We start from the raw sequence: 72,089 nt of genomic DNA on the forward strand, positions 1-72,089 counted from the left end.
TGGGTTTTAGTTCTTTGCTCTATCTATCTATCTATCTATCTATCTATCTATTTATGTATATAAACATATATATCCCAATCTTGTTTTTTGTCTCCTTAACTCCTTAAGCCTACTAGAGTTACTTTAAGGTCTGTGTCTGGTAATTCCAATTTAAAGCCAGGCACTGTACCACATGTTTGTTTGTTTTTTTTTCTAAAGATTTTATTTATTTATGAGAGAGAGAGAGAGAGAGGCAGAGGGAAAAAACAGGCTCCATGCAGGGAGCCCCCTGTGGGACTCGATCCCTGGTCTCCAGAATCACACCCTGGCTGAAGGTGGCACTAAACCGCTGAGCCACGCAGGCTGCCCTGTACCACATGTTTTAAAAACATTATCTCACAACAACCCTGATGGATTATTTTTATGGAAGCAAATGGCCGTCACACACACTGTTTTTGTCTTTTTGTTTTGTTTTTTTTTTTGTTTTTTTTTTTTGTTTTTGTTTTTGGGATGTGTCAGTACACACACTGTTTTTAAATAGTAAAGCCATCCAAACAACCAAGTCTTCCAGACTTCAAAATTCATGTTCTTAACTATTTCATTATAAGTCCCAGGGCACCTGGGTGGCTCAGTCAGTTAAGTGTCAGACTCTTAATTTCAGCTCAGGTCATGATCTCAGGGTCATGAGATCTAGCCCCATGTTGAGCTCTGTGCTCAGCAGGGAGTCTCTGCTAGTGATTCTCTCCTTTTCCCTCTACCTCCACTCTCATGTACACATACTCTCTCTCTCTAAAATAAAACTTAAAAAAAAAAAGACTATGGAAGTCCTGAATATCTGACTAAACCAGAGTTCAAAATTTGTGAGGTTAATTTATCTCCTACCAAAACAAAATTTCTCTGTCCTCATAATCGGTTCCCCATCAAATCTCATCATAATACTCATCCTGAATTTGTGGGGTTTTTTCATCTATCACACTGTTTAGGCACTAAAGCATATTAAGTATGGAAGACATGATTTCTGTCTCATGGAACATTGATTCTTGCAGGAGATAACAAACAGTAAACATGTAAGAAAATATATATGATAATATCAGACAATGATGAAATCAATAAGAAAATAAAACTGTGATATAGTAAAATGAGATATTGAAGGTTGAATTTAGCTAAGTGACCAGGGTAGACCTTCAGAGATGGCATTTGAGTTGCAACCTAAGAAAAGTATTATAGGCAGAAGGAGGAATAAGTACAAAGGCCTCACATTTGAAAGATGCACAGTGTGTTTAATGCAGATAAAAAAATTGGGTTTTGGCTGGAACTTTATGAATGAAGAGCAGAATGGTAGAGCATGATATAGAAAAGTTAGCAGGGATGGAAATCTAGACACCATTTAAGATAAAAAGCAATGGTAGCAACTTTCACTTTGAGTTATAACAATAACTGTTATCAGATTTATTCTTCCACCCTAAACCACTAGAAAACTGGACAAAATATATGAAATGACTGTTTTCAGACATTGGGGAACAAGCAGCACAGAACTGTGATCCATGTAAGAAAGAAAATAAGGTGACTATGATCACCCTAGCTCTTTGCCTGAAAACACATTCCAGACCACAACTAAGTAAAGCAATCCCAAGCTGGGTGCATGGCCTCATTGAATTGAGGAGATAAAGAGGAGTTCAAGGAGATTGAGGAGATTGGAAGTTAGTTATAGGGCAGAGTTTCAGATAGGAGAGAGCTATTCAGTAAAAGAATCCAGAAATCTCCATATGGATCCTCTCTTAACAGTCCCCCCAACACACACAAACACATAGTTGATATTTATATGGACTAAAATTTAAGAATCACTATTCTAGGGACCTAAGAAACTAGAATAGAGAAGAAACAGAAATTAATATCCTCAGAGGAACAGGCTACATTTCTTATTATTGACTGAGGTGGTGATGAGTATCATCATTGCAAATATATACTGACCTCTCTGTTTTAGCTAAAGATAAAAGGGGTCAGGTTGACTTATAAGTGAGAGTGAAGAATTCACAGGGTGGTAAAAGCAGTGTGACAGACACTCTTCTGACTTTGTTTCCATTCTGGAAGCCATCACACCAATTCAGGTTTTCATCTAAGCTTGGAATATGTGTTCTTTGGGGGCAGATTTTTGCACTTCTCAGGTATAGGCACACACTTGTTTGGTTGTTGGTTAGATGAGTGACTAAATAAGTGAATTAACTAACCTAGTAATCCCAGGATCTCAGAATAAATCATTTCCATCTTCACTCTGCTGAGGCTGGGTGAGGAAGTTAGCCTTATCAACTTCTAGTCTTTGGGACCCACCCAAGGATCCCCTATGGTTCATCACTCACTCCAGCCAGCCCTCATCAAGATAGGCAATGACCCTCTATTCTCTATGACCTGGCTAATGCTACCCCTATGGTAGGGGACTGTCAGTACACCAAGGACCCAGCAACCTGTCAATATTTGGGATCAAGTTTGGTTTTGAAAAGAGCAAAGAGAACAACATAATTTAAAAATCAAAGAAATTCATTTTAGTAGTAAAAGGTTAACAGCCTTTAGGAGGAACAATTTTTAATCACCCTCGTCTAGACTCTATCACTGGAATCACCAGCCGCCGAGTGAAATATGGCCCAACTGCCGCCACCAAACAGCTCCTAAAGACTGTTGTATTTAATCATGTCTGTGCACCACTTATGGATTTTCATTATGATTCCCGATGCTGTTGCGCTGGGTAAAATATTAATATCCATAGTAATGATGCATGAAGCTTGGAGTGTAATTTCTTCACTCTTCTTGTCTGATATTAAATTGTTACCACTTTATCATTTGTGTAGAACTGCACGTTTCAATTAATCTTTCCATATCAGCAGCCCTGATTAATATAGATCATGATTCATAAGCTTATCGTCACTATAGTTTTAACAGATCATTTATAAAGATCTTAAATTTCAGGGTCTGGGAGGTGCAGCTGCTGTGTCCAATGTGCCTCTTTATTCTCTGTTCCAACAGTGCTGCTACACACCGGCTGTCACCTCCTGTTGAATAATTAATTTCAGGAAACCAAATTTACCCAAGGAAAAAAAATAACAGAATTAGGGGACTGGCGATTGGCAGGGTAATGGACAATGTTTGTTCACCTTTCCATGCCCAGCCCGGATGTTGCCAGCTCCTCATCGATTGGAACTGCTGCTCTGGGGGATTAACCACAGGTGTGTATGGGCTTCTGCTGGCTGCAGGGGGCAATCCCAGCCAGCACAGCTATCCCAGGACAGTTGTTGAGGTTTGATGTAGCATTGGACAACTTCCCAGGCAGCTGCTGTTGCTCACATGAATCTACAGACCTCATTAGGCCTGGCATGGCGCCTGGGGCCTTACATTCGTCCTGGAGTACACAGTTTAAGCCATGTGCTCAGGGTAGGTGGGGGTGAGCTGGGGCATTAGTGAGAGGTTTTCAAACATTTTTATGAACACTAGAACCACTCAGGGTTAGAGTTTTCATCAGAAGAGGCTGCTGAGCTTCAGAAAGAGTTCTTTGGCCCACAGACACATGGCCTGGCATTGAGAGACTGAGGAGCCATTGCAGGGACTTCTTCACTGTCCTACCTCTCAACCAACCTGAGGCCAGAGCAGGCCCATGAAGAATCTCGTAGAGAACAGCTTTCTTGTTTGAACAGAATACAAAGAAGAGCAGGAAATAAAGCAGAGCTTACTGACTTTCTTGAGTCTCTATGTAAAGCTTAATTATTATGGCTCAGATTTCTCAAAGGCTATAGGTACATAGGAAAACAAGTGAAAGTAAAAACAAGCAAAAAAAAACTTATCTAGTATAACTGGTAACTGGCCTAGTAACTAAAATGGTAACATAAGGTTGACTTAAATTTTGAACATTTTGTTTCAACCTCAATCAAATCATGTGACTAACTTGTTCTGAGTAAACATGTACCCTTTGGTTTGATCAGATTGGTACATCTCCATGAAAGGCATTGTTGTAGGCCCTAAGACTTGGGCTTACATCTTAGCTTGGGTTCTCCCTGAAGACTCCAAGACAAAAATTGAAGAGCAGGTAGTGTATTTGGGAGAGGATTCTAGGAAGCATCATTAGGGGAGTGAGGAAGTAAGGCAGCCAGTGGTGGCTGCATTACTCAAGAAGTCAGCACCATGGGTCCCTGGCAACCTCTGGGAGATAGCAAAGAACAAACGTGCCTCAGAAACAGCTCAGTAGTGGAGCAAGGAAGCTGATTCCCCATCTGTTACTGGAAGGGCTGATTTCTAGGGTAGTCACTCTCCCACACTCACACACAGATGCCCTGTGTGTGAGCAAAGGAATTTCTGCAGCCAGAAACAAATGCTCTCAAGTGGAAAGGATGACATACCTGGTAAACAGGCTTGACATGTGGAGTTGAGTGCCTAGAGAATATCACCAGAGCCAAGAGCATTTTCTACAGCCACCCTCTAAGCCCATGCATTTGTTCACTCATTAATTCAAGAAGTGTTCAGAGACGTTTTCTTATCTACCATTCTCCAGGCAGGGGATAGTAGTTATTGAAAAAGTCCACTAAAGCTGTGAAGCTTTAAATTAAAAAGTTGCATAAGCATATCTTACATGTTTTATTTTGACTAAAACATACAAATGTACATTTATTCACCATTAATTTGATATTGGGCCACATTCTTTTAATGTACATGCACTTGTGTTCCCTTTCTTGCACAAACCACACCCACAGAAATGCATCGCCCCGACTTCCAGTTCCTACAAAGTATAGCAAGAACTTAGTCATTTTTGAAGCAATCTCAGTACAGAAACTTTCTAGATATTTATGATTTTTCTCTAGTCTTTTATAATATTTTTCCACATATTCTACAGCTATTTTTCAGTGACTTACGCTTATTGAGTCCAAAGCATTCAATTTAATGTTCAAAGAAGCAACAATTCTTCTTTTTACACTTATCATCAGTTTATGTAACATTTAATTCAATTTCATGGTTACAGTATTAAATACAACTGTCACATACAGATTTATGAACAAAGACAATTAACACTTGGTAAGGTACAGCTTGACTAGTGGATGCCCAAATACATGGGCCTCCTGTTGGTGAGCAATATTATTGCATGCCAAGCAAATCTACATAATTAACTCATTGGATACTCCTAATAACCTAGAGTGAGGGACTGTTGTTACATCCACTTTACAGAAAGTTCTGAGGCATACTCAGCTCAGGGTTATAGAACCAGTAGTAAGTGGCAGATGTCAGTTTCTAACCCAGGGAGTCTGACTAGGGCCCATGCTCTTTACAAAACCACACTGCCCTGTCTAGCAGGTAACCATGATTAATCTTCCATACTGTGACTCTCTTGAAGTGACAGGGTCCCTTAATGATACCCAAACCACAAAGATTAAACAGCACAGTCATGAGCAAGCCAGAACATCTAACCAAATAGCCATGAGTGTTCATTGTGACATGGGTACTGGTCAAACGAAATTGTTAGTCAGGGGGGATTCAAGTGGGGACCAGTTATGGGCGTTTCAATGGGTGGGGATTAAGGGGAGCACAGAGGAGACAGCCTCATGAGGCTTAAAAATTAAGTGGAAATAAAGCATGTGCACCTTAGTTATAAGGTACTACAAATATCTACAATATAAGGGTGTCAAAATACATGTGAATTAAAAGGTCCTATAAGAGTTCAGAGGAGGGACAGCATCTTTTAAACTGAGGAATCCAGGAATTTTTTTTAATATTTTATTTATTCATGAGAGACAGAGAAAGGGGCGGGGGGCAGGCAGAGACACAGCAGAGGGAGAACCAGGCTCTATGCAGGGAGCCTGATGTGGGACTCGATCCCAGGACTCCAGGATCACATCCTAGGCCAAAGGAAGGTGTTAAACCACTGAGCCACCCAGGGATCCCCACCAGGAAGTCTTTATAGAGAACAGGGCATTTCACGTAGCTGTTGAACGTGGGTTGGATTTGGAGTATAAAGGACAGGACACATTCCTGGTGGAGGGGAAAAAGCAAAGAGGTGAAAAAATCTAAGGGTGTTAAAGAATGTTAAGTAATTGTGTTTGCCTGATGGAGAAGTGGGTGAGTGATCACTGTGGGCAGTGGGAAGCAGGACTAGAGGTTGCAACCAAGTTACAAGCTAAGGCTTGGATTTATGTGGTAATGAGTAGTGAATGGGGGGTATGTTTCTGAACTGGAGACATAAGAGGCAGCAGACCCTGGCCTGGCCCCTAGAAATGAAGACTTTAGAGCCAGGCTCCTGGTTTCCCTTTCCTTTTCCCATACCCTGTGATCGGAGACAAGTCACATCCCAGGGTCTCAGTTGTCTCATTTGTAATATGGGGATAATAATGGTACCTACCTCTTAGGGTTGTGCAGATTAGTTTATAATCTGTAAAGATCTTAGAATGTTACAAAGAGCAAGGGCTTTGTAAGCATTAGCTATTATTAGTATGACTGAAGTTAAGCATTAGGCAATTTAAGCTGGTGGCAGAGAGTGACTGGCAATGAGAACAGAGGGAAAGAAGCAATGAGAGCCTGAATGGGTGAGAAAGGCAGGAAAGACAGAAAATGTGTGCTGCGCACAACCATTAGAGGATTTTGAACCTTCTCCTTCCCCACAGCCAGCCCTTCTGCTTGCTCAGTTTCTGGGTGTTCCCTATATGCCTCCCAGGATAGCCCAGCCAAGAATCTTCCATGTGGTGCTTCTTCCAACAGCACACTCAGCCACCCTGCTCCCCCCCATCCATGCCCTCACCACTTCTGTGAAAATAGAAGTGAATGCTGCCACCATTCTTCAATAAAGATCCTTCCTTCCCAGAGCCTCCCATCAGAATTAGACACTGCCAAGTGTTTAACCTTGTTGTGCATTTTATAATTCACAACACGTTTTTCTATTGAATGTTGACTTTGCCCTATTCACTCTTATGTGTTCAGTGCTCCATAGGGTGCTTGGAAGAAAGCAGGTAGTGTGGAAATGTTTGTAAATGAACTAATGAATGTGTGTTATCTCTCTTCACTATCAAACAAAATGATCTAGTCCAGAGACTTAGAAAAAAGTCTGATACATAGCAGTTACTCAGTAAATGGTGGCTAGAACTTATTATTTAATCCCACTCTATGGCTACTCACAGTCTGCCTTGCCTAGGACCTGTGTGAGTATGGGGGTTAGGGGAGCTACCTGGGGGTAGAGCCTGGATCCTCTTCCTGGGTGAATGTCCCTGATCATTCCAGAGAAAGTACCTGATTCATGTCCATTTAATCAAATTGATTGAGCTTTTAAATATATCTGATCTGAGTTCAGTGCTGGTTAAAAAAATTAGATGATAATTAATGGCCCCATCTCTGCACTGAACCTTTCACTTCTCCATCAGATATCCTTATCTAAACTTCTGGCCTCACAGCATGCAGTGTGACCAGATAGGCCCCAGGGTTGGGCCACTCCTTCTGCCCCTGAGGATCAATTACCTGGACACACCACTTTGCTATCACATCATGCCCTTCATTGGATTAACGAGGCTATAGAGACAGCCTTATTGGTAATCTACTGTCTCATAGCAGAATGGCTATCATCTTGGAGATAATAGAACTGCCTTAAGAATTGGTTTGTCTATTTACAAAGTGGGGGGAATTATATTTATTTCTAATTTATAGGCATGTCAAATAAGCTAATTAGTTTTTCTTATTGTTTTCAAAAGTAAAGCATTATAGAAGTTATCTAGATATAATTATTATTCAAATTAACTCCTTAAAAACTCTAATCTTGTACCTCTTTGGTCACACCCCTTGGAGTGTGATATAGTTTTTGTTAATTAGTATTTTACTAATCCAGAATTGTCAAAGCTGAATGAGTAAAAATTCTAAATCCTAGAGGTTTAAGAAGGAAGTACAGCATTATTGTTTAAATGTAGACCAAAGAAACTAGAGAAGAGAAGTGCTAGAATAAGTAATGTAGGGTATGATTTAGGTTTGGCGAGACTTGGGGTCTTAGTTCCAGCCAACTCCTCTGGGCCTCCTTCTTCTGTGAGTAGAATGTTTTAGTCTAGAATGGACTAGATCATCTCTAGATTCTCCTTCCTCTGTGATCAGGAGAGTAATTCTTGCTTTGCAAGTATGTTGCAAGTATGAAGTTGCTGTGGGTTTTTTTAATTTTTTTAATCCGTGTTTCAATTTATTTTCTTCAGTAAATTAAGCATTTGTCTGAGATCTGATTATACTACTGTTTGCTTGATACATCCTTTTTGGATTTATGAAGAAGTATTTCTGCACTTTAGCCCAATCTGACACATCAGATACCATAAAATCCACAGCCCACTGCTGTGAAATGCAAATAGCTACTGATGTTCAAAGCAATGCTCCAGGATACTCATCCCTCTCCTATATCTGTCCTTCCATAGATCATACCTCTACCCATTCTGAATATTGCCTGACTCTATGTTTATACTTGGTCTCTCTCTTGTAGATTTGAAGTAAGATTCTGGCTGTATTCTGACATTCTGGCCAGAGTCATAGGAAAACTGAAATCCTGCCCTGCCTTTCCACCCTTGCCACAGGGATAGAACAGGAATCATAGTATCTCCTTATTACTAAGCCAGCACCAGTACTGCTAAATCCAAGTCTCCTTTGTGAAGCTCAGTTGAAGAACTTTTTGGCTGGAAAAATGAAAAGGTAAGGAGGCAGCAAGCATCAAGATGAGCCTTGGATCCCCTACCCAAACAAGAGTTTAGACTCAAAGGATAGGCGCACAAGGATGCCTCGTTTGCCCAAGGAGGCCCTGTTCAATCTGAGGGAAGGTTTAGGATGGTCATTGGCCTTAGAAGCACAGTAATCCCACTTGCCAGGAACAGGACCCAATCAGATATACCTATCTCACCTATCAGGTTGGCAACTTATTCTCTCTTACAGAGAAGCTCATAGAACAGTGAACCAAGGAGCAGAAGATGAAAGAGAGTTTAGTTCCTCCCCACATATTCCCCAGTATTCCCCAGTATTTGCATCTGAGCCTCCACTTTTCCAAATGAACTTTAATGGCTCTTACCACTGACTCTCAGGGCCTCCTCCTATCACAGCCTCCTTCCTGGTTCCACTTCTCCCTAACCCCTTGGTTGCTGCTCTGGCAGGGTCAACTCCAAGCACTAAGGTTGTTTTAGCTTTTCATCCACCAATCTAGAGATATATAACATAAAAGTAAAGATTCCTTGGTGCCTACAAAAGGATTTTAAGAGAAGTTTAATAGCTATATATGACTTTGGGGAAATTTAACCACAAGTAAAAATGTGCATGTGCTTTAGTGTGAATGTGTGGAAAGAAAATGAGTATTTACTTTAAAAAATGAGAGTACCACTTGACACAAATAAGAACACTACAGCAACTATGAAAATTTCATGATTGAGAGAACAATTCTCATTTGTTTTCAATGCCCTAGGATAAATCAGAGCCAATTTATCAACATTCCAGGCAGGTCTGAATTTCTTCACCCTCTCTCCTCCTACTTAAAAGACACCCAACCTCAAGCCCATCAAACTCCAGACCATTTGGGTCTTTTAGAGTTATAATTTTGCTTCTTTATGTCTTTATTGCTCCTTTGATAGAGAAATTGAAAAAAAGAAAAAGATATGAAGGAGAACAACAAAAAGCTATAATTATGAAGATTCAATTTAATTTTAAAGCTTGTGGACAGAAAAGAAGAAGCCAGAAAAGAAGGAACCAAATTAATTTAGCAGGGAAGCATTGCATGAAATATTGTTGAAGTTTAATAACCATGCAAAGACAGATGATATGTGTGGAAAAATTAGTTGTAGGACCTCATAATAGTCTATTAATATTTCCTACAGGCGCAAAACCCTTTCCTGAATAATTGTGACAAAGTAATCTTTTGAAAAAGAGTGAGCTGAAAAAAAGAATCTTCAAAAGGAGACAGTGATGATGAAGGCGCTAGAAGGAGAAGGAGACTCTATGTCAGCCAGGGAATCTGAGGGTGTGTTTGCTATAACTCACCGTGACCAGACAAGAGAGATAAAGCTCACAGATGATCAGAAGCCATGTGGAGGGCATATACACACAGGCACATCTGCACTGAAAAGAGCTGAGAAAACAAATAGCATGGTTTTTAGACATACCTGTCTTTTCATATGTCTTTATGAAAATAACTTAATATTCCTGCCCACACGGTCAACATTATTGAGCTCTCAGGCAGATGAAAAAAACTGAGATACACAACAATGGAGTGACTGGTTACAGGGGTCCCCAGGAGATTCAGGCAGAGAGGGAAAAGGGAGGCCCTGTCTTGGGCAGTGTGACAGGCCTGGTGGCCTCCTTATGTCCCAGAGAAATGGAATAGCGTCTTCTGGCTTTGTCTTTCCTGCAGAGGCGGCAGGTAAATTCCTGCTTCTGAATTTACAAAGTCTGAGCTCCCCAAAGCAGAGTATCTGAATTCCTTTATTCTGATCTAACAGAAAGGACAATTATTCTGTACACCCAAATTCCAGAGATTACTGTTCCAGTGAGAACTCAGTAAATACTTGTTGATAGAACTGGAAAAGGAGAAGGGGGGGGGGAAGGAAAGGGATTAATATTTAACTTAAATAAACTAATATTTGTTAATGACCTGTAATGTTCCAATACATTAAAATGCATTAATTTCTCTAATCCTCACAGTAAACTTGCAAAGCAGTTGATACTATGCCCATTTTACAGAATAGAAGAGGTTTCCAGTTTCTCATGCAGTAGGGAACCGTCAGAGCAGAAGAGTCAGATAAAAAATACTGCCTCTAGAAGGTCTTTGTGGAAGGACTGGTGATGTTTGCTCCCATTCCTCCTCTGCAGAGGTCTACTTGCAGAGGCTACCTCTATTCCTCGAATCTTGGTCCCAGTTGTTAAAGTTACCTCTGTCCAAGAAAATGGCTTATGGTAAAGGTAAGAATTACTGCCCTCCTGAGTATATTCCTGCCCTAATTCAGACTCTGCTGTGTAGCTAGTGGTGATCTGGGTTATCTATGACAAGGGCCATGATCAACAAGTACATGAAAGCCTGCAGGACTGAGAACTCACTTCTTCCAGATTAACATAATCTTGGGGCATCCAGGATATGAGCACATGAGGCGAAATAGTTGAGTATCTGTCATGAAGACTTTTGAAAGGCATAATGGTTGGGGTTGGGTACCGTTAGGTTAATAGCTCCCATCTTTCAGATGAGAGATCTGGATACTTTTAGAGAACAAAACTGTTCCTCCAGGTCTCCACCTGCAGGATAAGTTAATGTTCTATTTTGGTTTAGATATATCCAAAATATGCATGCATGGCTGAGACAGTGGCACACATATCAGCACATTATTGCGGTGGGGGGCAGAGTGACCATGACTTATATAGTGTTGGACTATGGAAGGTGATTTACAGAATATGGGTTTGTTTAATGTAATCATAGCCAGCACAAACTTTTAGTTTTCTCTTCTTTTGCTCTCCATGATAGACCATACCAAGAACTCACCCTGACCACTTCAAGTGCTTCAGTAAGTCATTCTTGGTTCAAAACTCAGAGCATGGTGGCCATTGGGACTAATCCTGGGATAGGACAGGACTGTACCTGCAGCTCAAGAGTCACCAAAAGCCTCATTTGAGGCTCCTCTTTCCATCCCCCTCTTCCCAGAAATATTGAGGCCCTTGCTATGAATATAGAAAGCAAGGTTGGCCCCCATTTCAGAAGTATACCTGCAAATCAAGAATCCACTGCTTCAGGCCAAAGACAATGAGCTCCCACTATGAATGAGGACTCCCAGAAGCCAGTTGAAATCCCCATGGTGTGTGGGATGTGATAAAGCCTAAATCCTAGAAGCTTATCATAGAAGTTCAAGAATTTCTCCTACTGAGAAATTTTCCTATATTCTCCTTCGTCATAAAAATTATTTTAGTCATACCGTATCACTATTAGGAACAGCATATTTGACCAAACTGCTAGTTTCATTTACAGAATTCTATAGAATTCATTCATTCCACAAACACTGATTAAACACCTATATTCTGTGCCTGCTGAAGGTTAAAAAAAAAAGAGTAACACACAGTTTTTGGGTTTCAGGGTTTATCTACCTGAGGAGCTAAGCCTATATTCAGAAAATTAGACCTAAATAAATAGGATTTTCCAACTCTAAAATTCTTTGTGACTTTATAATACTATAGAACAATACATATGTTAACTTATAAATGTAAGAACCCTTCTCCTGCTTTTCCTTATATTCATTCATTAGGCAATTAGAAGATCCATGACCATTTTTAATTTTTGTAAAATTGGAGTCTGGAGAGTTTAGGAAACCACTGTATTTTACAGACCCCTACCTAATCATAGGTACATAGCCTGCAAATATCCCAAGCCTCACAAATTTGTGAAGGCACATTTGCCCTTAAACTTTCCTGGCTTTGACATGCTAAGCTGCAACCAAGCTGTCATAAACTGATCACACCACCTGGTGGTTGGAGCTGGGAACAGTAGCTCAACACAATTTTAATTCAATCTCTCCTCCCAACCATCTCCCTCTTCTTACCCAATCCGTAGACTGTGCATATGCAAAATGTACCCTTCTCTCTCTCACTGCTTCCCTGGATTTTTTTCACTACCTAGTTTGTTTATATATATCCTAATGTATAATACCAGGAAATATTTTTAACACATATATACCAACATGTGCCCCAACAACATTCCTCATATTGTTTCCCTATTGGAAAAGACTTCACTTCAAATTTCCTGATCTTCTTCACTGATTTTCTCTTTCAATCTTCTTTTGTCTACATAGAAACCAAGAATCTTCCTCTTGTTATAAGTGTTAATATAAAACTACTTCTACTGATCTATCTGTACCAAGAGAAAAGAAATCCAAGAGCTATCCAACAGGTACAAATCAAAACAAGCACAGTACTTAATACCTTTTTGTTACCACTGTTCCTCCTGCCAGAAGAGCCCTCTCACTCCTTCTCACTTCCCTAAACCTTCCTGTTTTGCAACCTGACCTCCTCTATGAAGCTCGGCCTTCTCCAGAACTTCTTCTTCCTTGACACCCTAGGAATGAATGACACCCTGGTTAATCATTGTATGCATTTTCTAGGGCTGCCTTGACAAATTACTACAAACTGAGTGGCTCCAAACAAAAGCTTATTTTCTCACAATTCTGGAGGCCTTAACTCCAAATTCAAAATGCTGGCAATCTGACGAACGTAGATTACTCCTTTCTGCCCCTGGACGCCGCCGAGTAAGCATCGTTAAAGTCTCCCCTCCCACCGCCGTCATGTCTAAGTCAGAGTCTCCCAAAGAGCCCGAGCAGCTGCGGAAGCTCTTCATCGGAGGTTTGAGCTTCGAAACGACCGATGAGAGTCTGAGGAGCCATTTTGAGCAATGGGGGACGCTTACGGACTGTGTGGTAATGAGAGACCCCGACACCAAGCGCTCCAGAGGCTTTGGGTTGGTCACGTAGGCCCCCGTGGAGGAGGTGGACGCAGCCAGGAACGCCCGGCCGCACAAGGTGGACGGAAGAGTCGTGGAACCAAAGAGGGCTGTCTCCCGAGAAGATTCTCAAAGACCCGGTGCCCACTTAACTGTGAAAAAGATTTTTGTCGGTGGCATTAAAGAAGACACTGAAGAACATCATCTAAGAGATTATTTTGAACAGTATGGGAAAATTGAAGTGATTGAGATCATGACTGACCGAGGCAGTGGCAAAAAGAGAGGTTTCGCTTTTGTGACCTTTGATGACCACGACTCTGTAGACAAGACTGTCATTCAAAAATACCATACCGTGAATGGCCACAACTGTGAAGTAAGGAAAGCCCTAGCGAAGCAAGAGATGGCTAGTGCTTCCTCCAGCCAAAGAGGCCGAAGTGGTTCTGGAAACTTTGGTGGTGGTCGTGGAGGTGGTTTTGGTGGGAATGACAACTTTGGTCGTGGAGGGAACTTCAGTGGTCGAGGTGGCTTCGGTGGCAGTCGAGGTGGTGGTGGATACGGTGGCAGTGGGGATGGCTATAACGGATTTGGTAATGACGGAAGCAACTTTGGAGGTGGCGGAAGCTATAACGATTTTGGCAATTACAACAATCAATCCTCAAATTTTGGACCCATGAAAGGAGGAAACTTTGGAGGCAGAAGCTCTGGCCCCTATGGTGGTGGAGGCCAATACTTTGCCAAACCACGAAACCAAGGTGGCTATGGCGGTTCCAGCAGCAGCAGCAGCTATGGCAGTGGCAGAAGGTTTTAATTACTGCCAGGAAACAAAGCTTAGCAGGAGAGGAGAGCCAGAGAAGTGACAGGGAAGCTACAGGTTACAACAGATTTGTGAACTCAGCCAAGCACAGTAGTGGCAGGGCCTAGCTGCTACAAAGAAGACATGTTTTAGACAATACTCATGTGTATGGGCAAAAAACTCGAGGACTGTATTTGTGACTAATTGTATAACAGGTTATTTTAGTTTCTGTTCTGTGGAAAGTGTAAAGCATTCCAACAAAGGGTTTTAATGTAGATTTTTTTTTTTTGCACCCATGCTGTTGATTGCTAAATGTAATAGTCTGTTCATGACGCTGAATAAATGTGTCTTTAAAAAAAAAAAATGCTGGCAACCCATGCTCTTGCTTCTTTTTTTCCTTTGCTCATTTGTTTTGTTTCTTAAGTTCCACATGAGTGAAATCATACAGAATTTGTCTTTCTATGACTAATTTATTTCACTTAGGATTATATTCTTTAGCTCCATCCATGTTGTTGCAAATGGCAAGATTTCATTCCTTTTCATGGCTGAATAATATCTCATAGTATGTATATACCACTTTGTCTTTATCCATTTATCTATCGATGAATACTTGGACTACTTCCATAATTTGGCTATTGTAGGGACACCTGGGTGGCTCAGTTAGGTATTGGACTCTTGATTTCAGCTCAGATCATGATTTCAGGGTTGTGTGATTAAGCCCCAGATCAGGCTCCATGCTGGCCATGGAGCCTGCTTGAGTCTCTCCCTCCCTATGCCCCTCCTCTCACCCCACTTGTGCACTCTAAATAAGTAAATAAACAAACATACATATATACATACATATATACCAGCACTATTTGGCTATTGTAAAAAAAAAAATGCTGCTATAAACATAGGGGTGCATGTATCTCTTTGAATTAGTGCTTTTGTATTTGGGGTATAAATACCTGGTAAAGAAATTACCAGATCATAAGGTAGTTCTATTTTAAATTTTTTGAGTAATCCCCATACTGTTTTACATAGTGGCTGTACCAGTTTGCATTCCCACCAATACCGCACTAGGTTCCTTCTCTACTTCCTCACTAGCACTTGTCATTTCTTGTGTTTTTTATTTTAGATGTTCTGATAGGTCTGAAGTGATAGCTCATTGTACTTCTGATTTGTATTTTCCTGAAGATGAGTGATATTGAACATCTTTTCATGTGTCTGTTGGCCATGTGGATATCTTCTGCCTATTTTTTCATTGGATTATTTGTTTTTTGGATATTGAATTGTATGGCTTTTTTATATATTTTGGATATTTATCCTTTCTCAGATACATCGTTTGCAAATATATTCTCCCATTCAATAGGTTCCCTTGTTGATTGTTTCCTTTGCCATACAAAAGCTTTTTATTTTGATATAGTCCCAGTAGTTTATTTTTGCTTTTACTTCCCTTGCCTCAGGAGACATTTCTAGAAAAATGTTGCTATGGCTGATGTCAGAGACATTATCGCCTATGCTCTCTTCTAGGATTCTAATGGTTATGGGTCTCACATTTAGGTCTTTAATCCATTTGAGTTTATTTTTATGTATAATAAAGCCACAATCTCTTTTTTTTGTTTGTTTGTTTGTTTTCAATTTCTCTCTTTGAAGGGTTTAGGAGGGAATCCTTCCTCATTTCTTCCAGCTTCTGGAGTTCCTGTCATCCTTGGCTTGTGGCAGCATAACTCCAGTCCCCCTCTGTGGATACTCACATGACCTTACTCCTTTTCTGTCTCCCTCTCCTCTTCTCTCTCCTTCTAAGGACACCAATCCATAGATTTAGGGCCCACTACTGTCTAGTGTAATCTCATCTCAAACTTCACCATCATTCACCATCATCTGCAAAGACCATTAAGGATTCAAATTAATGAAATATTGTTTATGCCATAACAAGCAGAGTGTTTGGTTGTTATAGACTGAATGCTTACATCCTCCCCAAAATTCATATGTTGAAATCCTAACACCCAATGTGATGGTATTTGAAAGTAAAGCTTTTGGAAGATGATTAGATCATAAGGATGGAGCCCTCATGAATTGGATTAGTGCCGTCATAAAAGAGACCTCAAGAGTGCTCTTATTCCTTTTGCCACATGAGCAGAACAAGAATGAGGCTATGAAGTAAATAAACCCTTATCAAACACTGAATCTGCTGGTGCCTTAATTTTGGAACTTCCCAACCTCCAGAACTGTGAGAAATAAGTGCTTATTGTTTAAGCATCCCAGTCTTTGATACTTTTGTTGTAGCAGTCAAAATGGACTAAGATACTGGCTCATAGTGGATGCTCAACAAATGGTAACCGTGGATGTTTTGTCAGTGATAAACCATGAGTAGGCTCAGTTTCTACAGGAAGAATAGATAGAAATTTTGTTGTGAGCACCGCAAGAAGTATTTCTTTTTTGTTGTTGTTTAAAGACTTTATTTATTTATTTACTTGAGAAAGAACACAACAAGCACAGGGAGTGGCAGGCAGAGAAATGGGAGAAGCAGGGAGCCCAATGTGGGACTCGATCCCAGGACCCTGGGATCATGACCTAACCTGAAGGCAGACACTTAACCAACTAAGCCACCCAGGTGTCCAAAGTATTTCCTTTTTATGAGGTGGTTGAGTCCTAAATTTTATGAGAACTATTGCTGAAGTATGACACCAAACTTGCATTTTTATGTAGCACATGGAAGAGTCTGTGGTTTTTTGCTGGTCTTTTTTTTTTTTTTTTTTTCAGGAATATCCTTAGAATTCTAAGGTTTAATCATAAGTCAATGATAAAAATCTTTAGGTCTTATACAAGTTAGAATTATGGTAGAATAACATCCCATCTTGTTACCCATTTCACTAAGATTATTATTTTTTTAAGATTTTATTTATTTATTCATGGGAGACAGAGAGAGGCAGAGACATAGGCAGAAGGAGAAGCAGGTTCCCTGGTGGGGAGCCCAATGTGGGACTCGATCCCAGAACCCCGGGATCATGACCTGAACCAAAGGCAGATGCTCAATCACTGAGCCACCCAGGCACCTCAACATTTCACTAAGATTAAATGAAAATTTCACTAAGATTAACCAGTATCTACTAATCACTAGAGGGGATGAACCATGTTAGACATTGCCCTAAAAGGCCTACTATCTAGTTGAGAGAAAACAAAATGCACTAGTCCTACACTAAGTGCCTAGAAGTGTCTGTACTTGCTCTCTACAGAACCTAACTTTCCAACTTCTACTCTAAACTATGTGGTTCCAGTGGGAACTGCTGTCATTATACATCTCACCTTTATGCCAAGTAGGTTTTTTTTTTTTTTTTTTTTTTTTGTGTATAACAAAACATCTCAAAACTTAGTGGCTTAAAACACCAACCATTTATGTAATTCATGATTTTGTGGGCTGGCACTTTGGTCTGTACTCATCTAATGGTTCTGGTCTCAGCTGGGCATAATGATGTTACTCATAACTCACTAAACAGCTCTGCCCCTTGTGGTTAGCTGGTTGTCAGTTTAGTAACAGGGATGATTGGGCCACGTGTCTCTCATTATCATGCAGGCTAGCCCAGACTTGTTCACATGGCAGTAGCAGGTCTCAGAGAAAGAAAAGGGAAGTATACATGGCCTCTTGAGGCCTAGGCTTGGAACTGACACAGCATCACTTCTGCTGTATTCTGTTGACACCAAAGCCAAGTTCAAAGCCAGCCATGATTTAATGGGTGAGGAAATAAATAGACTCCATTCCTTGATGGAAGAAGCTACAAAGTCACCGGGAAGGAGGAGTGAAAAGTCATGACCACTTCTGCAATAAACCAACCATGCCCTGGCTGAACCAATTGTAATACCTTCCTTTCACCTTTCCCCTTGTCATGGAGGTAATGAATTCAACATTTACAAATAAGCAGAGGCAAAGCAAAGTAAATTCTAAGGATATGCCAATCTTCTGGTTGGATTCTTTGAGACCCACAAACCCCCTGCCTTTTCCATGATTACCACATCTTCTAACCAGTTACCTTTCTTTTTTTTTTTTTTTTTTTTTTTAATTTTTATTTATTTATGATAGAGAGAGAGAGAGAGAGAGAGGCAGAGACACAGGCAGAGGGAGAAGCAGGCTCCATGCACCGGGAGCCCGACGTGGGATTCGATCCCGGGTCTCCAGGATCGCGCCCTGGGCCAAAGGCAGGCGCCAAACCGCTGCGCCACCCAGGGATCCCCTAACCAGTTACCTTTCTAAGCCAAGTTATGTTCTGCCACTTATAGCCATCAGTGTTCTACCAACACGAGGCATGGTATTTCAGAGGAGGCAAAAACCAGTCCAACTGAGGGAAGACAAGGACAGTCAAATGGAAAAGGAGGAAAGTGAGCAAGGGAGGTACAGCTTTTGGATAAGTAGAGGTTTCAGGAAGAAAATGTCAATACAAGGAACAACAACAGTAAGTAAATAGAGATGAGTAAATGATAACCATGTCTGAAGTATGTGAACTACCTTGCTGAGGAGTTTTAGAAGACAAAGAGATAAAAAAAAAAAAAAAAAAAAGACTGGAAAAGCAGTTGGATCAGATTCTGGAGGGTCTTAATGCTATAATAAGGAATTTGAAGTTTTGAGCAAGGAATGTCATAGTGAAAGAAGAGTTTGGGGAAGATCAATCTGGTGACAGCTGTATGATGGCTTGAAGGACAGAGACTGAATGGGAAAACAAAGCCTGGGACAAAGAGGCCTTGAATTGGGACTACAGAAGAGGTAAGGAACAAGGGACATGCAAGAAGGAAGCAAAGTCCAGGGTTTGGAAACAGATGGACTGTACGGACCCTGGATAATAAGACAAACAGTCAGAGAAGCTTGCTAATGGCCAGAAAGCCAAGTGTTTAATTGGAGACAAGGGATATTTATGATGGCAGAAGAATTTATATAAGACATTCAGCAGGAGCTTGAGGTCAGAGATCGGTGTTTGTGAATTCTCAGTTACCAAATATCAGTGTATGTGTTCCACTGTGGAGGGTCCCAGGAATACCATACCATGATGCGCATAAATGTCTCATGGACTTGGGTTCTAAAGAGGATTGTTGAAACACTGAGAACAGAAGAGTTCTACAAAGAAGGTGTCCCTTCTATTCTTACAAATGTGGCATAACATATGGGGAGAGGGGTGGTTTTATTTCTACATAAGTGATTAAAAAATAATGAGGGCAAATCAGCTTTAGAGTAGACTCTAGGCCCGCTGCCCACAAACCTAAACATTCTCCCCTGGCCTACATTTCCCTTTCCTTTAGCTTCCACCTTACAATTAATTTGTAGCCACTGTTTTCCACACAGTCAGAAAAAATTCAACATGTGTATTTGTCAAGTCAGGAGCTGTATTCAAATCACTATTAGAACACAATTACAGAACTCTAATACCTCCAACCAGACCAATGGTAGCAGTGTGAAGGAAATTCTTTGGCGGGAATAAAAGAACATGATTCACTAAGATTTAGAACCGAGTGCTGCCTCTTAGCAAGATTTATGTAAGCACTCCCAACTCAGAGACGGAGCAGATTCCTAGAGCAACTGGATGCCAACTGGGAAACGTCTGCATGGGAGAGGCTGGGAGGCAGGTGGGGGGTACCAAAAGCCACACTGGCCAGGCAGAAATGGAATTCTTGGCTTTAATGTTCCTTTTGCCTGTCTATTTTCATCTTTATAGAACAGCCCCTTCCCTGTCCTTCCCAATTCCCCATTTTCTTTTCTTTTTTCCTTTCTTTAAATGCAGTCTAATCCCGAGTATGAACTGATGTAGTTTGTGTGTTAGGAGGGAAAAAAATCTCTCTCTTTTTCTGCCTTTTTTTTTTCCTTCTTCTTCCCCTGGCCCAGTTCATTATTTTTCTTTCTTGTCACTCAGTGTGATAGGTTGAACAGAAGTGCACAGATGAGCACTGAAAACGGTGTCACAAGGCCTTAATCTAGTCTTTAATGCCTGACTTCAGAGATGTCATTTATCTTCTAACTGCAGCAGGCATCCACCAACTTTATCTCTAATAATATATTGATGGATTAAAAGGGTCGGGCAGGAGACCGGGCTGGAAAAATTGCTTATTGACATCAAAATACAGTGCCCTCAACCTGATAAACATGGAGGGCTCGTGTATCTCCCAGAATAGTTGGCGTAGCTATAATTTTTTTTCTAACATGTTTCCCCCAGGTTCATGGGGTGGTCCAGTAAAATAAACAAATACTAAACATTATTTCTATGCTGACATGGCTGGGGAACACACGAGATATTTTAGGAACACATTTTTAATGTCAGATTTATAAATATACCTCCCTTATTTATGACACATTATAGCATATACTATGACAACTTGAAACAGGCACCTATAGTCTTGGCAGCATTCAAATATTCTTCGTGCAGTTTGCTGGAGCAAAAGCTCCCGCTAGTACCTGATTATGCTTTTGGACGGCCGGTAACGCAAGGCTATTTCAGCAGAGAGATGAGGCCAGTAATCTCAGAATGTAAATGAAGAGAGCCTTTGGAAAGATTTCCTTTGTTTATTGTTCTCTTCATTTCATTGTTTAGTTGGCAGCGACATGTTTCAAATCAGGGTCCTGTCCCCTATCCCCCCGGCCCCCACGAATAGGCTATGTCTCTGCAAGTGAATTTTACAATAAACCAAAAAATAATTGTGGCCTGCTAACTAACTCCTACTTAGTGGGTAGTTCCTAAATAGACTCTTTTCAAAATTACCTGTTGTTAGGCTGAATTAGGTCTAATTTTTTTTGACCTTAGAAATTAATTTGCATATAGAGATACTCTCCTGGGAATGCATTGTTTTTTCATTTCATAAGCAGCAATGTTGTTGACTTTCACCTGATTTCCAAATGAAAGTGACTTCTTCAGCTCAACATCCTTTGTTTGGAAAACAAGCTCTAAAAATACCTTCTCAGCACTGTGTTAAGAGGAGGGAAGTGACCTTATTTTAGTATTTTTTTTATTACTTCATAATTTTTTTCTGAGTACAAAGGTAATGTCATAATGGTTGTCTGGCAGACATGCTTTTAAAGAGATTTGCGGAAATGATACATTCCAGCATTTTATAAATTTTGTAGGAAATGTTTTTATGTTGCATTCTTGCTGATGACAAGAGTGCCTTATTTGGGATTGTCTGAGCCAGAACCCTGGACATCAGTATCCAGAGCCTAGAGGTGCTTACAGAGGAAATTCTCCACAGTCAGCACCTAAATGTCCAAGCAGACCTGTGGCCAAGCTATTGTCCACTTGCTATAGTTATACAGGGTACTGATCCTCTCTTGTAGCAGTTTCCCCATCTATAAAAGAGATAATAATTGCATCCATTTCATGGAGCCGTTTTGAATATTAAATGTGTTCATGTGTATAAAGTGGTTACAACAGTGTCTAACACGTGGTGAAAAAATTCAGTAAATCTTGCCTATTACTATTATCTTTAAAATTACTAGGTTTATAATGACATCTCATCCCAAAAGAACCAGAACTTGAGATATGGCCAGGAAAGGAGGGGCTCCAGTAATAGAAAATGTGACAGAGAGTGGCACGAGGCAGGGGAACTTCTGAAGCCAAGGAAATGAAACAACATAAAGGCTGGCAAAAATCCTAACTGCATCTTTACCTAGAGGGTGGCCAAGCTCTGATCAAGAGCTGAGAAGAGAAGAAGATAAGCATTAATATATACCTTTTCAATACAAGGCATCAGGGTCCCCTGACCATTTCTATATGATTTTCTGGCCAAATTATGAAGCGGGAGTGGGAGGTAATGGTATAAAACTCTGATACTAAAATGAGGGTCTTTGAATTCACAGGTTCTGGAACAGTTTGAGAAGAAAAACTGAATTTGGAAAGTAGAATAAAGCCCATCCCAGAATGATCTGTCAGTTTCCTTGAATGCTCTGGAATAGACCCTGTATCTAAGAAATGTCTTCTATCCTGAAAGCACTGCAATTAGCACGAGTAGGTTGGCTACATGGACAGAATTCAAAATGCAGAATATAAAAGCTACAGATCCAAAACTAATCACTTAAAGACTCCTCTACACAGAAACATTCAAAGGAAGATTAAAGATCAATGTGACTGAAGTACAAAAGCTGAATTGGGAGTAAAAATAATAACAGACTCAATTTACAGAGCACTGACCATATACCAGGATCCAATCCAGGTCTGTTCTACTTTAAGACATGCTCTCAATTCCAGCATTTCTATTCCAAACCACATTCAGGCTCTGACTGAAGGAAGCAAGGGCAAGAGAGTAAGGTTCCTAAGGTTCTGAACTGGTGGGTTTTACCAGAAAAGCAGGGAAGAAACTTAAAGTTTCTTGTGCCTACAATTTGTCCTTGTACATATAAAGATGATCCCTGAGCAGGCGATCCCCAATCTTAAGAACTCTAGAGATTTACTCTTTCCTCCTCTGTCTTCAATTGTTCTAGGGATAAAGAAATCATCAGTTCTTAGCACTGTCATCAAAAGCACTGACCAGCTTATGCTTAAGAAGATAAATAGAGGGCTCATGGCCTAGAAACCCTGTTAAAATAGAAAAGGGTCCATCTACCGCCATGATTCACTGTTTTCATAGAGGACAGCTTTCTTTCATCCAACTTCTATTTAAATCTCTATTTATAATATTTCTAAGGTCAGCAAGCATACTCTTCTCTAACAGTTTAATCTGTATGACTTGTTTTCCAATCAGTGAAATCAAACAACAAATCAAAGAGAAGAGAAATATAAGTCGAAGCTCATTCCAATGTGGGTTTTATTCTCATGGTCCAAAGAGAAGCTAACCTGTGAGTTATAGGCCAGGTGCCAAGTGTTTCTACATTGATTTCATGTTTAAACCTCACCACAACTCTGTAAAATAGGTATTATAAGGAAACAAGCCAAAAAGGGTGAGTGACTTGCCCAAGGTCATGCAAAAAGTAAACAACATCAAGATTCAAACCCAAGCCTCTCTGCCTATCAAGTTTGACATTCCTAGCCACTTGTCATGCAGCATGGTATTACAGTGGTTGGGATGTTTATCTGTACTTTGGGATGTCATAAGACCATAGGAGAGGAGAACACATCGTCTTTCTTAATTTCTGTTTATGGAAAGAAGCACAAAAAAATGGGGGTAATATCAAGGTTACCTCTCTGGCTTTGCTTAATACTACTTTCAAAACTCAGTTCTCATTAGCAGAATTTTCCTTGAACATAGAATATTTCTTTCTTTTAAATTCACATATACTGTCCAAGGGCCCCTGAAGATGCTAGAATTTTATTTTGATATCCTGATGGTCCTGTCACCATTTTCAGATGCTTCCAAGGACTTAGCTCTCCCTGTAACTAGAGGTGCCACTTTCTTTTGCATGCTCAGTGGTGTCACTGATGATAGCTCAATTATCAGAGGGTATAAATCACTCTGGAAAAATCGATCTCTTCCTACCTGGTTGCACAAGTGGCCCCTTCATTGGAGCACAAAGCACATGTAAGGGCTGGTTATGAGGAGCATCAAGACAGTGGCTGCAACTGCAAAAGAGGGCTTGGTCAGTGCAGAAAGAGGGTGGTGACAGAGCACCTGGATACAGAGAAGGAAGTTGGTAACAAATGCTGGATGGACTAAAGCAGTCTCGCTGTAGTATGAAGAATCACATCAAACACCAGGGAGCTGTATGTCAACACATAGCGTAATGAGGTTAAAAGGTCAGTGTTGAGATTAACAGGACAAAAAAATGAAAAAAAGTAGTAAAGACAGCAAACAGCAATAAATGTATTCACTCATGTAAAAAAACAAGAAAAGGGGTCCATCCTAATGCAGTAATAGTAAAACTATTGATAAAAGAAACAAAAGATTCTGGAGAGGACCAGAAACACAAAGCAAGAACAGTCATAAGTCCTCCAGAACACCCACTGGGCCTCTTACCCTCTGTAGGAGAGCAGCTGGTGGTGATTCTTCATGTTTCCACACTCAGCTTCTGTCCTGGAAGGTCTATCCCATAGTCTCCTACCACTGGAATCTCCACACCCAGTGGCCTTCCCTCTCAGGTGGCAACTGGTAAAATATTTAATCAAGGCTACTTTCCACAGGGGCACCTGGGTGGCTCAGTGGTTGAGCATTTGCCTTTGGCTCAGGTCATGATTCCAGAGCCCTGCATCATGCTCCTCACAGGGAAACTGCTTCTCTTTCTGCCTCTGTCTCTGCCTCTGTCTCTCTGTCTCTGTCTCTCATGAATAAATAAAATCTTAAAAAAAAAAAAAAAAGACTACTTTCCACAGTGTCTACTTGACCCAAGTGAACCTGACCCACCAAATAGCAGCCAAAGAGGGCTCCTTGCTCCTCTCTGGAGTCCCCATGCTGCTCCACCTTCCTATCTTTCTCAGGTTCTCTTCACCTGCTGTTCACATAGGCACAAAGGCACACCAGCAAATCTGCTACCCAACTGGGGACTGGGATGCCAATGTGATGTTTGGTATTTCCCCCTATCAGTTGGTTTTTAGCAGTAGGGGATATCTTGCCAATAGAATGATGGCTTATCCTGGTTCCTATGATTTCCTCCCCTCCTTCGTGTTCTGATTATATAGTTAAGATCCTGGGTATTTCTGGAGATAGCAAAGCCAGCGAGGCTATCCTTGATAAACTCCAGTTGCTAAGGAGCTCTAGAATGTGAGGTATTTGATGTCTCCTTTCCCTCAGTTTTTATCCTTTAGTAGTCCTTTCACTGGGATTTGTGCTTGCTCTGAACACCCTATTCCACACACAATTACTTTGCACCATAGAACAACTTAATAAAAACATCCATGCAACTTTTTAAAAATGTGAACAGGAATATGCATTTAAGTAAATTATAAGAACTGCTGAGAGACTATAAGAAATAATATATATGAAAAAGAAATTAAGAGACATGGAAAGTAGAATGAGAAAGTACAATTAATAGGAGCATGAGAAGGAAAGGTGGAGAGGTAAAGGAGTTGGAGTTGAAAGAAGGAATAATACAAAAGAAAATGGCTAAGAATTTTTTGCAGAAGTGATTACAGATAAGACTCTTCCGATTAAGGTACCAAGATGAAAACCAAACAAGGTAAATTAAAATGTATCCATTCCAAGTACACCTTAGTATAGAAAGTCTGAAACTAAAAGAATATCTTAAAACAACCAACAAGCAAAGGCCAACTACCTATAAAGAAAAAGTTCCATGTCTTAACAGCAAAATGCTCACTAGCAACAATATAGACCAATGGAGCACCATCATCAATGTACTGAAAGAAAATAACTATTAAAATTATTTACCCAGCAACACTATTATTAAAAGCAAAAATATATTTTCAAATAAATAAAATATGAGAGAATTTACCATTCCAGAATTCTTGCTAAAAAATTATTAAAGAATATGTCTAGGGATGTCTGGGTGGCTCAGCAGTTGAGTGTCTGCCTTCAGCTCAGGGCATGCTCCCGAGGTCTGGGAATTGAGTCCCACATCAGGCTCCCTGTGAGGAGCCTGCCTTTCTCTCTGCCTCTCTCTCTGTCTCTTATGAATAAATAAATAACATCTTTTTAAAAAGAATATGTCTGAATAAAGATGCACTGACCAAAACAAGAAAATATATGTTCAAGGCCACCTTGACAAAAATAATAAAAGATGCATGTATAAGGTTCTTAACATTATTTGGAAGAGTAAAAGATCAGGAAAAAAACTCAAATGCCTATCAATAGAAACTGACTCAATAAACTATGGTACATCCATGCAATGGAGTACTATATAGTTATGAAAGGGAATGGGTAATATTTTAACATACTACTATGAAGAAATCTCCAAGATACATTATTAAGTAAAAAAAAAAAAAAAGCAAAATGATGAAAAGTATTTACAGGGGCTTCTGTTTAAGAAGAAGGGTATAAATACATATTTCTTGATATTAAAAAATCATAAATCTTTTAAAGAATAGTTCCCTACAGTAGAGGGAAGAGCATTGGCCAGAGGACAAGGATAGACCCTGGACTCCTTTGAATATAATTTTTTTGGAGATTTAATCTTAGAACCATGTAAATATTTTACATAATTATGAGATAAAATTAAAGAAATAATCCTCAAGAATCAAAACTTCTCAGCATAACAACTCAAAAGAGTTTTCCAAATAAACTTGCAATATAGTAGTTTGATTATATATCTCTAAAGGGATATAATCTAACAACAACAAAAACAAGAAAAAATATGGCTTTTAGTAAACATATTGCTGGTAATAATGTTGGTATTATTAATATGAGGCAGTTGTATAGCATTAAAAAATAAAACAAGTGATTATTCCTTAGTTAAAAAATAAGGCTTTCAGTATTGTTTAAAGAAAACACAAATGTAAGAGAAAGTAAAAACTCTGTAGGCTTGAAAGTTCGAATTTGAATAGGAAAGATGCATATGAACTTCAGGTATATTCCATCTTATAAAAGTAATACATATAACATTAAAAAGACCTCAAAATAATGATTAGCAGCAATGAACAGCACTAGCACTCAGATTATGGTTTCTAAAAATCCTTTCCCACTAAAAGGAACTAAGTCTCCTTCAAGAATGGTTGATTCCAGGCCTAGGGCAGAAAATGTACAAGATGAGTTAAAGCATTTTGTAAAACCAGACAACAAGGAAACTACCTGAATTTATCAGGATTGTACCAAAAAAAAAAAAAAAATCTCAGGAGCCAAGCTGAAAAGACACCCCCTAGTCAAAATTGGGACAATCTGAGCATGCAGATAATAACTCCAATAGGTTAAATGTATCAAATGTTTATTTACATGTGATTTTTATTCATAATAAAGCTAAACAAAAACCCCACACAGTTCAAACTCCTTCGGAGGATGCTAGGAAGCCAATGGATTATTTTAAAAACAACAACAACCATAAAAAGCAAACATTTGACCAAATTTTCTGCATGACCTATACCTTAGTGTAACAAAATTGTTCATAGAGGAAACTTTCTTTTTTACAGAAATTCCAGCTAAATGACAAAGAAGAAATGAAAGAAACTATCACAGTTTTGTAACCCTTCATGAATTGATGGATCTTATAAAGGGTCATCTAAGCCACTAACCAGAAATTATGTGACTCCTGATGAAAGAACATACACAACCTATAAAGTAATCTTGCCAAAAATAGTAATAACAACCATTTTTTTAAGGAACCAGAATTTGAACAAGTCTCTAGACCTAAACACTAATTTAGAGGAAAATCAGATCTGAGGATGATGGGAAACTCTGTGGGACAAATGACCAACTTTTTCAACAGAAAAGAAATACACCCTTGTTCTATCATAAAAACAACAATAAAGTTTTCAGAGGTAGAAAAACAGGCATTACTTCACTTCTACATGTTTGGGTACTTACTATGTTTGGACTCCATGTTTGAGTGCTGAAGTTATCTGAGGTTGGGAATCAAAGAGAAAATAGCAAAGATTTCTATTTGCGAATAATATTTCACTATGGTGATAGTAAGAGAGACATTCATTTATTAAACATTATTAAAAGCATATTATGCACCAGACACCACGCTTACTGACATGGTGATACAGAGATGAAAGCCAGTCCCCCGCCCTCCCAAAGGGGCAAGATGGGCAAGGAACCTCACAGGTACATAGCAGGGGTTCCCACAGCTCTTTGTGCAGACCAGAGAAGGCATGAGAGCTAATTTTTGGCATTATAAAGATGATTACTTTGTATTTTAAACATTTGTTAAAATTTTTTTCACTCTGTGTTCACTTAAGATAGTTAAAGGTTTATTTTAATAGGTGAAAAAATGCATAGCTAGCACCTTCAAGTGATGATTCCATGGATAACACTGTGTATAAAGCTAATGACGGTGTTTAAGTTCAAAACCAAAGTGTGCCAACTTAAAGAAAAATAGCAGTAGAGGTGTTAGGCTTATAGGGGGCAAAAAAAAAAAAAAAAAAAAAGAAACTGTGATGGTACTTCTCAAATCACTGAAGTTTGGGACATAAGGCAGATCAATGTGGGTAAACCAGAACAAATGCCATTTTACAAAGGTTGGAATTCTCAATACATGTTCCCTGGCCTGAAATAAGTTGCCATGAAAGAGGTATGTACTTCTAGGAGAGCATGGGGAGGGAAAGAGCTAAATGGCCTGGGGGATTCAATGGGATTTCCAGAAACAGGAGACTTAAGAATGAAAAGTGCTGAAAAATGGTACATATATTAGGATTTTCATGCATAAAAGGGTGGAATCTTAGGTTTAGATGGAACCTTAGCAATCACATGTTACACTGTAATTAATTTTAAAATACTTCTATAGAGTGTGACATGCATGTGTGTATTAGTTAATCCAAACCCTACATAATAAGTTTAGGACTGAAGTGGAAGAAAGGAAGAAAGAAAGAGGGCAGCCCCAGTGGTTTAGCACCGCCTTCAGCCTGGGGTGTGATCCTGGAGACCCAGGATGGAGTCCCACGTTGGGCTTCCTGCATTGAGCCTGTTTCTCCCTCTGCCTGTGTCTCTGCCTCTCTCTTCTGTGTCTGTCATGAATAAATAAATAAAATCTTTTTTTAAAAAATAGGAAGAAAGAAAGAAAAAGGAGAAAAGGAGAGAGAGAGAGAGGGAGAGAGAGGGAGAGAGAGAGAGAAGAAAGAATAGAAAAAAAGAATTGTTGGGGGCCTCAAAGAGCTTTTGTTTATATGGATTCTATCTATTGATATTTACCATGTTGGAAATAAAAACAAAAACATTTAAAAGTACTTAATAGTGCATTAAAATAATAAACCCATTATATTGTAACATAAGCAAAATATTTATTTAAAAAATTCAAGAAAAAATATGGAGAATCTATAGATCAAAAGAATTTTAAAAGGTAAATTTTACCTCAAAAAATAAAGTCATCATAAGAAAGAAAATTTAAAAACAAAGAGCAATTCATGAATCTTACTTAAATTCAAGTTAAACACTATAAAAAGAATTGTATGACAACTGAAGAAATATCACTGTCTAGACATCTGATATCAAATTATTTTTAAATGTTAGATGAGATTGTTTTGTGTAGCTATGTTCAAAATAGCTTTTTATCTTTTTAGAGAGACATAATGAAACAGAACAAGTAAAATAATATGATGGGATTTGTTTCATAAAAAACTGGTCGGGAGCAGAAGTATAGATGACACTATGTATTAACAATGAATGGTGAGTAAAACAGGTTCATTATTCTATTCTTTCTGTATTTGTAGTTGTTAAAAAATTTTATAATAAAAAGCATTTTTTAAAGTTTAATGTAGATAACCTGATACCTGATGTCTAGCAGATTTCACTTCCTTGTCATTTTCTATCAAATGAAGAAGTGTCTATACCACTTGCTTTGATAATCCAATAGGTGATAGAGGCAGACATTTTGATTGACAATTTCCCTGTTGCACAAACTATAAAATTGCATCTGGGGGAAAATTATCTTGAAGCTCCAGCTGGGAACTGACATATGTAAGTACTCTACCAACAGAAACTTGAACACTACTTCATTCTAGTCATTGTTCTGGGAGGATGAAAGATCCAGAACCATGAGCAGCTTTTAGGCAATAGCCAAAAAGGAACATTCAGAGGCCAAGACAACCAAAGCAATCACTTACTGCATTATATCCTTTTCTATTAAATCTATTACACATTTTCCTCCTATGAAGGAAAAAATTATTTTGCATATTTTATTAGTTTTCTCATTTAGTCACATTTTATTGAAAACTTTTTCAAGAATAGCAATTGAAAGTCACTAGAACAGCCAAAGAGGAAGTTAAGCATTGTGGATAGGAATGGGGGCTTTCCCATCAGACTAGCAGACTATTTCCTCTAGCATAATGTATCTACTATATGGTTTATATCTTTATAGGATTGAGAGATTATAATTTGTAAACCTAATAGGTATCTACCTTATAATTTTGGGAGGTTAAATGAGTTAACACCTGTAAAGCTCTTAGAAAATAGTACCTGGCACATAGTATGCACACATTCAACCTCGATTTTTTTTTATACATAAAACATCCAGATGATTATTTGGTGTAGGATATAAAAACGGCTGACCCTTGAACAACATGGGTTTGAACTTGTGGGTCCACTTGTACAGGGATTTTTTTTTCCAGTAAATACAGTAAAGTACTATAAATGTATTTTCTCCTCCTTATGATTTTCTTAACATTTTCTTTTCTCTAGCTCATTTTAAGAATATAGTATATAATATATATACAAAATATGTGTTAAACCAATAATTGATGTTATTGGTAAGGCTTCCAGTCAACAGTGGTAGGATATTAGTTGTTATGTTTTGGGGGAGTCAAAATTTATATGTGGATTTTCAACTACATGGGAGATCAGTATCCCTAACCTTCATGTTGATTGAGGGTCAACTGTAATGAAATATTTTTGCATTCTAGGCTAATGGTTCTCAACTGTGGGAGATTTTGAGCCCTAGGGGACATCTGGCAATGTCTTAGGATTGAGGAGAGAAGTGCCGCTATCATCTTGTAAGTAAAGCCCAGGGATACTAGTAAACATCCTACAATGCATAGGACAGCTCCTCTCCCCACAATTATCCAGCATTAAATGTCAATAGTGCCAAAGTTGAGAAATCTCATTCTATGCCCATTCACCTTAGGAAAATGAATTCTGCAAGAGCTAAGTAAATGCCTTTTCATGTCAGTTTTACATTAATTGCTTTGATGATTTCTCTATCACTGGAAGCACAAATCAGGCATCTGTAACAGATCCATTTTACATAAACACTGGAACATATAGTAAATATCTTATCCATATTAGCATATTTTATTTTTTAAAACAGAATAAAAATATGGTGCAGAAGAGTGGTTAAGGAGATTAGTTCCACAGTCAATTTGGATTCAACTTAAACACACTGAATCCCAGCGCTGCTATTTACTAGCTGTGGAACCTTAGACTAGTTATTTAGCTGAGCCTTGGGTCTCTACTTGTTGAATAGGATGAAATAATAGTTCCTAACTTATAGAATTATTATGAGTATTAAATAAAATAATCCATGTAAACCATTCAATACTATACCTAGCAAGAAGTAAATGCTCAAAAAATATTAACAACATAGAACTTAAAAAGCTGGTTAAGAAAATAACAGATCTGCCTTTGGTTTATAAAAAATTTGTGTATACTCAACACTACTGAATCATATGCTTAGAAATGATTAAGACTGTACATTTTATGTATTTTCTTTTTTATTTTATGTATTTTCTACCAAAATTAAAAAAGAAATAATTTGTTTTGCCTCCATAGAAAGCACTATAGTATTGTGTAATGATGAGGAAAGTTGTATAATGGTATATAAGAAAATAAAACTTCCTTGTCAAATAAGAGTATATCAGTAGACACATACTATCCTGCTGTGGACCAGATGGTGTAACCACCCTTCACTCATCAGTTGGAGCCCTAACTCTCAATGTTACTTCACTCAGAGATAGGTCCTGTGAGGAGGTGATAAAGGCTAAATGAGTTATTATGGTGGGGCCCTAATCCAATAGGGTTGCGGCCCTTCTAAGAAGAGCTAGAGATACTAGAGCTCTCTTCCTTTACCATGTGAGGACACAGTAAGAAAATCTCCATCTGCAAGCCAGAAAGAGAGTCTTTACTAGGAACCAAATTAGCCAGCACCTTGATGTTGAGCTTCCCAGACTCCAGAACTGTACAAAATAAATTTCTGTTGTTTAAGCCACCCAGTCTATGGTGTTTTGTTAAAGCAGCAGCCCAGGCAGACTAAGCCAATTCCTAGTAAATGTAGTTTGTGGGAGAGAAATTTGAACAGAAAATCTGCATGACACTTGGTATGGTTAGAAAGAATGTGGCAAGATTTTGAGGAAAGAATGACCAAAAAAGAAATTGGAGAGAGAAGAGAAGATAGGGCATATAAGCATATAAGCAGAGATAAAAGACAGATAAGAAATACTGAAGGGAATATATTAAATTGAAAAGAGAGAAATAATCATATAGAAAAATGTGAAGAAAGATGAAAAAGGAATGGTCTTCAGGAAAATAATTCCTCCCTCTGCCCAAGTATTATACAGCATGGAAAATTTAGAGTTGGGTGACCAGGGCTGACAGTTATCACAATAGTAAAAGACCAAAGTGCAAAAGTAGTTAGTTGGTATAAAGGAGGGAAAGGAGAAAGATAAATGCCATACTGAATGGAGAAGCCATTCACACTTTTTAATGATTAGAAATGCTTCCATTGTGGCTAGAAACCTTCCAAATAGAAGATCACTTACTTATGATACTCTGGGGGTTTTCTTTCTTTCTTTTCTTTCTTTCTTTCTTTCTTTCTTTCTTTCTTTCTTTCTTTCTTTCTTATTTCTTTCTTTCTTTTCTTTCTTTTTTTCTTTCCTTCCTTCCTTCCTTCCTTCCACTTACATTCTTTATTTGTATTTTTTTTATTGGCGTTCGATTTGCCCACATATAACACCCAGTGCTCATCCCATCAAGTGCCCTCCTCAGTGCCCATCACCCAGTCACCCCATCCCTCTAACCACCCCCCTTCCACTACCCCTTGTTCGTTTCCCAGAGTTAGGAGTCTCTCATGTTCTGTGACCCTCTCTGATTTTTCCCACCTATTTTTTTTTCCTTTCCCCTATAATCCCTTTCACTATTTTTTATATTCTCTGGGGGTTTTCTTACTATTGTTTCATTTGCTGTTTATTGATCATTACCATATCTTCATGGGTAAGTTTGAAAATATATCATCTGGCCAAAGCCTGTTTGACCAGTGAGCATTTATCAATTCAATTCAACCTTACACGATTCTTTCAATTCCTTTTGCAACTAGGTTAATACACACACACACACACACACACACACACACACACAGCTACTTATGAATGGGATGATGAAGTTGTGTCTGTATGAGGAAACTGAAGGAATACATTAAAGCAATTTTCTTGAAATTGAGAGAAATGTTTCACTTCTAGTATGATTATGGTTATGTAGGCAAGTATTTCTTCCTTCTCTGCTGGAACACATCCAAATCCAAAAGAAAACAAGACCTGAAAACTATCTGCACGTGTAAAAGAGACAGATGTAATCTGCAGCCTCCAAAATATGTCTAAGGTTTGCCCAAAACCAAGTCTCATAAAAACAGGTATAGAGAAGAAGCATGGAGAACGGCAGGAAGGTCCAGACACAGATCTCAAAAAATGAAAGCAAAAGTACACTCTAGGGAGGAAAACTTATATGGAAGAATAATATGTACATCCTTTGTTTGCAAAAACTGAGTACAGAAACTCACTTTCAAGTGATGAAGCCCTAAGGGATACAGAAGAAAGGAATAAGAAACTAAATTATGTGGAAATAGAGAAAGAGGGTTTTTTTTTAGAGATAAAAATGATAGAAGCAGAAGAGAAAAACAAACCTATCCTACAAATAAAACCAAAGAAAAACTACAGCAAATATGGGAACTAAGGTCTCTGGAAATCTATATCTACATAAAATACAAAAGATATAGGTAACAAAAGGGGAGTGACAGTGAGTAGATGGTAAGAGGTAAATCTCTTGATTGCTGAATCTGTAATTACAGAGAGTCGAAGGATATTATTTCAAGCTGGCAGATCAGTAAGAGAATGTAAGCACATATAGCAATACAAATGTAAACATGAGGAAGACTAGGGAGAAAAAGAAAGAAGAGGGAAGGAGCTAATTTTATCCTTCTGATATCAAGAAACAGTAAAGCTTACCAACAAGTGCACTGAAAATGCTCTGGTGTGCTGAGATAGTGATCCCCTAGCTCAGCTAGAGAGCTAGAGGCAATGAAATATGCCCCACTCCACCACAGAACAGTCCCATCTAGGTGTCTCATCCATTAACCCAAAAAGGGCACACATCACCATCTTCCTAGATGATGTAAACTAGGTTGGGAAGCACTGAATTATGGAAATGAAGATATTATATAAGGTTATAAAGATAGCCATCAGGATAAAACCGCAATTCTATATATTAAAAGAACTAAGGCACCTGGGTGGCTCAATCAGTTAAGTGTCTGCTTTGGCTCAGGTCTTGAACCCAGGATCCTGGGATTGAGTCCCACATCAGGCTCCCTGCTCCATGGGGAGCCTGCTTCTCCCTCTGCCCCTCCCCTCTCTCATGAATAATTAACCTTATTAAAACATATAAAAAAGCCTCAAAGATTAAAACTATATAGTGCATGCATAAGCAGACTAACCCATGGAACTGAAAAGACTCCAGAATGAGACCCAAATATACACAGAAATTTATTATCAATAAAGGTGGCATTTCAGTGGGGGGCAAAAATGCATTACTCAATAAATGGTACTTGACTAACTGGGTAGTCATCTGGGGAAAAAATTAAGTTTTATTTATATCCCACATTGTGTATTATAATAAATTCCAAATGTATCAAAGATTTAAGCATAAAAAAGTGAAATCATAAAGGTACTAGAAGAAAATGCAGGAGAATTTATTATTTTGGAGTAAGGATGACTTTCTAAGACTCAAAATCCAAAAGACAAAAAGAGAGAGAGAAAAATTTACTCCACAAAATAAAAAAATTTCGGCAAGAAAATTATAAAGCCAAAAGACAAAGGACAAGTGAGAAAAATATCTTACCAAAATATTAGTAATAGAGCTAAACTATTCATTCATGTACTCCTAGAAATCAGTGAGAAAAAAAACTGTTAACATAGAATGGGCAAAGAAGGACAGGCAGTCTGCAGAAAAGGGAGTCAAAGGACTTAACTATGAAAAAAAAGAAAGCTTATTTCTACTCATAATTAGAAATAATACAAGTGAAAACTATAAGAGGATTCTGACTTAGAAGAAACAAAATTTTATGAGGAAGATATAAAGATAAACAGACTTAGAAAAATTCTAAAGGTAATTGTGTGTGTTAACTGTAAAAGTTTAAATATTCCTATTTCTGTAAGTTTTTACTTTTATACCTACTTGTGCTTCCTTTTCTTACCTTCTGTGTACAGAAGTTTCCCTTGGGGTGATTTTGAACCAACCATGAAAAGAAAGAAGGATAAAAGAAGAGAGGAGAGTCTTAATATTACTGTGTAACAATTGGAAAATAAACGAAAAGAAGGAAATGTGTATGTAGTTGGGATGCAGTAGTATGGTTCATGACTGCAGAAAATATATCAATATGAAGGAAAGATACTGTCTGGGGCTAAATTGAACCATGGAAGGAAGGTGCTGAGCTGGCCTTAGCAAGGGGGGAGAAAGAGGTAGGAAGCCCAAGGCCAGGCTGCTGCCAGGAAGAGGCATTGGTAGTCTGGACAGTTTGGGATAGGAAAAATTAAAGTTGCTTCAGAGAGCAATTGGGAATAGCAGGCAGGATATTAGGTGTCACTACACCCAAAACGTAAGGGTCCAATCCTCAAAAGGTATTTTCTTGACACTAATAACACTAAATTACTTAAGATACATATGATACTGCTTTAATAAAAGTTACCATATGAATAAATATGTATTCTACATTAGAAAGAAAAGAGAAAAATCTCACCAGTCAAAACAAATCACAGTTAGATTTTAATTGCATTGCCTCACGCCATGCTGACAGGGAAAATGCAGAACATTCCTGTCAAATAATGCCAGGAACTGCCTGATTTCTGTCATAAAAGACAGATTATTTTTTAAATGTGCAATTCAATTATTCAAAGTTCAACATTCCTACTACAGTACTCAATAAATGTTGGTTGACAATCATGATGTTCTGTGTTTCAGGTTTGGAATTTTAAAGTAAATCTAATATACAGGATTTTTGTTTCATTGTGATCTTTTCCTTCCTTAATTTAAATTTAGTTGTGGTCTCTTGATTTTTAAGCTGGGTTGTTTTGTAGGTTTTTTCAAGCTCCATTAAGAGCTTAGAATATTGCACTTTTATTTATTTATCTGAAACATAATTTCCTATATATTATCCTCAATTCAAAAGGTTGACAAAGTCTCCAAAGATATACCACAGATCATTTAACCAGGATTTTAAATGAAAATAAAAGTGGTTTTAGCAGCATACAATAATTACAGATCTACATTTATCCTACAATATGTTAATGGGCAACTGATTAAGTTGCAGATGTCCTAGGAGTACTCAGTATTATTTATATATGCATCTGCATGAATTACAACTCCGGCTATTCCTCACTTCCAGCATAATGTTCCTCTATGTGTGGTTCTTATAAGTGAAGCACACTTGGCTATTTCATACTATATGTATCTTCTAGATTTATCTCTTGTCACTCTACAATTAGGTTGCAGTAAAATTGGTATTATATTTGCAGTGTCTAAATGATGCCACATACTTTAACTGAACCACAGATATAAATTACTCTGAACCAACTGAAAACAGAGTCTGGAAGAGGAAAGGGAAGGACAGGATTACCTTTGAAATTCCTCACATGCTATCTCTGACCTTTCCTATGTCAACATTTTGAAGGCACTTTCTCTGATTCCTCAAAGATAAGTAGCTCCACAAAGACAGAGCTGATGATCTCAAGACAGATCAGAGTAATATAGAGAAACATTTGAAATGTACTCAAAGGAAATCATACTTAAGCATTAATAATTTTCTGGGTTACATAATATTAAAATAGTTAGATGTAGTAAATTCCTACTTGTGATGTCCTCAGTATTTGAGTTTTAAGTACTCCCTCCAACCCTTGTGATACTAAGAAGCAGACAAATGACATATGGAGAAACACATAATTTCCCTCAGTGTCACTGCTATAAGGGATTGCAAAGACAGAAATCTAGACATTTCCTTCTCCAAAGCCTGGGGTGTAGCACTCAAATCATGTTGTATGAATATGGAAGGCTAAATTACATTGAGATTGAGTTCAAAGTTTGGGGAAACACTTTATTTGAAACAGCTATGATATCCTTTACCTACCATCACCCCTCATGGGACAACCATTAGCCTAATCTAGTTCCCCTCTACCTCACTTATAATAAATGTGAGAAAACCAGGAGCATAAGACTGGCACATCTGCATTAAATGAAGTCTCTATCTTTGGACAAATTAGTTACCCCTCAGAGCCTTATTTGCAAAGTGTGGACAGAAGCAGAGTATTCAGGGAGATTAAATGGAATTACATTTGTGGACTGTAGTCCATCTGCAATAATGATTTCCAACTTTCCCTCATTTCTACAATAGTCATCTTGTTGGTTTCTTGGGCTTTAGGTTATCTTCTGCCTCTAGTCTCCACTCATCTTCCATCATCATGCAGCTAGATTCTGGAATAGAAAGAGCCCTTGACCAGGAGTTGTTGGAGGGATACCTTTACTGAGTTTTGTGACACGCTAGTTCTCTATGCACTAGGTACAGAAACTCCTCTGTAGCAAATGAATTCATAGAGCTATTCTGGGCCACTTCCAGCAATCAAGAAACCAAGGGGACCAGGGATGAAGCAGTCTGAGGGCAGTAGTAGGAACTGGGGAGTGGTGATGCAGAAAGATGTAGTTTCCTCTACCATTCAGAACTCTCTAGGTTGCAAGAAGCAGAATCCAAATGAAAAGCACTAACAAAACAGGAATTTATTGGCTCATTAATTGAAGTCCATGTGTCACTAGATAGGGGCTCAAAGGATATTTTTAGGACTTAGTTTCTGTCTCCTAGGTCAGCTCTCTTTTAGCACAGATCTCAGAGAGGTTATTCCCCATTGGCTCAAAGTTGTCAATGGGGAATAACCATTGACTATAGTAGTTCTATCTATATACTTTCAATTCAGTGGAAAGAGTACACTCATCCCACACATGCCCATTCTTGACCCAACTGCCATGGCCAGGCAAATGGGATACACTTATTAGTTTAGATCCAAATCATATGCTCAACCCTGCTGCCAACTATTCAGTCCAGAGCAACATTATGTGTTAACTTGGTCCTGAATCACTTCTGCTCTAGAGTTAAGGATAGAGTCCCATTTGGGACAGAGATAGGGGTTTCTACCAAAAATCAGAGATGCTAGATGTTGTCCACAATGCTAACCACTGGTTAAAGGCTAGAGAGGATTCCGTGGTACCTGGCCAGCTTCCTCATTAAGAAGACCATACACTTACAAGCAGAAATAGTACATGCAGAACTGACCTGAGGTAGAGAAGGCTTCTGTATTAAAGGACCTGAGAGAAGGCCGGCAGGCCAGGGCAGGGTTAGGGACTGGGAAATGGCTTGAAATAATGTTGGGAAGATAAGAGAAGCAAGATTATGAAAAGCCTTATAGGTTTTTAAAGAGTTTTGCTTTTAAGTACAATAGGATGTCATTGGAGAGTAAAAACGTTAATCTGGGGTATGTTTTTAAAAAGTCATTCTAATAGCTTTATAAAATTAGAGCAGGAAGGAGATATTTATTTTACTCAAAATTATGTCTCTTAAACTATTTAATTGCAGCTTTCCTGATGTATGACTCTAGGCACGTTACTTTTCTTAGGGCAAGAGAAAATACTTAGTTCTTAAAGTCTTATTCATATTCATTTCTAAAATACACATTTATTATAAGAAATATGGGAATACCTATGTCAATATATAATGTCCATGAATTATTTTCAATTATATTTGAGTACAGCAAACATCACATTACCTAATTATTCTAAAATAAAACAAATCAAACCTGAAACAAAAGTCCTTCCTATGACATTGTCCCTTGTCCTCTAACTTCCACACCCAGAGAAGGTACCCTAACAGCCTGAATGGAGGTTATTTGGTGAAAAGTACATGGGAATGTACCTTCCTAAGTCAGCTCAGGTGCTCCTCATCCCCAAAGCCTATGAGGGCCTTTTGGATGGCCATCAGCAGGGACACTATAGCAAGCAAATCTGTATAGCCTAGACACTGAGAGACATCAGAGAAGAAAGAAAAGAACCCTTTATCACTAACTATTTCAGGTTGGTAGAGCCTCAGGCTAGTGAAAATGAGCCAGCACTAATGGTTTTACTAATCAGAAACAGTGACCAAGATAAGATCTTAATTTTCTTTTCCCTAGACCTTGCAGTACTGTATCATATATTCATGAACTAATAATTTCATAGAATTATAGAACCATGCAAAGCAAGGGTTTGACTCCTCTTTTACCTAATAAAGAAGGAAAAATCCAGAGATGGGTAGATCCTTGATCAGGATCACACAGCAAGCTGAATCACCAATTAAAAAAAAATTTTAATTTAAATTATATACTCCAGTTTCTTAGGATAAAAGGACTCTGCTTATATATTTGCATGATGCTTTCACAGTCATAATTCCATGTATCTTTTAATTTTAGAACAATATACCAATACAGGACCACTTTAAGCTAATTTCTCAACTTGGATTTCTTGGACCATGTAGGAGTATAAAGTTGTATCCCAAACATCTCAAAACTTGGTGGCTTAAAACAATAGTTACTTTTTGCTGGTAGTTAAAAACACTTAGGGGAGACTTTTTCCCACCTAAAGTCTACATCAAAATTAACAAGCCTACATTCCCTTGGATATGGAAAGATTTCTCTTTTCTAGTCTTCCCTTTGACCACAGAGATGGCATTTTGAGGGCCCCACACTTTGCAGGCTTCTCAGCTGTTACTCCTCACTCTACACAAAACCAAAGAGCTGTTCTCATAGAGCCCAGATACTCTTCTGGTTTCTATTTTCTTCCTGATTTTTGACCTATACAATTTGCTTTTACCTTATTTTTCCTTCTCTTATTTTACCTTATTTCTTTTACTGAATTTCAAGTATGCATTTGAAAGGCTATTTGGGCATCTGGGTGGCTCAGTCACTAGTTAAGCATCCAACTTTCGATTTTGGCTCAGGCCATGATTGGTCATGGGATGAGCCCCAGGTCAAGCCCATGACTGGCTCCCTGCTCAGTGGGGGTAGTCTGCTTAAGATTCTCTTTCTCCCTATCCCCTCCCCCCACAGCATGCCCACGTACACACACGTGTGCATGCTCTCTCAAATCCTTAAAAATAAAGGCTCTCTATATTTAAATAAGTTTAGGTATTTTGTATTGAAAGGATTTATCATAATTTCAAATCTGCTCAAACAGTATCTATTTTCACTCTTTTTTTTAAAGAATTTGTTTATTTATTCATTCATGAGTGAGTGAGTGACAGAGAGAGAGAGAGGTAGAGAGAGAAGCAGGCTTCGTACAGGGAGCCTGATGGTGGACTCTATCCCAGGACCCCGGGATCACGACCTGAGCCAAAGGCAGACACACAAACACTGAGCTACCCAGGTGCCCCTATTTTCACTCTATTTTAATACAACAATCATTACCAGAATCTACTGAACATACTGTGTAATTGAGTCTTTTTTTGGAAAGAAAAGTAGACACAGAAAGGTCATGACTGAGTTCTTCATGTTCACCTGAATTTAGAAATGCTTAGGAGGCTGGGCAAGAATCCTGAAGAATTTTGAAGAATCCCTAAGAACCTGGATTGGCCATTTTAAAGATCACAGGGAAAATGGTCTCCTAGTGGAAGAGTTAAGAAACAAAACTGCACAAGTCTCATCAAGTCTTATTGGAGTATACTTTGCCCCTCCACCCACCTCACAGAAATGGGCCCAGATCAGATACCTATTGCCCTATAACTTAAGAATTATTTTTTTTACTCACATTTCTGTGGATCACTATATTGGCTCAGTGGGGCAGTTATGCTGGTCTCATCTAGAGTCATTCAGGTGGCTACTATCATCAGGCACAGGCTCATACTGGCTAGTCTAAGATGGCATCACTCATAAGAATGGTAGACAGTCTCCAGTCTACTAACCCTAACTCTTCACATGTGGGTAGGTTTCAGAATCAGCAAGCAAGAGGGGCAAGTGCCACCAATGAGTGTTTTTCAAGCCTCTGCTTGCTTTACATTCACTTATGTCCCACCAGCCAAAGCAAGACACATGACCAAACCCAGAGTCAGTGTGGGAGGAGACTTCATAGAAGTTCAAATACAGGCAGGTGTGATCCCCTATGGGGTGTTACTGAACCAATCTAGGTACCTCAGGGCCCAAGAGCTGAGCAATTGGTAGCTTTGCTTTATACAAGCAAGAGTTTGGTGGAAATCTGGATCCACCTGTATGTGATCTTAGATAAAGGATAAGGCTACCCTCTCTAGGCTTTAGTTCCATCACCGAGAATAAGTGTTTCATGGGATTGTTGTAAAGTTTAAATAATGTAGGTTTCTGCCCCAATATGCTTTAGTTGACCCTATCCAAAAAATTATTTTTGTACTGACCCTACCTCTGCCTCAAGATTTCACCTTGTTACAATCTCTCTCTTTTGCTGCTTTGAAATTGTTCATTAAAGGGAAATTCTGACTTAAAAAATCATATATGCTCTCTGTAAGATACAAATAAAGAGCAACATAGACTTCTATACAGCTGGAAATAGTGGCTCCTCTTCCTCTGTTCAGCCCTTTTTCATTCTGCACTACCCTCCTCAGTGAGGGTCCAGACTTCATATCAACTGCAACACACTGATAAAACCCAAATCTGCACATCCATTTCTATCCTCTCCCATTCAGACTCATTTGCCTACTGCCTGATATTCAGCTCTGCTTGGATATCCTAGAGCAGAGGTTCTCAATTGTTAGCATTTACCAGATTCACCTGGAAGGCATGTTAAAACCCTGATTGCTAGGACCCACCCCAGAGTTATAATCAAGTAGATTTGGGGTGGGATCTGAGAATTTGAATTTTTACTACATTCCCAGGTGATGCTGATAGTGCTGGCCTGAAGATCACACCAGTCTGAAGAACCACTAGCCTAGAAAGGCACTTCAGTTTAACTTGTGCAAAAACCAACCACTCCTCTTCCAAGACCTTCTTTCTGAATTTCATATAATGGGCAATGGCACTGATCCAGCTGACAAAACTATAAATGAATTGGAATTAAGGATGCTAAGCAGTGCAAGTATGGATCAAATTATTATGGTTACTCTTTCTTCCTGATTTCCCAAATGACTTCAGATCTTATCAATTTCATTGTCTATTGAACAGAACCACCTGGTGATAACCTCAAATACCTTTTACCTTTAAAATACTTTGTATCCTCATTTCCCATGATTGATGCAAAGGATAATGTAATTTTGTCATTCACCCAGCCAATTATAAGGTAGAGGAAACTAGTTTTGCCCCTGGAATCAAGGTGTTCAATAAAGTCTGTGGGTGAAGTATCATAAGATGCCAGGGAACAGATAGAAGGGCTCTTCTAAGTTTAAAGGTGAAGGTTGAACTAGGGAACCAATTTCTCCTGTCATTTCTTATAATTGTACTCTACCTTCTACCATATTGCAAGGGTTGTTACAGTGTTGACGGGGGGCTAACCCTCATACAAAGCTGATTCAGACTTACCTTTGCAAAATTAGGCTGGAGGCATCAGTGCTTTAATGCCTATGATGTCTAACCAAGAAAAAGTATACAAATCTCCCAGATTGCAGAAGCCAGATTTTTCTGTAAGTTTTCCAACTACAGAAAAGGGAGTCCTGGGTCTTTCTCAACTAGGGTATTTTACTAGTTTCTCCTTAACTATTCTCCTTGTCTCTACTTCACCTCCTCCAACTTATCTTCTCCTCAATCCTTCAGAGTGCGCCATCTAAAACCTGGGTGACAAAAGGTCACTCCCTTACTTTAGCATTCATAAGGCTAGTCCTTGCCTACAGGAAGGCACAGCCAACAGTTTATTGTTGAAGCGACGTTGGACCCAGGTTATGGAGGCCCAGTAATGCTATTTAAAGAATTCTTTTATCCTGCAGACAATGGGAAGCCATAGAAGGTTTAGCAAAGGAATGACATGTAGGATTTATTGTTACTGTCTTCACTTTGATATTAGTGTAGGAAGCATTCCTGGGGTGGAAAGATGTGGCAGTAGCAGACCAGAGACAGGGAAGCTAGGCAGGAAGCTGTCTTGATAGTGAAAATAAGAGATGATGAAGAGGAACTGAGCAGTATCTACTTTTCAAGAAATGTTTTGGTGGTAGTAGTGGTGGTGGTTGAATATATGATCTAAGTTAGCAATTTTGAAACTATGTAAATCCCAGCTGATACTATTGTTGGGATGATGAAGATATAATAGCCGGCGTCTTCTCTGCCCTCTTGATTGAGATGAGATCATCCAAGGTTGCTAACGGTATTAGCATTTCATAAGCTGTTGGGAGAACTTGGGCCATGAGCTGAGGCTGAGCTTCCTAAGTCCCCCAACATCCAGGATTAAATCAAATGCATCACAGTGATCAGCATGGCCTTTGGGCTTGTCACACTTAACAGCATTTCCTACCTCTCTGTCCTGAGAATTAGATCTTCCCCATGGAGGCAATCATATGCATTTAACACTGGTATGATAAATTCTTTCTTATTTGGTTTTTAAAATTAAGAGAACTGAGCAAGGCAGCAATTCCAGATTGTGTGAGGAAATGTGATAATGATTGGCCTTGTGGGCTCTGGCTCATTTTCTCCCACCCCTGACTCCCATTCTACCTTGTTACTGGTGAGGTTCTTGGGCATCTAAAATCAGTACAGCTGGGCAGAAGAAGCTGAAGTTAAAAGTCCCATAGGACAATTTTTTGTTTTCCAGCACTTAAACTCTCAAGACAATTTTATAATATAAAATAAATTAGATTTAAAATATTAGCCCTAAAGCAATTGCAGAGCAAAAAATGTAAAAGAGAAAAAGCCACTAGAGTCCACAGAGGCCTCACCTATATACATATGTATTAAATATTGGACAATCTAAATCAGGGATAATAAATTCATAATAAATAATTAGGAATATAACAAATAAATCCCATAGTCCTATGTGGTTCATTCTTTGTACGATACAAACTATTTGAAATTTTACTAGGTATCTCAAAAAACTAGGTGTCAAAGGAAAATCTGCAATTTTTTTTTTTAAAAAGTATTCATGAAAGACACAGAGAGGGGCAGAGACATAGGCAGAAGTAGAAGGAGGCTCCCTGGGAGGAGCCTGATGCAGGACTTGATCCCAGGACTTCGGGATCACAACCTGAGCTGAAGGCAGACACTCAACCACTGAGCCACCCAGGTGCCCCTGCAATTTATTTAAAGTAGAAAATCTTGAAACTTCTCTCTCCTGGACTGCCTGTTTCAGTGTTCTCCACATAGAACACAGCCTGTCCTCAAATATTTCTCCTTCCCCCTTTCAATACCCAACCCTCAAACATGCTGGCTGCTATCATGTGCCCAGTCTCTCTGCTCCCCCACCTCCATCTCACCTCTCCCCCTCTCTAATTACCATTTCTTTTAGCTTATTATGCATTTCCTCTAGCTTCTCTGGTTTCTTTCATTTAGAACATTCTTCTGCTTTATTTTTTACCTGGATTCCGTACAACAAAGAAAATTCTTCTCAGAAGGAAAAAAGGCGGAAGGGGAGATCAAACAGTGATCATGTTTGACCCTCTTATACATTGATATTTTATCCCTGGTATAGGAGAAACCAAGAATATGAAATATATTGCTAATTGACTACATCAGAATTAAGCAGTGGTTAGGAACATGAGCTTCAGAATCAGAAAAGGCTGTGTTCAAATTCTGATTCTGCCATTTACTCCTTCCCTAGGCTTCAGTATCCACATATGCAAAATGGCAATAGAATGGGTGTCTTAGGATTGAAAATGATAATTCATGTAAAACATTCAATAAAGTTCCTAGAAACTTTTATTATAATTTTTGAATAATGAATGTTATGAATATTATAATTGTTCATATGAAAATTATGAATATTTTATGATTATTCATTATTATCTTGGGGGCAAAATGTCCACAGGGAACAGGAATTCAGTCTAGAACAGTCCTTCCCATTGGCACAAGACATTTAACAATCCAGAAAACAAGTTACTTTCCATCCTCAATGCTAGAGAAGTAAATGCCATGTTTCCCTTTGTCACCATTTTCTTATGGTCACAGGCTCAGTACTGTTTCTTGTAACTCAATATACATCAGTGGATTGACTAATGGACTGTTGAAGCAGCAAATATCTCAGGGACACTGGATAAGAACCAATAGCAAAGAGCCTGAAAGTATGCCTGTTGATGGAATGTGTATGTCTTTGGTCACTTTCGGACCATCTCTGTCACAGTTGTTTGATTATGAATAACTCATATGTGTTGTCCTTCCCCATCAATTGGCAAAACAGGTTGTTCATTTGGTCTTTCATTCATTGGACATTTTTGAGTTCCCATTGTGTGCAAAACCTTTTGCTAGGTGAAGGACTCACATACAAAAGGGTAGGGTCCAAACATTAGTGAAGTCTTCTTCAGCAGGCCAGAGGTATCATAGACCAGTGCTTCTCCAATGTGAATATACTTACAAATAACCTAGGGATTTGTTAAAATGCAGGTTTTGATTTAGTAGCTCTGCAGTGGAGCCTGGAATTCCACATTTTTAATAAGCTCCCAGATGATACGTACACTGCACAATAAGTTTGCTACTCAAAGGTGTAATTCTCAGACCAGCTAGCATGTGTAGGTTGTCCATTTAAGGCCACAGGGGTGCCAATTAATCCAGTTGAATTAGCTCCCTTCTGTCATTTTGTGAAGATTCCCAAGCACGCATAGTTTATCTGATTGTATGTAACAGAGGGAGAATGCGTATGTGAGAATGGCTCTTATTGTAAGGAGGGAGGAACCCAATCGTATCAGGTTTGACTTTCTGAAAAACTTCCCCAAAACTCAGAAATGGTGAATTCCCAATTCTAAATATTTCCCTGTCTCTTCATGGGCTACCTTGCTAAGGAAGGCTAGAGGTGGAGGAAGACGGTGGGGAGAGCATGGATACCATACTGAAGCCAATTAGATGCAGAACCAGGCTCTGTCTCTTCCTAGCTAGATCACTCAGCTCAAATTAGAAACGTCATGCTTTAATCTCTAAATCTCTAAAATGGGAATGCTTATCGCACTTACATCAGAGGCTTATTGTATTTCATAAGGTGACTTGCACAGAGCACCTAGCACAGTGTCTTCAGTGATCATTAAATGCTATGTGTCCTTATTATTGCTATTAATAAAACTGGGAGCCATGATAAATATTCTTTATCAGTGCTTTGTCAGAGGCACACTGGAGAAAGATAAGTCTAAATTAGAGCCCATACTCGGACTCATGTGGTTTAAAATCAGACCCGTAATGCTGTATGAGCACAGGTGTTTTGTAGTTTGGTTTCTCTGCTAACATGAGAAAAAAAAGATGATCAAAAAGAAGAGAGAGAAAACAATCACTATTTGAAAGTGAATGAAGGGCGCCCCCCTCCTCCCCAGCCCTCTTTTTTTTCCCTTACTTTGACATCTCAGTGTGTTTTTTTCTTTTAGCTGTGAGTTCTGGGATAGGTGATAACTGCCAGTAATAGGATTAGCATTGATTTCTTTAGCAAGAACAGAGATGTGGCAGTTCCAGCCATTTCCTGAACTGCCAGCTTTGAAATATCAAAAAATAGAGAGAGAGAGAGAGAGAGAGAGAGAAGAAAAAAGAAAAGAAAGAAACGGGAAAAGAATGAAATCTGTGGCAGGGGGGAATACAGCTTTTAGAAAAAAGGAAGTGTGTGTGAATTTGCCCATGCATGTCTGTGTGTGTGGGCACATGGACACACATGTGCCCATAGAGGGACACAGGACTGCTCAGACACATGGAGATCATGTGAATGTTTTGTTGTTCCGTGATAAAGGATCAAAAGCTCTGTTTCTGTTCTGCTTCAAAAAAGGTTTTAACATTCATTTGGCTTTCTTTTTCTTTCACTTGTGAACACATTTACCAGCTGATCTTTCATAGTTATCCTTGAATCCTGACTTTTGTAACCTTGAAATTCAAACAAAGGAAAGAAGTGTCTCAGAGAAAGATGGCAGTGGGCCCCGCCAGACTCACACCCCCAGAACTCTATTTCTCTGAGACTAAGTTCACAGGAAACCAAAATAAAAGTCAGTTTCTCCAATTCTCAACCGAAGTGTCTCCTTTAAAATAGCTAGTGGAAGTCTTCACATCCCAGCCAGGGGGTTGAGTGTCTGCCTTCTTCCCCAAATGTGCCAAACACAAAGACAAACGGAATGAGACACAGCCCAGCAGTTTCTGGTGCTAAAAGCAAAGAGGAAGAAGCAGGGGGCAAAAAGTGGGCTTCCTTCATGCCTTTGAGCTACTTTGAAAGCACACCTAGTGTAAAGCAGTGTGAGGTCAACATATCAGGTCAATCACATAAGTTAGATTTCGAGGCTCAACAATTTAGAAATAAGAGATTTTCTGGAGGAAAGAAGTAGAGGAAAGGGTAGTGAGAGGTGGTTCTCTTTGATGTCTCCTTGGGTCGGATACATATCTAAATCAATACAAGTGGGGAGAAAAGAGAAACAAATCACTTTAAGGAGGAAACTCATTGAACCAGTTGATTGAGGATATTACTTAGCAAATTATTTTATCAATTATTAAATCGTTTATCGTAATTATCATTATCGGCTACCATTAACTGAATAAGAATTATGCATCAGGAACTGTATAAAGTCCCATCTATGTACTCATTCTTTTCATCTTCACAAAAGAAGATAAGAATAGACAAAAGAATGTCTATTTTACATCTTCAGATAAGGAAACTTAAGCTCAGATGAGTTAAGTGACGTGCCCAACATCACACAGCATCAAAGGAATGAAGCTTGTATTTAACCTTAAATCTAGATGATTCCAATGTCTAGCTTTAATGACACTATTAATTTAGTGTAGTCATCACCTTTCCTTTAAGGATATTAAATTTTTACTTGCTGAGAACTATCTAATGAGAGCCACTTCTCCATATTCATTTATTCATTCACTCACCATCCAATCGGCATTGCTGGGGTATCTGCTATATGTCATCCACAGATGTAGGCCACTTACTTCAAGGAAAAATCAGTCAAGGTCCCTGATGCAAAGTGTTTAGAGCCATGTGGAGGAGACTAAACCAAGGATAGCACAGAAGAGAAAATAACTTGGATAGTACTTTCACAAAGATAGAGTACTACCCAAACTTGGAGACTGAATATGAATGCATAGAATATATATGTCATAGTAAGCAATTTTTTTTGGCTGGCTCTAATCAGCAGCCTCAAAATTCCCAAAGAATAGAAATCCTATTGAGCCATGTATCATGTATACACAATACCTTAGCAACCAGTTGAAAAATTGAATATTAACTTAGATGGTTATTTTACCAATGCAAGTAATTATTTACTTGTTGCTTTTTCTTACTGAAACGAAGTTTAACAGTATATATACATTTTTCAAATAGCATGTATGCTTTCTAATGTTCTTCAAAAAAAGGATGGAAAATTAATAGAATGTATATTAATAAGTGTCTATTTATACGGATATATATGAAAATTTAAATCACTCATAATCTTACTACTCAGGGTTAACATCCTGTAGTATATTTCCTTCAAGTATATTTCCATACAGTTCCCTATTTCATTCACAGAACTAGATTTATAATAGGTATACTGCATTTAATGTTTTTAGCCACATTCCTCTCTTTACAATGAACCTTTAGCATTTTCCTAAGTGATTAAACATTCTCTGACAGTATAGTTTCTAATGGTTCTCTAAGATTCATCCACTCTATGCTCCATTCCATCTCTGGTCTGTAAAACATGTAGGTACTTACCTTTTTGTTTTTGTTGTATTGTAAATTACACTGCAACAGATATCCTTATATACAGATCCTTGTGTGAATCTATAATTATTTCCTAATGAATTCCTAATGATAAATTGTTTCCTAATCATAAAAACTTGAAATCATTTTAAAGTTCTTGATATATATTTCTAAATACAGCTTCAGAAATATAGAATGAATTTTCCTTCCCAAAAGCAGTGTGTAAGGATGCCCATTCTTGCATTCTCACCAATACCGGGTATTCCCATCTAAACCACTTTAAAAGTATTTCCCAATTGAGTAGGCAGAAAATTGTATCTTGTTTTTATTTGCTTATCACTGAATACTGATGAGGTTAGACATTTTTCATACATTTATTATCCTCTTGTATTTCTTCTTTTGTCATTTATTCATGTCCTGTGCCCATTTTTCAATTGCTGGGCTTATCTCTTTCTTATTGATTGGTAGGCGTTCCTTATAGATTAAGGATATTAACCCTTTGTTTGTCAGAAATGCTGACACAGACTTAAATACTAGCTCATGCACATGTTTTCTATTCTTTAAAGTTCAACTCTGACTTTCCCAAACCTAAATAAGCTAGCCACAGCCTGTGTCCTGACTCCAAAGTCCACAAACCCTATTCTTTCTGTAGCTTTCCTAGCCTGCACTTACAGCTCAGGAGCATATAATGATTTGCATTTAGTCTGCTAATTGTTTAATTTGTGCTAAGCTTGTCCCCATCCTACCCCTCCCAAACTGCTTGGAAAGTTTATTGAAGATAATAAACTATATAAAGCTTCTCTGTGTCTATCTCCTTGCTATCTCTATTACAGGTTTATCCCACTATCTGAAAGTAATGTTCGTATGATATCTTTCATAAACTGAAATAGTACAAAGTGAAGAAGCAATTACCATTAATTTATATGGAAAAATGGGGAGAGGGCATTCTCAGACCCAAAAAATAACCTCTCTTAAGCTCTTCTGATACCTCTGGATACATCTTGCTAACAAATGCACAAAATAAATGGGAATAAATCACACAAGCTAACAGACACAATTTAAGGTTATGGTAACTTGGTGCTGAGATGCTAAGTATAGCTCCTGGGGAATGAGTTTAGTGGTACCACTGTCGGTGCTCAGGATATAGGCTGCCTCTGTAACAGCTCAGTGCAAAACAAATACTGAATACTATTTTTTTTTATCTTTTTTCCATAAACACAAAAATCTTCTTTGAATTTCTTTCAGGTTAGTGAAAACAGGCACTAATGTAGGTCTTTCATAAAAGCGAAGTGGCATAACATGAACTTTCAAAAGCAAGGCATACCTGTATTTACCAAACAACCACTTATTTGTCTTCACCCTGTTTCCTCTCTAACCTAGATACCAGAGACCATGATTTCTAAACACTCTTTCAAAACCTTGTCTCTGATTTGTGCCTAATAGACAATTTTAAATTAGGATCTTTTAAGAATGGCACCAAGGCCATAAAAAATATAAGCATAGTCAATGTAAATGGAGCCTAACACTTCTTTCTTTGTTAGCATAAATTGGACCACCTGTGACTGCTCTGAAGCGATATGATAGAGGTTTTTCTCTCCTGTAGAGAAGGAGAAAGGAACAACTTGAAGATTGTGGCTTTTCATAAACTCTCTCTGATCCCCTTGTTATGGAGGTAAATAGAAGGAATAGGAGATGATGCTATTCATTCTGTCCCAATCACTCTGGATTGTGGTTGCCAAAAAATATACAGGACATTCAGCCAAATCTGAATTTCAGATAAAGGATGAATAACTTTTAATAGAAGTTTGTCCTATGCTTTTGAAGTTCAAATTTAAATGCATTGTATTTTTATTTGCTAAATCTGGCAACTCCTGGATAAAAGCCCACTGGGAACTAGGAACTTTATAGAAAGTGCCTACATCAACTTCTTCTCTGGTACAGATTTAAGAAGAGAATTTGACTGATGAGTGAGTACAAAGGCCATTTGAAATTTATGTATTGTATCTATCCACAAGACTAGATTTGAAATGCTCTTCCTTTATTAAAGGAGGAAACTTAAAAAAAAAAAAGTATCCTGAAGATCCAAAGAGAAGACTATAAAAATGATTTCCTGTAGGACCTAGAATACATTCCTAGAAAATTGTTCTGCATTCTTAATTGGATACAAGAAGATTGGCCCTCTATAGAACAGGAACAGAAACCCATGAGATACAAGTGAATCTGGAAGAGACCAAAAGGGAGATAGGTGGGGTAAGGAATTATTGAAAAGAGACCAAATATTAATTAGTACTAAAATCTCCTTTGACACAGTAAAAAATAAAACTACTTTTAAAATATTAAATCTTTCATGTAGGAGGAAAACTTAGGAAGCTCTCTTAAAATGTAGAGGAAATGGACAACAATAAAAAAAAAGGAGAAAATAAGTACTACTTTAAAGCTGGAGAGGAGATAAACAATCTTAGAGTTATAAATGTTTTAGAAATTATAGGACCAGACCTTATAAAAATAGGGTTGAAGATTTCAGTTTGGGTAAAGTGAAGAGGCACACACTATCTTGCTCTCCCAATGAATGTAGCTTTAAAACCTGGACAGAATAAATGATAAAGCTGTCTGAAAGCTGAAAATTAAATAGTAGCAAGCAGAAGAGAATTCAAAGTATCACTAAATGTTACCCTTTTTTCCCACCAATATTTTCCAACTTTATCTCAATGTAACCTCAAACCCAAAAGTTGGCACCTAGGTACAGAGAATGCTCAGGAATAGCTTTAGGAGTTCTGGCTTCAAGAATGGGAGATGGAACTCTTCATGCTCAGCTGGAGTATAATAATCCCAATTCTTTTTCCTTTGCTCCATTCTTGAGTACCCCATCCTCCAAACAAGCCCACAGTAGTAGCAGCAACAGAAGTCCTCAGGAGCCAAACTCTGAGGGGAGATTAAGTGTTTTCTATCAATGGGGCTGCTCACTTGCTCTCATACTCTTGCTCTTATGTGCTCACTTCTCTCTCTCTCTTTCTCTTTCTCTCCTGTCCTTGTCACTTGATTTTGGACATAGTAACAGAGGCAGCAGGCAGAGTAACTAATGCCCCCAGATTTCTGGATAGAAGGCTGAAAAGGGGAGCTGCAGGAAACAAAAAAGTATTTGGAAGATGGCAAAGGAGGAGCTTAGGAATGCAAACCCATAGTTATTTATACACTCCTGATTTCACCCTGATCATACTTGGGTCTAGTCCTAAATAGTGTACCAATATTTTGAAAACAAGTAAACTTACTGTCACTCAGCTTCCAGATTGGCCATTAGGTGGCATAACACATGGGCCAGAGTACTGCTAAGGCTCTGAAAATTTAACAGATACTGGAAACACTGCTCACAGAAAACAGATTGAAACCAGCAGCCTGAAGGTAACCAGGTCAATTTTCTGTTAAACAAAAATATCAATATTCTTCAGTCTTTAACAAGACTGAGTCTCATAGTAATCAAAATAACCAGGAAACAATGCAAAACTACTCAGCATGTGATAAACAAGGAAAGTATCACCTCACATGATACCACAACCAAAATGATACAGATGTTAGAATTATCTTACAATGACTTTGAGGTAACAAATTTTTTAAATGCTCAAAAAATATTATGGACAGAAACAAATGGAAAAATAAAAAGTATCAGCAAAGAAACATAAGACATGAAGAAGAAACAAATGGAAATTTTAGAATTTAAAAATAATATAAGTTAAATTTAAAACTCAATGGATTGACTCAATAGCAGAATGGAGATGAAAGACAAAATGATCACTAAACTTGATCACTAAACTTCAAAAGAAATCATCCAATCTTAAAAAAAAAAAAAAAAAGAGAGAGTAAAGTCTGAAAAAATAAATGAAAAGCACTTTGGGATCTGAGGGATAATAACAAAATGTCATCCAAGTCCTAGAAGAAGAGAAAGAGTACAGTGCTAATGAAGGAATCAAAGAGGACCAAAATAAATGGACAGACATACGATGTTCACGGATTGGAAGATTCAAATAGTAAAGCTCTCAATCCTTACCCAAATTAATCTACAGATTTAACATAATCCCAATAGTAGTCTTTGTATATACAGAGAAGCTGATTCTAAAATGTAGAAAGGCAAAGGAATCAGCAAAATTAAAACAATTTTTAAAAGAATAATACATTTTTTAGGACTCATACTAGTTAAGTTTTGCTATAAAAATATAGAAGTCAAGACAACATAAATTGGCAAAAGGATAGACTTATAAATCAATAAAACAGAATGAAGAGTCCAGAAAGACACTCATAAGTTGGCCAGTTACTCTAGTCTCACTTAACAAACTCTAAAAACAAGACCCTGTCACGTAGTGAGGGAACAATGAAACAATTAAAACGTCAATGATGCTAATGAAAAAGCCCCTTTGTGGGGACCTCGCTTCCCCACACCTCCTTAATCCCATCCCGCTGTCATTCATGCCACTTTGGGCTTTTCCCCAGTGTTTTCTTTATTTAAAAAATAAATTAAAAATAAAAATAAAAATAAAAATAAAAATAAAAATAAAATAAAATAAATAAAAATAAAAATAAAAATAAAAACAAGACCCAAAAGGATCAAACTGTGTTCTGAATCCCAGAACAAAATTCAGGAATATATCCAGCACCCAGCAAAGAAAAATTCATGATGGCCATCATCAGATCAAAAATTACCATGCATGAAGACTCCTGGGTGGCTCAGTTAAGCATCTGACTTTGGCTCAGTCATGATCTCAGGCTCCTGGAATCAAGCCCTCTGTTGGGCTCTCCACTCAACAGGGAGTATGCTTGTCCCTCTCCCTCTGCCCAGACCACTGCTCATGCTCTGTCTCTTTTTCAAATAAATAAAGAAAGAAAATATTAGAAAAAAAATACCATGCATGAGGGTACCTGGGTGGCTCAGTGGTTGAGCATCTGTTTTTGGCTCAGGTAATGATCCTGGGGTCCTGGGATTGAATCCCATATCGGGGTCCCTGTGAGGAGCCTGTTTCTCCCTCTATGTCTCTGTCTCTCTCTGTGTGTCTCTCATAAATAAATAAAATCTTTAAAAAATGCCATGCATGTAAACAAACAGGAAAATACAATGAAATGTTCATCTACATCAAGTTGGTCACAGATATCAGTTAGCAGTCAAGTATATAAAAACAACTATTACAACTTTATTCTGTATGTTCAAAAACTTAAGTAGAAATATGAAAGAATTTTTTAAAAACCCAAATCAGATTTCTCCAGATAAAAATCACACAAATGCACACACACAGAAGGGATTAACAGCAGATTAGACACTGCAGAAGAAAAAAAATAGTAGACTTAGACAAAGCAATACAAACTATCCCAAATTAAGTACAAAGAGAAAACAATAATGAAAAAGAACAGAGCATCAGTGCACAGAACAATAAGTTCAAGAGTTTATTTATACATGTTATCGGAGTCCCTAAGGCAGAGATGAGAAAGAAAAAAAAGTTTAAATATATAATGGTTGAAAATTTCTACATTTGATGAAAGCCGTAAACTTACAGATTCAAAAGCTCAATGACCCCAAGGACAAAAAAAAAAAAAAAAAGAAAGAAAAGGAAAAAGAAAGAAATGAAGAAAACTAAACTAGGCCACACATAATCAAATGGCAGATAATAAAAAAAAAAAAAAAAAAAAAACAAATGGCAGATAATCAGTGATAAATAAAAGCCATAGAAATAGCCAGAGGAAAAAAAGAAATGTACAAAGGATTAAGATAAGATTACAGAATATTTCTTATCAGAAACAATACAAGCAAGAAGACAGATCAATCTGTGAAGTACTAAAGTAAAAAATTAATCTAGAATTCTCTACCCAGCAGATATATCTTACAAAAAACAAATTTGAAGGAGAAAAAAGGGGGAGAAATTGATGTTTTGAGAAAAGCTAAAAGAACTGATCACCAAGAGACTTGCACTACAGAAAAAAATTAAAAGAGATCCTTGACACTGGAGAAAAATGATACCGGATGGAAATAAGGATCTACACAAAGAAATAAAGAACATATATCCTTTTTTTAAAAGATTTTATTTATTTATTCATAAGTGACGCAGAGAGAGAGAGAGGCAGAGACGCAGGCAGAGAGAGAAGCAGGCTCCATGCAGGGAGCCCAATGTGGGACTCGATCCTGGGACTCCAGGATCATGCCCTGGGTGGAAGGCAGGTGCTAAACTGCTAAGACACCCAGGAATCCCAAGGACAAACATTATATGGTCTCATTCATTCAGGGAATATAAAAAATAGTGAAAGGGAATAAAGGGGAAAGGAGAGAAAATGAGTGGGAAATATCAGAGAGGGAGACAGAACAGGAGAGACTCCTAACTCTGGGAAATGAACAAGGGGTAGTGGAAGGGGAGGTGGGTGGGGGGATGGGGTGACTGGGTGACGGGCACTGAGGGGGCACTTGATGGGATGAGCACTGGGTGTTATACTATATGTTGGCAAATCGAACTCCAATTAAAAAATATACAAAAAATAAATAAAGAAATAACATATTTCCATTCAAACATTTGTATATAAATGTTCACAGTAGCTTTATTCATAAAGCTAAAAACTAGAAACAACTCATATGCCCATGGAAGATGAACAGATAAATACTTTCTGATATATCCATGCAATGAAATACTACTCAGTAATAAAATGAACAAAACATGCAACAACATGAACGAATCTCAAAATAATCATACTAAGTGAAAGAAGCAAGATAATAAAAGAGTAAATACTATATGATTACATTTACTTAAAATTGTAGGTAATATAGGGACAGAAAATCAATAGTTTACTAGAGATGGGGGCAGTGATATGGAGAGAAGTGAAATGGAAGAATTACAAGGAGGCAAAAAGAAACTTATGGGGGGCAATGAATAGATTTATTATTTTAATTGTGATGATGGTTTCATGAGTTTATGCATATATTTAACTTATTAAATTATAAACTTTAATTATGTGCAGTAAACTTTAAATATTGTATGTAAGTTAAACCTCAATAAATCTATTTTTAAATAGAGAGATCTGATATTTCCCATTGAGGGTGTTTCCTTATTCTTTCCTAGTTAGTAAAACACTGACATTGAGGATAATCAAAATTGGCATTAATGATGGAAGCATATCATCATGCAAGATCCCTGACAAATGGCTACTCTAAGGAATCCTGCTTTCTTGAAAGGTAGACATAAAATTTTTTATTCATATAAATTTTATTGCATGCCTATTTTTAGGCATGCAATCCTAATTCTATAAATAGAGGATTTTTTTAAACCAAATTCTTGGTTGAAATAAATCACCAGATAAATTAGGAAGCAAAACAAAAGTCTATACTTGTACTCTGAAACAAATTCATGATTAGGGTATTATTAGACTGATTCTACCTATGAGGAAATAGAGGCTAAGAGAGGCTGACATGGCACGTTAGCCCAGGATCACATAGGTAATAAAAGGCAGAGTCAGGACCATCGTACAGGCCTCATTTCTCTTATTTGGAGAATTGCCTATTTTCCAACCATTTTCCTAGAATTCATCCCTTATTTGTTTTCCCCCTCATCTCTTAATTCCAACCCATCAGCAAGTCCTGTTGTAACCACTTCCACAATATACCCCAAGTCAATTCACTGCTCTCTGTCTCCACCACACAACCCCAGTTGCAAGCACCGTTATCTCTTGCCAGATGACTGCCTTTTGTCTATGATATGAGTGGCACATTTTCCCCTAATTTGTCATTGAACACCAATAAAAAATAAATTAAAAAAAATTTGTCATTTGTCTTTAAATGTGTTTATGTTTTGAGGTTTTCTTTCTTTCTATTCATATCAAGTGTTTTATTTTTACGTACTCAAATTTATCAGTTTCTTAATGGTTCATATGACTTCAAAACTTCAAGTCATATTTAGAAAGGCCTCTCAATTTTGAATAAACAGACTTATATAATCCTGAGTAAGATTTAGAAAGGGCATTACATCTGTGCTACCACCTCCAACACATACTTCATGTTTATCCCTGAAATTGGAAGTTTATGTACAGCTTAGAGTCTAAGTTGTCTTAATGCACAAAGCTGCTCCAAAGGAATATGCCTACTTTCCAATATCCCAACCCTCAAGTTAGCAATATTAAAAATCTAGTAGACCCTATAAAGTATGATTCTTTGTGTAAAAGGCAGCCATAATAAATCTTGACTTTTTAAGTATTTCAAACACATGAGTGCATAAGCATTTGTCTATACTGAGAAAAAATATCACTATTAAATATATAAATTTAAAACTTTCTAAAGTCATGAAAATAATAATATAGAGAAAAGGAAACATTATATATTGATCCAAACAAGCTATAAAATATGATATGGTTGGGGAAATGTGAATACTAATTATATATTTGATAATATTAAAGATTTTGATTAATTTAATTTTGGGGTGATTGTGATAATATGATTGTTTTAACTATTGGAGATATTTACTGAAATATGTATGGATAAAATGATATAATGTCTAGGATTTGCTTTAAAATAACCAAAGATATTTTTTATGGTAGGGATATATATGAAACAATACTGGCCATGAGTTAATATGAATCGAAGATGGGTGATGGGTTCCTGAAGATTTATTATATCATTGTCTCTACTTTTGGATGTGTTTGAAACTTTGCATAATATATTTTAGAGATAATATGTTAATTACATACATTAACTCCTTTTGGAATAAGATTTGTTCATGCATCTATGAGGCCTCACTGGAGGCTACTCTATTCCCAATCCCCTTCTTGCTTGACTCTGTACAAAGACTAGAACATGTGAATGTTCATTTTCCCAACATTCTTTGAAGCCAGGAGTTGCCATATGACACAACTTTGGACAAAGAGATGCAGCTGAAGGCTTCTGGGATTTCTCAGAAAATTTTTGCTCTTTTATATAAAAATAGACAGTGTAGCTGGCTTCCACCTCTCTTTTCCCATCTTTGAAGGGAACCTAAGTTCTGACTCAATGAAGCCAGATTATAACCATGGGAAAACTAAATTGAAATATAAGCACCAGGCCTTTTTTTCACTGAAACATTAAACCAAAACCATCAGCTACCCATCTTTGGGCACCTGAGACATCTATTTATGTTAAATGTAAATATTTTTTTAAATCACTATAAGTCAGGCTTCCTGTTACTTGCAACTAAATACCTTCCTAACTGATCCAATCTATTATAGAGATTTTCTTATATAATAAAATCTCTGGCCTCCACAATGAAGCAATGCTAATATCTATTGCTACTAAACAATTTCACTAATTTGAATTGAATAACAAAGTTTAAAATTAAAAAAAAGAAACTCTACTCCTACTCTCTAAACCTAGTTGGATCATCTCACCAAGTATCTTAAAGCTATTTAAAAGTTTTAAAGTAATCATTTCAAAGTGAAATGAATTATTAATCAATATATTCATTAATTAATGGCTAATTAATGATATATTATTTTCCGGGCCCTAATTTCATCACTGCCAATTGTACTTTTATTTAAGCTCTTGGCTTCAGGGTGTCACAAATCCCAGCCTCCTTTAGATAGATGGTAAATGTGCATGTGTCAAAGGCTCTGAGGAGATGTCAGACAGGATACAGTCCCACAGCCAAAACAGCTCTTCTTACCCTACAGCCAGCTAACACCTATTGTCAAACCTTCATCCCCTTCAAGAAGTACCCCCAAATTAGGCAAGATGAAAGACTGTACATCTATCCCATATTCAACCAGTTCCAGCTTGTGTTTAAACTGAATCTTAGGTACAGGTCAAAACTAAATATCATCCAGTATTCATGGGAATGAAGAGCAATTATCAATTTATTGGCACCTATTTTCACTTAAAGGTTAAACATCTGTACATTTCAGCTAAGATGGTCTGACTTAATTAAAGGCAAAAGTACTATGATAAATACCCATTAGAGTATCTAGTAGATTAGTAGGCACTTAATAAATGTTTGGTAATTAATTAATTAGGTAGTTAATAGCCATTTAGAGTACACAATAAATTGTATTTCACATCAGGAGCTCCAAGTTTGTGAATGCTGCTATACAAATATAACCTGTTTTCAAAATACAAAATATATGTATGATTATCCTTCCTAAAATCAGCAATACATCATTCTCTGGTGATATATCTAGAAACAACTTCATTTATTCATTCATTTCTACATAATAAAATGACTATTCTTTATATTAGGTCATGTTTCACCTCCATCAACTCTTAGCATAGCACACTGTTTTCAGTAATAGTGAGGACACCCAGCACAATCAACACAAGCTAGATAAATAAATGACATCCTGGCAACAAACTCTGTAGACTGTCTGGATTAGAATCCTGACTCCAGCATGTCCTTCTATGTAACAAATTTCTTAACCTCCTTCTGCCTTGATTTCTTCATCCGTAAAATAGGGATGATGATGATGATGATCATAGTATCTACCTATAGGATTATAGTGAGGACTGTGTGCTGATAGGTACTACATGTCCAATAAATATTATGCCCAGTTAACTGATTCTAGTCATTGCATCACGATAAAAATGTATTAACTTCTGATCTGTTACAGCAAATTCACAGGACATTACAGTAGCAATTATTAGTCACTACAGTTTATAGGCAACTGTGTCCAGGTGATCTCGCCCTACTAGGCGTAGCCATTATAATACAACATAGCCCTCTCAGGGGCCCAACACATGATTTATCCATGCCAACATCTGTGAGTGTGCATCACAACCCAGCTGGTGTAGAACAGGGCAGAACTTGCAATGAGATTGGTCTGGATTTAGTTCAGCTGGATGAACTAACTGTATTTAGGGGAAATCACTGCTCCTCACAGAATCTCTGTTTCTTCATTTATAAAGTAGAAATAATATATCTACCTTCTTATAGAGGACTAAATGGCATAACCTAAAGAATATCTTTCAAATGTAAAGTGTGTTGTATGCTGGGTACTATTATTCATCTTTGTATCACCAGCTTCATTAATCCAAAATATGCTTAGTTCATTTCTGACTGCTCCAGACACTGTGCTAAGCTCTAGGGACATGGAAATAAATAACATACAGTAGCCAGAGGTGAAAATATATTTGTTTGATATATTATTTGTTAACTGATCAATTAACATTGCTAAAAAATATCTGGACTAGAGAACTTAGCCTCAACTTGAGATAGATACAAGATACCATATTGCATTTTATCATAACAGACATGTGTCTTTCTCTCTGCGCCCTCCTGGTAAGCATTTACATCTATCATAGCATTGAAAGACTCGACTATAATTGAGTTTACTTCCCATAAAGTCCCCCTTCTAGACTGTGAGCTTCTTGAGGGTAGGACCTATGGAGTTTTTTAATGCAGAGCATTGCATAAAGTATGCACTTAGAAAATTTTTTTTAGTAGTTAAGAATGACCAATTGCCTTTGGGTATTGAGGAGAAAAAAATGTCACCATTCAGTCAAATCCTTTCAACCAGAAACCTCATGAATGTATTTTTTTTTTTGTACTAGTACTGGGTGTACACCACTTCTCTCTATGTACACAAGTATACCCATTTCACATGGATGGCTAATGGATCAGCCTTTGCTGGGGACATTACATTTTAAAATACTCCATAGCCATTTAGTAAACGACAACTTCTGATGTCCTAAGCTTTCAGAAAGAGTTAATGTACCTCAAAAAAAAATTATAATCAGTGTAACTTTCCAACCAGTAAAATCAAGCCTCTTATATTCTATTTAATTTCCTAGGAGTTTTTATATACATATATATGTTCAACATACATAGCCCCTCACACATATACCAGCACTATATATTTTTTTACAACATAGGGTTTTCTAGGATTGAGTAGTTTTAAACAACAGTATTTTATTATTTTAAGCACACCCACTGTGGAAACATTCTCAGGGCTCACTGCTTCTGCTATTGGAACATTTGTTTTTTATTCTGAATATTTCAGCACATCTATTTACCTGGCACTATATTTAGTACCACAGTGCCAAGATGGCATATATAAAGATTCAATTGCAATTCCCATCTGATGTCCCTTCCCTCTCCTTTTTACCCCCTTTTTTATGTCCACACTCTGAATTCAGCACAAAGTTGGTGTGTTTAATTTAAAAAGAAGTAAAACGCTCCAGGAGACGCCTCAGACCACTGCAAATCACCTACTTTATAGAGGCAGTAAAATTGTGTATCGGATTAGAAGTGATGCTGATCTGAAATTTATGATAACTTTTAATGGCATTATAATTTTTTTCCCTGTGCGCTCCATAACTGCGTCGTTTCGATGCACAGTGCAGTGAGATGAAATTTGTAAGGGAAGAACATTACCCAGGCAAGCCCAGGGAAAAAAAAAAGTCAGCGGAATAATGCAACAGCCCCACACGAGTGGATGGAAGCTATTCTTTCTGTGCACCATGTAGAGGCACAAACTCTCAAATGACCCTTTGAAAACTAAAGGCAACCCAGAGTACAGATTTGTGATACAAGAAATGTGGTAGGAGCAACCTCTTAAGAAAGCAGGTGTAGGTGGCTTCCTCATACCACCTCACCACTTTGGGGACTCTTCATGTGCCTTGGCTGAGAGAGGACACTTGGGTGTCCTGAAATAGTTTTCTAGAACAAAAAGCTTTTCCCTACATGGAGTCTGTTGTCTGGTTTTCCCTGGGACAGCTCAACACCCCACTGGTTCCAAAAAGCATGAGTGGGGCACTCTTGGTATTACAGGTTGAAAGACTTGTGAAGTCCTAAGAAGTTTGCAACTAAGAAACTGGCAAAAGAGATGAAGAACTCAGAGAGAAAGATGGTAAAAATTCCAAAAGTCATGTTTAGGTTACATTCTAACTGGAAATATGAGAGAAAACCTCTCCAGGAAACCCACCAGAGACAACGAGAAGACTTCTTTTCAATACCACATCTCCTCCTCAATTCTTTTCTTCAGGGGTAATCCAGCCTCTGTTCAAATATTTTCAAGGACAAAGGGCTTATTACCAATTGAAGCAGTTCGTGAATTCATTGAACAATGTATTTGGTATAGTGTGGGCACTATATGCTATGTTATTTTTTATTGTACATAATCTCTTGCCCACACCCTAGGAAGCTACGTTATTCCTGACCCATTTCCCAGAGAATTAGAATAAAAGGAAACAAAGAAACTTAATGGCCATCCATTCCAACCTCTTTATTTTGCAGAGTGAAGCGAAACTGAGATCCAGAGGGGGAAGTCAGTCATCTAAGGTCACGTAATTTATTCATTACAAAACCTGAGTTAAAATCCCACATCCAATTCCCTATCATATACTTCTGCAGGTGAACCATGATGCTTTTTCTTCACAAATCATACACATCATCCTTCCAAGTGCCCAACTTCCTAAGCTTATGTTTCTCTCTTCTATCTACTCTGGCTAAAATGCTCTATAGCAAGCTTGTGGGTCTTTAATCAAATACAGCCTTGGAATGTGTCCTTGGTCATTATCCATGAGTTCTTAGGTAGGTTAGGAAGACAAATCCTTCTCTTGAATATCATCCATAATCTATTCTTCACTGACTATGAACTTGTCTTTTAACAGACTAACAGGGAAGAAGAAAATTCTCTCTCTACTCAAGACTTTAAACTTCATATCCAAAACTGAAAATCATTTAGAAGCCCCATTTCTCCTTTTCTCTTCCCAAAATCTCTCCCCTCTTCCCTACTTCTACTTAGTGCTTCTCTTCGTTTGTAATATCACTTGTTCTGAGACTTAAAACACTACTCCATATAGAGCTGACCCTCTCTCTTACAGGTCTAAACTGTGACATTTCTATTACTGTTTTTAGTATCCATCACAGGTTTCCTTCTGCTGCAATATTTGCTTTTATGTCCTTTCAACCTTGAGCTCCTTGAAGGCAAAGTTGCTATCTCATTTACTTTTGTCTCCCTAGTCCTGACACACAATGGATGCTAACTCCATATTTTTGAAGAAGGTATGCAAATCAGCAAAACTGAGTGTTTTCAGTCTTGTAGTCTATTTTGCCATGTTTTAAGTTTATGATCCCAGATGGCATCCCACCTCTGACTGAACCATACTTGGTTGCCTATGTCATTGCCTTCCTTCTTCTCCCAACCTGCAAGATACTCCTCTTTCCTGGGGGATTATCTGCATTCCTATCACCCCCACCCCATGTGACTCGAGAAACACAGATTCACCCTCTGTGTGAAGAATCTCATACTTGTGTAGCTCTAATGATGCAGAAATTCTCCTTTCTCCATGGTGTCATATGTCACCACCAAAATGTTGATTTCCTTTCATTTTTATGGACTCTTTCTTTTTAACTTTCTTATTCAATTTTATCTACCATCCCCTCTCGGAAGCCATTATTCACCCCTTCAATACTCTACTACAGAAAGATGTTCTCTAGCAGTGAGGCCAACTTGGATGACTCACAGCAGATGTAATTGGTGAGCAAAATGCAGTCAGACTGGTTTAATCCACTTGCCAACTCTGTGACCTTCAGTAACCTCCTTAAATTCTCTGTGCCTTAGTTCCTTTTCTGTAAAGTGTCTCGTAGGGCTGCTGTGAGCATTAAATAGTGTATGTAAAACAGCACTTGGTATACAATTGGTATATGATTGCAAAATAATTGTTTGCTCTCATTGTTATTCTAAACAAAGGCAACTCAAAGGCAGTACACATCCTGCTGATGCCCACACCCTCTTTTAAGCTCCACATAAATCTCAGATACTTTAATAAACATATGTTGTCCACAACTTTTTTTTAGTCTTCTTGTCTCCTCCTTGTCCACTTGACTGCCATCATCTTCTAACTGCTGGGAAAGCCCTTGCCCAACAGAAAGTAACCTTCTGAGTCTGCCCAAGAGGAAAATCAAAGTCACACAAGGAGGGAAAAAGAGCCCCACATTAGAAGAGACATTTAAAAGAGAGTAGTCATGTTGACATTAGAGATCTCCCCAAGTTCAGTCTCTACCACCTCTCTGCAGGCCCTGGATTTGAGCAGAACTGACCTGCCAGGCTGCTTAGCATTTCTTCCAAGTGACATGAAACCTCAAAGCTAAAAACTGTAGTGTCCATGCCCTTATGCTCTACTCTGGAGACTTAGGTTAATGATGAGCCATTACCTTGGGTTTACTCTAAATCACTCCTCTTGACCTAATTATATGCCAAGGGGGAAATCCAATGTATTTGATCAAGTCTTGCTAGTATTTTCCTTGTCTAATTCCATTAGTCTCATTGATACAAAAGGTTCCTAAAGCAATTAAAGCAAGTGCTGTCCCCTGAGAGCCATAGGATGAATATCTCTTCCCTACTCTTCTCAGAACCTGGTTTCCCATGGTGAATAGCATAGGCAGGGCTGGGCAGAGGACACCGCATACAGGAATGGTGTCTGTTGGTGCCAACAAATTAGAATCTGACGTCACTTCAATTAATGATCATCAGAAACTAAAGTATATCAGCTGAGAAATGTGGAGGGAGGCCTGCCGTATTCTTGGTGAGATCATTTTTCACAACTCTTTCTCCCAGATGTTCATTTCACAAACTATATACATTTCATTCAGTCTTACTACAATTTATTTACCTAGAGCTTCAGTGACCCACAAAATGCCTGCAAAGTCATTGGACCATTTCAGAAGCTTCTAGTAGCCCATTAGAAATGTCAGTGCACACTCAACAAGCAGCCAGATCCAAATATGCTGAAGCTTAACCTCATTAAAATGTTTCTACGACACAGGGTCAAACTTATCTTGCCACGGACTCCCTTCCTCTCGCCAATCGCTGAGAAACCATTTTCTTTCTAATTAATTTCATCTAGATGAAACCTGCACAAATGTCAGTGCAACAAATTAAGACTTATTGATTATTGGCTTTTTAAAAATAGTTAATGGTTCTGTCCAAAGATGGAATATTTTAGGGACATCAGCAAGACATTTTAGCTTAGGCTGATTTTGTTTTTTTGAACAATGAAAATAATGTTGTAAGCATCTTCCATAACCTCATTGTTCATTTTCCCCCTAAAACTTTATTCTTTTTTATAGTCACAAAATATAAATAGCTAGGAAACCACATCTTAGAATTTGCTGGAAGAACAAGTGCTACTCATTTATATTTCATAAATGCTGCTCTGCAGCTTATCCATCTTGTTTCCCCCTTTTTTTCTCCGTTTAAACATTGTAGAATGTTAAGTTTGTTCACCATGATTGTTGATAGGAAAAAGGTGGGGAAAAAAGTTAAAAATGAGATAAAACTCTCCTTATCAGAAACCTTGTTTGTTTCTTTCTTTCTTTTAAGGTTGATGCTGGAAAAAGGTTTCTGGTATACTGCTAACCTCTCACCAAGCCTTACTGAATCCTACTACATGCTAAGGTAAAGGTCAGAAGGGAATGCTGGCCCTTTAACTACTTCTTTCAAGAGGATATAGTCTAGTTCAGAATATCTACATGCATGTAAAAAACTGACCTACAAAGTTTTTCTCCTTTTCTTAAAGATTTTGTTTATTTATTTATTTATTTATTTATTTATTTATTTATTTGAGAGAGAGAATGAGTGAGGGGAGGGGCAAAGAGAAAGGGAGAGAATCTCAAGCAGACTCTGTGCTGAGCAAAGAGCCTGATGCAGGCAGGGGTCGATCTCAAAACCCTGAGATCATGGCCTGAGCTGAAACCAAGAGTCAAATGCTTAACTGATTGAGTCATCCAGGTACCTCAAAGCTTTCAGAACTATACATGTGGTTGAACTCAAATGTAGTACATCATTTGGTTTACAAACTTACTGTAAAATACCATGGGTACTTTTATAGGTAGAAAAAATGAGCAAAGAGAAATGAATTGCACTAAAGATAACATTGGCAGCAGGAACTACAATCAAGCTTCCAGTTTTAAAGTACTTAAAGGAGACCATTCATTAACATGCTATCCAGCTCATTAGGAGCTTTTATTTTACCAATTAAGCACATCCAAGGTCTATAAGTAAGGCATCCTAAAAGAGTAGAAATCAGGTACAGCCTGTACACAGGCAAATTGCTTCTAGGGAAGAGATTTATAACAAATCTTTTTTCTTCCATCCTACTCAAATGGTTCAATTTGTCAGGGAATATCTGAGTACAATTACTTTCTATATTCACTTTGAGAGTGTAAGTGTTTAGTCTTCATCTATCAGAACCCATCCATGAAAGGTTCATAGATCCCATTTAGTCCAGCCCATCATTTTACAGAAAATAATTGAAGCTCAGAGAAGTTATGTGTGCAAGATTATGTAATATGAAGGAATATTCATATGTGTGTGTTAAGGTGTGTATGCATGAAAGGATTTTTATCTTACTATTTAAAACAGTGATATGCTATCATTTTACCCAGCATTACATATCAATTAAAGGTAAGCATGGATATTTTGGAAAAGGTGCCGAGCTAGGTGACATCAATAACCAGAGAGCTAGCAAACTCAATGTAGGAAGAGAGTTAAGGAGAAGTCATCATATTCAACCTGGGTCTGAAAAGACCAGAGGATGTAAGGTCTACAGGAAGGCATGTCCACAGCCTAAAACAGAGAGGTCTCAGCTGAGGTGTGACAAACATCAGCCAACTTAACTTTACTTAACTAATATTACTCAAGGCAAACTTAAGACACATTATATCTTGAGCCAGATAAAAGAATAAAACCTAGTGAGCCCTTCATGGAGGTCTTTCATCTCAGAGAAGACTTTAGAAATGAAGACTTGGGACAGAAGTAAAGAATCTGATGACTACATCACTTCAACAGGGGATTGGACCAGTTGACCTTGAAGTCCCAGGCAGCTCTAAAGAACTTCAATTGTGATTTATTTTTATGTTTGTATTTATGTTCTGTCAACAACCCCATAAGCTCTGGGGCTGCTTTAATGAATAAATGATAAGTTTAAAAATGATAATGGTGTCATCAGGAGCAGAAACCAGTGCTGGTTTATGGCTAGGTCTTAATCTATGCCACTGAATTGGACACAAAGGACAGGTTCTCTCATTTCGATTTGTCATGGCCAGCAAATGTGGGAGCCTCAGCCTTCACCTCAGGCAAAGCAGGCTTCACTAGTTGTGCTAGCTCAAAACAGCCAAATCTCTTGTTCACATCCTTATTTGTCACCCTTTAGACATGGTATACATCATACAAACAATACGTCTTTTTAGTAAGTATATAGTAAGGTGTAGGAACAGAACTATTGGCCGAAGGAAGGGAACTGATATCAAATATCTTGACAAAACATTCATGATAGTTTCTCTTGACATTTTAAAACCAAAACAGGTTCAAATTCACCTGCTATATAAGTACTGACAAAAAGACAGTAGGTTTGCCATAAACAAAAATTCATTCAATTTTCGAAGAGTATGCTCTGGAATGATGCTAGGCTCAGTTGTACCAACATGCTGACTATTCATATGAGCCCTATTATCAGAAAAGGTATTTGCTATCAATTCCTTTCCCTGGGTCAATAATTCCATCCTGTACCTACTATACTTTTGCTAAAAAGATGCAATTTGTATAATGCAGACAATCTCTAAAAGGAGACAAATAAAAATGTGAACAAGAGATTTGGCCATTCTGAAACAACACAGCTAATCAGTGGTACTAACAAGATATAATCCATAAGAATAGTGATAGAGAAATGTGTTTTTCTGGTATTTAATTCACCAAATTATGAAAAATAGATAACATCCAGGCAATAAGCAGGAAAGGAAGACACACTAATTAAACACAACACCACCATTATCTCTGATTTGAAAAAGAGGATAAAACTAATACACAAACCTGTGTGAGCAATCTTAAAATGAAGATGAGATACAGAAGTACCTCATAAGGCTTTTCAAGGTGATATATATTGGTATCTTATAAATGTTAAGTTTGTCATAGGCCAATGGCTATATTTTGTCCTTAGTATGAATTAGTAATTTAGGTATTTGTGCTGAATAGAACCAGAAGTCCCCTCATTGGGAGCAAGTCAAAGAGGTGGAGTATATATTTTTCAAGGTCTTTTGCTCTTTCTGTGTAGTTTGCTGAAGAATACTAGGGAGCTATGCATGAGGCTTATGTAAACAACATATGCTAATAGCGGTTGGGAACAGGATATACATAGAGAAGTCAGGAATGGTGGAGACTGGGTAAAACTTATTGCAGTTTCACCATCTCATAAGACTCTATTTTAAGCCAACTTTAAATTATGTTTGGATTGTCCATCACTCTAGACAGTCTGGATCAATGTCTTTCCCACTGGTAAGGAATAGCACTTGAGAGCTGGTATAAGCCTATGTGACCAACCACCTGGTTCCCAAAGCTGAATGTCAGCCCTTCATGCCAGTTACAAGAGTCAATGGGAGCTGCAGAGGAAGATAACGTGAGAGGAGCTGCACCTGCAGCCACCAATTCCTGGAATAGAGACCTCCCCCTTCACTCACAATCGTTGTTGTAGCCACACTGCTCATTAGCCAACTATGATAAATTTCTGTTTGTTATTTATCAGTATTTTATTTGGGGAGGGAAAAGGGGATTTGTTTATTTTTTGGTGATAAACCTTGTCATGAAATAGCATTAACTGCATTCGTTACGATGCTTTTGGTGTCACAAGAAACAGAACATTGAATCCAAATTGGCTTAGGCAAGAAGGGAATTTGTTGGTCCAATAACTGAAAAAAATATGAGTTCAAATATGGTGTGGCTCTGTGGCTCAAATAATCACTAAGATATTTTTCTCTCTTACCTTCTCATGGCTCTGCAGTTGGATTCCATTTTGGAATGGCTTTTCTCTGTAGTGGCAAGATGCTTAGTACAGCTTCAGTCTTACCTCTTCTTGGGTTCGAGTTAAGTGAAAAAAACAGCAGGAGCAGCAAAATTCTCATTGAGTCCCATTGGCTTTAATTGGGTCATGTGCCCATCCCTGAACCAGTCACGGTGGCTGGGGAAAGGCAATGCACTGATTGGCTGAGACTGAGCCAAAGGTCTACCCAGGACTTGGACTGATATTGGTTCTAACACAATATACACTGTTTTGGACAGAGAGTGTGGTTTTCTGTGGTTTCCCACAGAAAAATCCAGATACTAGGGGAAAAAAATGCATATGAGACTGCAAAACATTGCATGTCCAATATATCAAATCTTACCTACTAAATTCTAGGCTCACTGGGAATAGAGGCTATGTCTCGTATTTCTCTGGGTCAGTCACAATGCCTAGTTTACAAATAACAGGTATTCGATAAGCATGTAATAATTGATCTACAGATTCATCAAATTGAGAAACATAACATTAAAAATCACTCTGGCTTTTGCTCAAACCTTTCTACTACTTAACAATGGCTGTACTTCATTCAAGAAAACTAGAGTTTCCAGTGCTATCTTTACTCACAGAACTATCTTTTACTTGACAAATGAACAATGCCGTGACTGAATTGTGAAATATTACTAATAATAACAATCCTCAACAGTACTATACTAAAATATCTCAAGTAAACTTCATGACAGCCCTGTGAGGAAAATATTATTATACCTATTTTACAGATATAGAAAATACGGTTCGAAAAAGTCAAATGACCTACCCAAAATAACAAAGCTAGTAAGTGACAGAGCTAGAATTGGAACCAAATCAGATCATGTTTCAAAGCCCAGTTTAGTTGCCACCACCTTCTAGAAGCATTACAACTGGAATCAGTCAACTCCTCCACAGTATTTGATGTATCTCTTACAGCCCTTATTTTGTTCTGATTTGGGTAATGGTTTACATACCTGTCTCCTAGTTAATTCTGATAGTCTTAGCATCTCTGGGGACAACAGCAGAATGTAGACACCAGAAAGATAGGGAAAAAAAAACAGCAAGATAGGCTAGGAGCCAGATGAAGGACATCTCCTGAACCACTTGCTGTCCCAGCACCTACTGTTTCTCCTTCCACTGAGGCAGAGGCAGGACCTGGTTTCAAACCAGTCTTCCCAGATGAGCTCTCCACCACCTGATAAACTTTCCCAAATGGGAACCTTTCAGCATGCCATTCTCCAACTCAAACTCTTCATTCAGGTAAAACTTGATTTACAAAAAGTATGGCTTTAGTTTGTTGATTTGGGTTTTTAAAATATTTCATTAAGGTATTATTTATCTCGATTACTGAGGATTTTGCCACCCTCTTAAATTTTGCACATGAGACAGATGCCTTCCTTTCCTCACCATTCCTGACCGTGCTTCAGGAGATCCCTATTACCCATAGAACAAAACCTGCAACACTTTGCATGACGTTCAGGTCTTCTACCAAATGACTTATATTTACCCTTCTTTTTTTTTTTTTTTTTTTTACATTTACCCTTCTAACTTGATTTCCAGTCTCTACTCCAACACACTAACCATTTTACTCATCATTCTTCTCTCCTCTTTCCTGCTCTGTGCAATGGCTCCCCAACACAGAAGACTTTAATCTATCCTTTCCTTCAAAGGCCACCTCCTAACCCTTTACTGATGCCCCTCCCTCTCCTTGGGCCAGCTTTCACATTGGCTCAGGTGTCCTGTGAGCCTGCCTGAATTCAGGAACAACATTTTAAAGCGTGAAGACCAAATCATTGCCATTCCTCACTCCCACAGCTACTACTGGGCAACAAAGTTAATGCTCAATAAATCAACTCCTTTGTTTGATGTTTCAACAGACTCTAGTTTATTTCCATCTGCCAGATAGATTATTCCTTGGGCCATGGCTCACTGAGCCAGGGAAGTCTTCTTCCTAGACTTCACATTGAAGCTCCTCAGAAGATAGGAAGATGGACTTCTGAGGTAGCAAAACAAAGAGCCACTTCTCTCAGAACCTCGGCTTGGGCTCAGGGCCCCTCAGGAAATTATGGGACTAGCACTTACTCTGATTTTGCTTCTCATATAATCTTGAGTCTTAAAGACTACTCACCCCAAACAAAGCTCGGATGGTTCTCATTCAGCTCAAAATAGAGAATGAAAACACTTTTCAGGGAAAACCTGTCAGGCTAAAAAAACAAAGTTTTAAATAAATATTTGGATCTAAAAAGAATCATTCTTTACATATAACTGGCTGGCCTTACTTATTTTTAAATGTGTGATCAAACTGAAAAATGGATATTTTTCCAGAGAAATATCATTTGCCACGTTTAGCCCCAATTATTTATTTACTAAGTGAATATTTATTTATTGTTTACCATAGTCTAAGTGTCATAGGGATAGTGTCATAATCAAGAAAGACATGGTCCCTGGCCTCTTAACTTTACCATACATTTTATTATTTATGAGAATTGTTACAAAATACTTTGGAGTTCTTTAAATCAACAAGTAACTATTGAGCATATGATAAATACATAATCTAGATATGTGGGATACACTGGTGAATAAAACAGACAAATTCCCTTCCCTCCAAGAGTTTATAGTCTAGCTGAGTTCAATAGACAATAAACATAATAAATACAAACTGTATCAGGAGAACTAACTGCTACAGAAGAAAGAAAAAGTCAAGCAAGATAGGAACATGTCTGGAGCGTTTGAAAAACCCAATCATAGCTGGAGTGTGGTAAGGGAGATATTAAAAATAAGATGAGAGAAGTAAGAGGGCAGATTGTGCAGCCATGTGGGTCACCGAAAAGACTTTGGCCTTTACTCTGTGTGGAAAGAATTGCTGAGAGTTTTGAGTGGAGGGATGACATGATGTGACTGTATACTAAAAGTATCCCTCTGGCTACTATCCTTGGAATAGACTAGACAGATGGGAGAAGCATGATAGAAGCAAGAAGCTAGTTGGGAAAAATACTGCAGGACCCAAATTAGAGAAGGTAGTGGCTTAAACCAGTAAGCTAGCAGTATAGACACTAAGAAGGGGTCAAATTCTGGATTTATTTTATTCCTCATAGAGAATAGGATCTGTCTTACCTCCTATATTTGCAGTGGGGATCAAATGAGATTAAACATGAAAAGACTTTATGACAGTGCCTAGCACATTGTCATTGCTTAATAAGCAACAATAATGATTATGACTATTATCCATAGGCCATTAGTCAGTAGGTGGTCCTCTGTAGTCCTGGAAGTGAAAATAATTCTCTTCAATGCTAATAGAAAGTCTTAAAAATGGGATTTGGATTTGGACCCAAAGTAGAGAAGTCCCTCTCTCCTTTCTTATCATCACAAGGCTTTTGCTTCAAAGCCAAGGGCAGCCAGGACCACCCAGCTCTCATCTATGTCTGTTAGTATCTATCTTTCCTAATCTGCCAGCCCTCACTTTCTCACTCACTCCACCCTTCCTTGCTTCACAGAACTAAGACTCTGGAGTGAGCAAGTGTAGACTCCTCTGCTGTATGGGAGCACTTGAGTGA

General features: G+C 38.0%; 1 protein-coding gene and 1 long non-coding RNA gene across 2 annotated transcripts; both read left to right on the plus strand.

The window, feature by feature from the left end:
- The first annotated feature begins 13,172 nt into the window (after positions 1 to 13,172).
- Positions 13,173 to 14,472, plus strand: LOC140613964 (heterogeneous nuclear ribonucleoprotein A1-like). The gene has a single exon (XM_072792602.1). The coding sequence runs from the start codon at positions 13,668 to 13,670 to the stop codon at positions 14,220 to 14,222; it is 555 nt and encodes a 184-aa protein (XP_072648703.1). The 5' UTR covers positions 13,173 to 13,667; the 3' UTR covers positions 14,223 to 14,472.
- A 14,777-nt stretch (positions 14,473 to 29,249) lies between these two features.
- LOC140614451 (uncharacterized) lies at positions 29,250 to 55,953 on the plus strand. The gene is made up of 3 exons (XR_012015304.1): positions 29,250 to 29,357; positions 30,590 to 30,679; positions 55,841 to 55,953. It is a non-coding gene; the product is annotated as an uncharacterized lncRNA (long non-coding RNA).
- The last annotated feature ends 16,136 nt before the right edge of the window (positions 55,954 to 72,089 follow it).

Source organism: Canis lupus, chromosome 22 (genome assembly GCF_048164855.1).
Source record: "Canis lupus baileyi chromosome 22, mCanLup2.hap1, whole genome shotgun sequence".
NCBI classification, from domain to species: domain Eukaryota; kingdom Metazoa; phylum Chordata; class Mammalia; order Carnivora; family Canidae; genus Canis; species Canis lupus.

Excerpts from the sequence above, each read along its gene's own strand:
- LOC140613964 (XM_072792602.1), top strand. The coding sequence starts at position 13,668 with ATGACTGACCGAGGCAGTGGCAAAAAGAGAGGTTTCGCTTTTGTGACC.